The sequence below is a fragment of the Jaculus jaculus genome, chromosome 10 (genome assembly GCF_020740685.1).
Source record: "Jaculus jaculus isolate mJacJac1 chromosome 10, mJacJac1.mat.Y.cur, whole genome shotgun sequence".
Lineage (NCBI taxonomy): Eukaryota > Metazoa > Chordata > Mammalia > Rodentia > Dipodidae > Jaculus > Jaculus jaculus.
The window spans coordinates 11,881,124-11,951,927 of NC_059111.1; the positions used below are offsets into that span (position 1 = coordinate 11,881,124).

Sequence of the window (70,804 nt, forward strand, 5' to 3'; positions counted from 1 at the left end):
GACCCTGAGACTTGGAAGGTGTGATGGAGATGTTACTCAGTACTCCAGTCACTTCTTTCCAGCACTATGATACCTTCTGAGTCATCCCAAAGTCACTGCCATCTGAAAAGAGAAGATTCTCTACCCAAAGTGAGAGTAGCATTAATATAAGGGTATAAATATTAAGAGAAGTGCTTACTGGGCAGTTTGATAAGCATAGCATATACATTTTCCCAGACATCAGCAGATGTTACACCCCTAGGGCTCATGACAACCCCTATTTTAAGTTTTCAGTATCAGGGATGTGTTTCCCCCTATGGAGTGGGCCTCTAGTCCAATTGGAGGGCAGTTGGTTTCCACCATGACAGATGTGCCACTATTGCACTGTTGGCTCATTTGGCCTGGTTGGCCAATTATAAGGCTTGCGGTGTCCACTGTTGAGTATCCTCACTGGTGGCATCTCTTTCTGCCATTGAACTACATGTAGAATGGCTTCTTCCAGCTTTCTGTCAGCTGGTCTACATGGAAGAGGTTATCAGCTCAGAGTAAATTTTTAAAAATATTTTTGGTTCATTTTTATTTATTTATTTGAGAGTGACAGAGGGGAGAGAGAAAGAGGCAGATAGATAGAGAGAGAATGGGTGCGCCAGGGCCTCCAGCCACTGCAAACGAACTCCAGACGCGTGAGCCCCCTTGTGCATCTGGCTAACGTGGGTCCTGGGGAATCGAGCCTCAAACCGGGGTCCTTAGGCTTCATAGGCAAGCGCTTAACCGCTAAGCCATCTCTCCAGCCTGAGTAAAAATTTTAAATACATATAAATCTGCAAATGACAAGGACCCTGACAAAATATTTGTGTTGAATAAATGCATTTGATGAACCAGGTATAGAGAACTGAGGCAGGAGGATTGCTATGAGTTTAAGATCAGTTGGGGGCTACATAATGAGAAGTACCAGGCCAGTCAGGACTACGTAACAAGACTCTAACAAACAAACAAACAAACAAACAAACAAAAAAATTGGTGGAGGCACCAACCAGAGAGCCAGCACAGGCTGGGTCAGGAAACTGAGGCCTGAATTATCAGTGATTTTCTCCCTAAAGTGTCACTGCCTGTCTTGTCTCCAAATTCACCTGACCTCATTGTCTCTGGCCCTCAGCTACTAACAGAGCTGCTTCTGTGGAATAATGTGCATTTCCCCAGGGTCTTGGGTCTCCTGCGTTTCCAGGTGCAGGATCTCCTGAAGCTCCTGCCAAGGAGTACAGCACTACACAGCTCTGAAAATTGAGGGAATAAAACCTTGTGGCTGCTGCAAGAGGTTGTCCACTTTGTCAGGCCTCTGGGGCTTTATTTGCTTCCCCCTCTGGATAAAGGAACCAGGCCCAGGCATGAGGGAAGAGGGTGTCTGTCTCTTCCCCCTGGGCCTTGGGGTTAACCCTCGTCCATGAAGGGCTGGAAATGGCCTGGAAGTGGGGGGGGGGGGGACAGCAGAGGGCAGTGAAAGAGCAGTTAGGTCAGCTGGCTGAAACTGCTGTTAAGGCAGCCAGAGCCAAAGGAGGTCACCATTGATCACATGAGTACATAGTTCTTCATGTGGCAAGGGGCAGGGCTGACCAGCAGAGCTGCTTGGGGGGTGAGGGTGATGGTGAGGGGAGAAAGGGTACTGCAGGCTGGGATGCAAGCAGCCACTCTGGGCCTCTATTTCCCCAATGTGAAATGAGAGCACACAGCACAGTAGAATGAAAGCCCTTCTCTACACTTTACTCTCCAGCAATTCTGTCAGGAGATACACATGTCCCATTGACAGCACACAACAATCACTTATTCTCAGTACCATGATGAGTTTTTTTTAAAAGATTTACTTTATTTATTTATTAGAGACAGGGAGAGAGAGAATGGGCACACCACGGCCTCTAGCCACTGCAAATGAACTCTAGATGCATGTGCCACCATGTGCATCTGGCTTACCTGGGACCTGGAGAATCTAACGAACCTGGGTCCTTAGGCTTCGCAGGCATGCGTGTTAATGGCTAAACCATCTCTCTAGCCCAAGAGTTTTTTTTATTTTTATTTTTTTTAGCCCTGGCCACTAGGCTTTGCCTTTAAACTATTTCTCCAGCCCTTATTTTATGTAATTGAGGGAATGAATTTGGGCCTCCAGGGCCCTTTGTTACTGCAATGGAGCTGCAGATGCATATGGCCCTCTGTGGATACTGGGGAATTGAACCCTGTTCCACAAGGCCTTGCAAGAAAGCGCTTTTAACTGCTGAGCCATCTCCCTAGCCCACATCTTGGGTTTTGGATATCAAAGCTGAACTTCTTTTTCTTTCTTTTTCTCCCAGAGGTAGCCTAGGCTGGATCCAACTCAGATGTAGCTGAGGATGACCTTAAGCTCCTGATTCTCTTGCTTTCTCACCTCCTGAGGGCTGGAATTACAGGGGTGCACCATCAGCCTGGATTCAAGATGAATTTCTAGGAATAAAATGGAATATTCCATGCTTGGACTCCTTGGCTCTGGAAGTGGATTTTTTTTTTTTTAATGTCTTATTAATTTGAGAGGGAAAGAGAGGCAGATAGTGAGTGAGAATGGACGTGCCAGGGCCTCCAATGCAAACTGCCACCTTGTGTATTTAGCTTAGGGGGGTACTGGAGAATCAAACCTGGGTCCTTAGACTTCCCAGGCAAGTGCCTTAACTACGAAGCCATCTTTACAGCCCCGCACTTTGCTGAGTTTTGAGTCCCTCTGAACAAAGCCGAGAGCAGCATTAATCTATGTCCATAGACATAAATATGTAGAGGGCAACCAATATTTTAACTATCTTGTCCGTCCACACGAGTCTAGGGAAACCCTTTTGAGAGCCGAACCGTCACAAAGAACCCGGAGTCCAGACTCCCCAGGGTCTTCCTGTTTCTTGACTCTCTCTTGGACCTAAGACTTTCCTGCCCACAACCCAAGCTCACGGCTCTGCCCCACCCAGAAGTCCCAAGGAGACAAGGACCAGACCACGGGGCCCAGAGCCTCCGCCCCATCAGAGAGGAAAGAGGAGGGACCGCTCTGTGCACGCCCCGGGGCAGCAAGAACCACCCCAGCCCACTCGGTCAGGCGACCTCAAAGGCCTCGGCCACCACCGACGCACCCTCAGCTCGCTCGGGCCGTCCGCCCTCCCCAGCCCCGCCCCGCCCCGCCCTCCGCCCGCGCCTCTGGGCCGGAAGCCCCCTCCCCTCGGCATCCTCCACGGTCTGCACCCCCCTTCTAGTGCAACCTCCCCCGCCAACCGCCCACTCTCCGAGGGTCCGGGAAACCTCTCGGTGGCGTCCCACCCGCTTCCTCCATCCAGCTTCAGCTCCGCCCCGGCTCGCTCCTGTGCACGTCCTCCCAGACCACACCCCCCACTTGCTGGCCCCGCCCACGGCTCACTCAAGCCCCGCCCACTGGGCTCGCCTAGCCACGCCCACTTCTCCGCTCCCGCCCCAGGCGTGGAGCTTCTGGGTCCTGACTCCGCCCCCGGCCCCCCGGAAGCCTCTCCCCGCCCTCGGCTCCGCCCCCCGAAGTTTCTTGGGGCCCCGGGGCGGCGGGCGGGACAGATCGGGGAGAGCCGCCGCCGCCCGGCCGCCCGGTCGCCCGTCCGCCTTGCCGGCCGCGGGTAGATGGAGCGCTGGACAGGGCGGCCGGACCTCACGGACTCGCCATGGACGAGGAGGTGAGCGCTGCCCCGGGCCGAGGCTGGCGTGCGCCGCGGGGCTGGGGGGCTCCCGGGCTCAGGCCCTCGTTCTCGTCTGCCCCTGTTCCCACCCACGGGGTCTCGGGTCCCCCCCCCCTCCTTCCCTCGCTCCCTCCAAGGCAGAGCCAGAGGCGCAAGGGGAGGTGGCACTTTCCGGGGACCGCATCCTCCTTTATTTGTGTTTTGTGACTTTTTCCTCCATCCGCTGGAAAGCCTGGCTGGTATTGTTCCCATTGGATTGACCGGGAGACTGAGGCGCGGCCAGGTTCTTTTCTGAAGGTTCGGAGCGTGTGCTTGGGGAGAGAGAAGGGGAGGTGCTTTGGGTTCCGGGGCTGCGGTCACAAGGGGATCTTAGGCTGTCACCGAGCCGAGTAGTGGCAGAATTGAAAGAAATTGCTTTTATCTACCTTGTGTAAGTCTCTGAGTCCTCCCATTCTCCTTTCCCTCTCTCCTGCCCCACATCCATACGGGGATACTGAGTAATCAGGCCTGTCTTCACCCACGTCCCTAGGAGAGCTAATTCTCTCCAGAGCAAGGGCTGGACCAGCAGTGTCTGTCTGTCTGTCTGTCTCTCTCTCTCTGTCTCTCAGGATACTTTTGGTCTAGGGTGGGGTCAGGTACCCTGTGACCTCTGCCCTTTGCATGCTAACTTGATTCTTCCAGCAGCCTCAGGACCCAAGGGTGCAGCACTTAGCAAACACTTAATGCGTGTCTGGGAAACGAATAAAAAAGCGGCTGTTCCTTCTCCTTTGAAGGGGTCCCGCCTCCTGCCTTTTCCTAAGGGAAGGGGATGTAGGTCGGTAGTGAGGAAAGAGGAAGCCTTCCCTCCTACAGCCACCCTGGCTACCCGAGGAGCCCTCAGTGAGCTAGGCTGTGTTCTGTGAGTGTCCACCTTCCTGCTTTCTGAAGCCACTGGTCAGGACCGGCTAGGCTGTCTGTCCCCTCTAGGCTGGGCCCTGCATTTCTGTGGGATGGTAGATAAGTCACTTCCCTTCTCAGCCTGTTTCGTCTTCTATAAAATATCAGGCCTAGCCTCCTCCCCTAGGCCTGGCAGTGACTGTGACTGTGGGCCCTTCTTGAGTGGGTCCAGGTAGGGAGTAGAGTCAGGCCACTATGGCTTGCTGTGGTTTCTTTCTTGCTGACCCGGGTGGGGCTCGCCTGCTACAAGGGTTGGGCTCTCTGGCCAAGGCCCCTCCTCTGCTCCCAGAGGATGTGGGTCAGGATTACTCCATCTCCTGATCGGCTCTGGCCCCCAATTAAAGGAAGTTCTCCTGAGGCCTCCCAGGCTCAGCCCAGTTCTATGCCCTCTCTGGTCCTTAATCTCTCACATGGCTACTTTCTGGACTCCCCAAATAAATACCAAAAGCTCTTGAAGTATCTGGGTCATATAAAGTCTTGCCCACTTGACTTCCTCCCTCTAACCTCTAAGCCTCACCCACAGAGCTAGGGGCTCCCTTGTCCCTACCCTTCCCTTTGGCATCCCTAACCCTTTCCGTCCTGTTTCTCATAGCTTCCTCTTGTTTCTCTAGACCTCTGTGTGCATCTTGGATTCTCTTAAGACACCTCCTAGGTCTGGAAGCTGGAACAGAGCCCCTCAGCCTTGGTGGCCTCCTCTGTGCAGGGGGCTGAGGTTGAAGATAGGCATCTGCTCTCTGGTTCTCTGGTTCTCTAGTTTCCCCAACTATAAAATGAGAGGAATTGGGGCCAGAGAGATGGCTTAATGGTTAAGGGACTTGCTGACAAAGCCAAAGGACCCAGGTTTGATTCCCTGGGGCCCGCGTAAAGCCAGGTGCACAAGGTGGCGCATGCATCTGGAGTTCGTTTGCAGTGTCTTGAGGCCCTGGTGCACCCATTTTCTCCCTCCCTCTCCCCTCTATCTGCTGCTGCTTATCTCTCAATTTTATATAAATAAAATAGTTAAAAAAAACAAAAACAAGAGGAGTTGAGTTGATGATCCACAAATGGGATGAAGCCTTTCTCTTAGAGCCACCCTGGCTACCTGGGGGAGCTAGGCTGTGTCTGTGTTCTGTGCATGTCAACCTTCCTGCTTTCTGGAGCCCACTGCTCAGGACCGGCTAGGCTGTCTGTTCTTTTTATGCAAACGCTTTGAAAACTGCCAAGTGTCATTGGAGAGGTGGTCGCTGCCCATGGAGAGTCAGGTGGGAACCTTGAATCCAAGCTGCTGCCCATGGAGAGTCAGGTGGGAACCTTGAATCCAAGCTTTCCTGCCCTGGGCCCGTGGTGCCTTCACCAAGTTGTGCGGTATTTTCCATGGCCTCTTGGCTACCCACTTACCTCTACCTTCTTGAAACAGGTGGGGCCATATCCTATTGCAACATTGGTTTTGTGATATTGGGCTAATCTCTTGCCTGTTCTGAGCTGTGCTTTCCCTTTCTGGGGTGAAGAGGTTGGGAGTATAAGGTCTTGGATACTCTTTGAGCAGTTACTTCCCTACCCACCCACTGCCTTCCAGAAGGGCATCCAGATACATGCGCCACTTTGTGCATCTGGCTCTATGTGGGTACTGGGGAATTGAACCTGCAAGCAAGTACCTTTCACCATTGTGCCATCCCCCCAGCCGCCCCCCTATTTTTCCTTCTTTTCTTTAAAAAATATTTTATTTTTATTTATTTATTTGAGAGAGAGAATGGGGCAGAAGAAGACAGAGAGAGAAAGAATGGGCATGCCAGTGCCTCCAGCCACTGCAAACAAACGCCAGATGCATGCGCCACCTTGTGCATCTGGCTTACGTGGGTCCTGGGGAATCGAACCAGGGTCCTTTGGCTTTGCAGGCAAGTGTTTTAACCACTAAGCCATTTCTCCAGCCTCCTCTTTTTTTTGTTTTGTTTTGTTTTGTTTTTTCAAGGTAGGGTCTTGCTGTAGCCCAGGCTGACCTGCAATTCACTATATAGTCTCAGGGTGGCCTTGAACTCACAGAGATCCTCCTACCTCTGCCTCCCGAGTGCTGGGATTAAAGGAGTGTGCCACCACGCCGGTTTTCTTCTTCTTCTTCTCTTTTGTTAAATAAATGACTCTGAGACACCCCCACATGGGGCCTAGGGAGCCAGGCTGTTGCCCATGGGTACTTCAGGAGCTGCTCACAGTGAACAGGAGAGTGCCTGGTGAGGATGGATGCGAGAGGAAAGGCGGAACAGAAACAGCGGTCAACTGGTCAATAAGAGAGGAGGCCGAGAAACTAGGCTGAGCGGGACAAAACCTCCCCTGTGAACCCTGCCAAGGGGAGGGGTGCCTTGTTAAAACTTACTGGGGTGTAGCCAGGCTCCCTAGAGAGAGGAGGTCTAAGGGGTTGGGAGGGGGCTGGGTGGAGGCAAGTAGGACCCTGGCCTCCAGCCAGGCCTCCCATAGGTTGGCTGAGCTTCACTTTTCACCATCTGCAGCTCCTCAGCTGTCCCTTCCTCCTTCCCCAGATGCTCCTCCCACCCCGGTCCAGTACTGGTCCCACCTATCCTTGAAGGCCTTGGACTTGCTTCCCTGTTCAGTCCAGTCTCGGGCTCTGGAGTGCTATACCCCAGCCAGAGGTGACAGTGATTAAGGCACAAGGTTCTCATCGTGGCCCCCTGAGCTTCGAGTTGGCAGGACATTTTTATGCATGGGTGAGGCAGATATAAGGAGGTCACAAGTGGCTTCAGTTTAGAAAGGGGTGTGAGGTCCCTAGGGAGGGTGGGTGGGCCCCTGAAACTTGGAGATGCTCTAGAAGCTTGGAGGTGAGAGATCTGGGCAGTAGCTTCCCATTCCATAGTCTCTACCACCTTGTTTAAGAGAGACAGATGGGGGCTGGAGGGATGGCTTAGCGGTTAAGGCACTTGCCAGCAAAGCCAAAGGACCCAGGTTCAATTCCCCAGGACCCACATAAAGCTGGATGTACAATGCACAAGGTGGTACATGCATCTGGAGTTCGTTTGCAGTGGCCGAAGGCCTCGCATGCCCATTCTCTCTCAAACAAAATAAGATGAAATATTTTTTCAAAGCCAGGCGTGGTGGCGCACGCCTTTAATCCCAGCACTCTGGAGGCAGAGGTAGGAGGATTGTTATAAATTCTAGGCTACCCTGAGACTACATAGTGAATTCCAGGGCAGTCTGGGCCAGAGTGAGACCCTACCTCAAAAAAAAAAAAATTTTTTTTAAAGAAGAAGGGAGACAGATGGGGCTGGGGAGATGGCTCAGTGGTTAAAGGTACTTGCTGACAGGAGTTTGAATCCCCAGCACCCATATAAAGACAGATGCAAAGTGACCTATGCTTCTGCAATCCTAATATGCGTGCAGCAGTGGGAGGCAGAGTCAGGAAAATCCCAAAGCACGGTGGGGGGTGGTGGTGGCAGGTAGTCTGGCTTTCTTAGTAGCAAACAAGAGAGACCCTTGTCTAAAAGTGGAAAGAGGGTTAAAGGTGTCTGCTTGTAAAATCTGCCAGCCTGACTTGGCCAGGGTTCGATTCCCCAGTACCCACATAAAGCCAGATGCCCAAAGTGGCACATGTATCTGGAGTTTTGTCTGCAGTGGCAAGAGGGTGTGGTGGCGCGCACCTTTAACCCCAGCACTCGGGAGGCAGAGGTAGGAGGATCGCCGTGAGTTCGAGGCCACCCTGAGACTACCTAGTGAATTCCAGATCAGCCTGGGCTAGAGTGAGACCCTACCTCAAAAAAACTAAAAAAAAAAAAAAAAAAGAGGGTGCTAGGGTACCCATTCATCTCCTCTTCCTCTCTCCCTCTCTCTGCATCTCGACTCACTAATAAATACAAAGAATTTAAAAGTGGAAGGAGAGAAGTTGGGTGTGGTGGTGCCCACTGAGACGACAGTGAATTCCAGGTCAGCCTGGGCTAGAGGGAAACTCTTATCTTGAAAAAAGCAACAACAAAAAAAGTGGAAAGAGAGGACCAGCACTCCAAAGTTATACTCTGACCTGCATCCACACATCCACCCACACTCCCCCCCCATGCCCCTCTACATAAATACAAAGTAAATACATTTCTAATTTTTTGCTTTGTTTTGTTTTGAGGTAGGGTCTCACTTTAGCCCAGGTTGGCCTGGAAATCACAGCAATCCACCTACTTTAGCCTCCCTGAGTGCTGATTAAAAAAAAAAAATTTTTTTTTTCAAGGTAGGGTCTCTCTCACTGTAGGCCAGGTTCACTATGTCGTCTCAGGCTGGCCTCAAACTCACAGCCATCCTCCTACCTCTGCCTCCCAGATCCTGGGATTACAGGCATCTGCCACCATGACCCAGCATTTTGTTTTTCCTTGTTGTTTAAAAAAAGCTAAAGAAGGAAACAGGGGGCTTAGGAGGTGTAGTGCTCCGGAGCTACTGATAGGAGATGTGTGTGTACAGTGTGGGCACGGGACTGCCTGTTCCCTAGTTCTCCCTGCCAGTCCTGCGCGGCCCTGACCGTCCACTAGGGTTACTGAGGGTCTCACTCAGGTCCTTCGGGACTGAACTCAGGGTTTAACAGCAGGGATCAGGGAGGGGTGGTTGGATGCAGGGTTGGATGGGAGGGCCTTCCTGTGCTTGTCCAAGGACTGTGGAGGCTCTTCTTCCCCTAGGCAGGGTGGCTCTTTACTGGCCAGCCTTCCACTTCCTCATTCCTGTATCCAGGAAGACCTTTTGGGACCATCCCACTTCCCCATTTCTCTTCCTATCCACCAGCTAGAAAAGAGACTTTGTGGGGGCTCCTGGTGTTCCTGGAGTTTGGAAGTCTGGGGCCAGCTCTCGTCTAGAAAGGCCTTCTTCTGAATTGAGAACCAGGCCTGGGGAGAGGGTCCCTGAGACTGAGGGGGGTGTTGGCGACAGTTGTCGCAGAAATGAAGGGCTGGGGGGGTGTATCTCAGCTGGTAGGGTGCTGCTGGCCTGGCCTGCACAAGGCACTAAGTCTGAACCCCAGCACCCCATCCACAGGGTGTGGTGGCATGTGGCCGTGACCCCAGCACTGAGGACATGGAGGCACGGGAATATCAGAAGTTCAAGGTTATTTTCTGGCTACGTAGCAAGTTTGAGGCTAGCCTGGCCTACGTGAGAAGACTCTGCTCAAAAAATAAATAAATAAATAAATAAAAGTACAGGAATGACCGGGCTGTTTTCAGGGTGCCCTAGGAACAGCTTACAGTCTTATCTTCATTTAGCAACAGGCGTTTATCAAGCTGTGTGCCCGGCACTGTGTAGATACTGGGGAACAGCAATAAACAAACAAACAAAAAAAAATCCTTGCCTTCAGGGAGCAGTTCCTACTGTTAACACCTCCAACATCTCCCCACTTCACAAGTAAACAAACCAAGGCATGGAGAGTGGGAGAGGTGAAGCCCTTTCTCATGCATCTGCCTGACTTAGACTCCTGAAGTCCAGGCTCCCAGTTACCAAAATGTACATTTTTCAGGAGAAGGGGGTACAGGCTACAGTGAGAAGCAGGTTGGGGCTCCCCTGCCATGACCAAGGAGAGAAGCCAGGCTCTGTCTAGCTCCTGACAGCTCAGCACACTTATATCTGCCTGGGCTTGTCCTTACAAATACAGCTGTGGCCACAGGGTATCTCTGGGGAGAGGCGTGCCTCTTTTAACCAGGGCCCCCCCTTTTTTTGAGCCTTATGTAAATTATAATGTAGCCAAAATTAGTCAGTGCTGAGTTCCTCTTAGTGTGTGTCCTCTAGCTTCAGACACGCTGTTTTTTTGTTTTTTTTTTTTTTCTCGAGGTAGGGTCTCACTCTAGCCCAGGCTGACCTGGAATTCACTATGTAGTCTCAGGGTGGCCTCGAACTCACGGCGATTCTCCTACCTCTGCCTCCCCGAGTGTTGGGATTAAAGGTGTGTGATACCACGCCCAGAGACAGATACTTCTTGAGACCCCATTAGGTGTAAAAGAACAGGGCTGAGTGCTTGGGATGTAGAGGTGAACGGCAGCTTGCCTTGTTCTTCCTCTCCTTCCAGGCTGAGCTGTGTGCTTAAACATCCTGTGTTCTGGGAGGCCATTCTGGGCCACTCAAGCCTGGGCCACGTCCCCACTCTTCTTGCTGTGATGCCTGTTTGTGTTCTTTATAGCACTTTACATTGGTTAATGCACACACTTATGAACATATATGTTTTTAATATTTACTTATCATCAAGCAGAGAGAGAATGGGCATACCAGGGTCTCCAGCTGCTGCAAAGGAACTCCAGATGCATGCGCCACTATGTGCAAATGGCTTTACATGGGTCCTGGGGAACTGAACCCCAGCGTTAGTTAGGCTTTATAGGCAAGTGTCTTAACCACTGGGCCGTCTCTCCAGCCCCACCGAGTATTTATTTGGTTAGCACTTCCATCCTTCAATTAAGAACTTTTCACGGGCACGCACTGTCTTACTTTGACTCTTCTGTGACATGACAAGGGCTAAGTTGATTGGTTTATTGAACTCATGGGGGCAAAAGTGTGGAATAGGAAGAATGTGGGGCCAGAGAGACCTTTGGCTTTTGTCTCTGTCCCTCTTAGCTGTGTGACTCTGCTAAGTCTGAGCCGTCAGTGGCTGTGGCATGTGGGTAAGGATGCTCTGATCCTCTGCCACCCCAGAGGGTGGTGGTTAGAGTTAAGTGAGACTGTGTGTGGAAGGCACTGCAGAGGCTCAGGATAAGGTGGCTTCTGCTGCCATTACTGTTATTCTTATCTGAAACTGTGACTTGAAACAGAAAGTTCCAGCATATAGCAGGTAGTTGAAGAGACTCACATACCAGATGTGCTAGGGTGCACACACCCTCATCAGGAGCCCTAACTTTTTCCCCTAGAGGCACCGTCCTCACACGATACACAGAGACCCAGAAGAGATGAGGCACTTGTGTCAAAAGCCTAACAGGCCTTCTAGCCCCATCTCAACGTGCTCCTGCTGCACCCCGAGGTAGAGTCTCACTGTAGCCCAGGCTGACAAGGTACTCACTTTGTAGTCCCAGGCTGGCCTTGAACTCATAACAATCCTCCTACTTCTGCTTCCCAAGTGCTGAGATCAAAGGCGAGTGCCACCACATCCGGCCCATTACTATTATTCTTTCTTTTTATTTTTATCTATTTGGGGGTGGGGGAGGGAGGGAATGTGCCAGGGCCTCTAGCCACTGCAAACGAACTCTAGACACATGTGTCCCCTTGTGCATCTGGCCTACGTGGGTCCTGGGGAATCCAACTGGGTCCTTTGGCTTTGCAGGCAAATGGCTTAACTGCCAAGCCATCTCTCCAGCCCTGCTATTATTCCTTCTAATATTGGGGAAGGAATATCTGCCCTTGGGGGCTGGGGGCGGGGGAGGGCACTTCAAATAGGATGGTATCATTAGGTACCCAGCGTACGTACGACTCATCCTCTGTGAGAGCCACAGGCCGTCCGGCTCCACGGTCGTTTCCTTCACGGCGTGTCTGGTTCTGTCTTCCAGGGCGTGATGGAGAGGAGCGAGAAGCCTCGTGGCACACGGACAGCAGACAAGGCTGGCTGGATCAAGAAGAGCAGTGGGGGCCTCCTGGGTCTCTGGAAAGACCGCTACCTGCTCCTGTGCCAGGCCCAGCTGCTGGTCTATGAGAATGAGGTAAGGGCTTGCCTGGTCCCAACAGCAGGAGCAAAGGGAGAGCAGCCAGGCCAGCAGGAGCACGTCGAGATGGGGCTGGAAGGCCTCATCTCTTCTGGGTCTCTATATCATGTGAGGATGGAGCCCCTAGGGGAAAAGTTAGGGTTCCAGATCAGGGTTTTTTTTTTTTTTAATTAAAAAAACTTTTTTTGTTCATTTTTATTTATTTATTTGAGAGTGACACAGAGAGAAAGGGGCAGATAGAGAGAGAGAGAATGGGCGCACCAGGGCTTCCAGCCACTGCAAACAAACTCCAGACGCGTGCGCCCCCTTGTGCATCTGGCTAACGTGGGTCCTAGGGAATCGAGCCTCGAACCGGGGTCATTAGGCTTCACAGGCAAGCGCTTAACCGCTAAGCCATCTCTCCAGCCCATGTTTGTGTTTGTTTTTGTTTTTGTTTTTTCGAGGTAGTGTTTCACTCTAGCCCAGGCTGACCTGGAATTCACTATGTAGTCTCAGGGTGGCCTCGAACTCACAGCGATCCTCCTACCTCTGCCTCCCGAGTGCTGGGATTAAAGGAGTGTGCCACCACGCCTGCCTCTGATCAGGGCTTTGTGCACCCTAGTACATCTAGTGCCTGAGTCTCTTCAACTACCTGCCTGTATGCTGGAACTTTCTGTTTCAAGTCACAGTTTCATATAAGGAGTATTTTCAGCCTTTAATCCCAGCACTCATGAGACAGAGGTAGGAGGATAGCTGTGAGTTCAAGGCCACCCTGAGACCACATAGTGAATTCCAGGTCAGCCTGGAGTAGAGTGAGACCCTACGAGAAAAAACAACAACAACAAAACAAAAGATTTCAAAAAAAAACTGAAGGCTGTTAGCCTATTGTTTCATTCAACAGTAATAGTAGAAATAATAATTAACCCTCAACACACACTTATTTAGAGCTCCTCCTTTTTTTTTTTCTCAATATTTCATTTATTTATTTAAGAGAGAGAGAGAGAGACAGAAAGAGGCAGATAGAATGGGCGTGCCAGGGCCTATGGCCACTGCAAACAAACTCCAGATGCTCCCTTGTGCATCTGGCTTACGTGGGTCCTGGGGAATCAAACCGGAGTCCTTAGGCTTCGCAGGCAAACACCTTAGTCACAGGCTCCTTTGTTTAAAAAATAATTTATTTATCTATTTGTAAGTAGAGAATGGGCATGCTAGAGCCTCTAGCCTTTGCAAACGAATTTCAGGTGCATCTGGCTTTTTAAGGTACTAGGGAATCAAATTCGAGACATTAAACTCGGCAAGCAAATGCCTTGACCACGGAGCCGTCTCCTCAGCCCCTAGAAGTCCTTTTGTTGTTGTTATGCTTAGTTGTTTTGTAACGTGGTCTCGTTATATAGTCTAGGCTGGCCTTGGATTCTATACAGAATTGAACATGACTTTGGACTTCTGATCCTCCTGCCTCCACTTTGCCAAGCTGAGGTTACAGGCATGCACCACTGCTAGGATTGAACTCAGGACTTTGTGCCTCCTTGGCAAATACCATCTAAGCTGCAACCCCAGCCCCGTTTTTTTCTTTCTTTTTAACAAAATATTTATTTATATCAGAGAGATACATAGAAATAGGCAGGTAGAGAGAGAGAGAGAGAATGGGTGTGCCATGTCCTCCAGTCCCCTTTCTTTTTCTTTTTAAACAATATTTTTAGGGCTGGAGAGTTGGTTTAGCAGATAAGGCGTTTGCCTGCAAAGCCAAAGGACCCAGGTTATATTCCTGAAGATCCACGTCAGCCAGCTGCACAAGGGGGCGCACGTGTCTGGAATTTGTTTGCAGTGGTTGGAGGCCCTGGTGCACCCATTTTCTCTCTCCCTCTTTCCCTGTCAAATAAATAAAGAAGCATGCCTTTGTCTTAAAAAAAAAAAAATATATGTATATATATATATATATATATATATATATAAAATTTTCATTTATTTATTTGAGAGAGAAAGGCAGATAGATAGAGAATGGGTGTGCCAGGGCCTCCAGCCTCTGCAAACGAACTCCATATGCATGCACCACCTTGTGCATCTGGCTTACGTGGGTCCTGAGGCTTTGTAGACAAGCTCCTTAAGTGCTAAGACATTTCTCCATGCCTTTTTTTTTTTTCTTTCTTTCTTGAGCTGGTTCTTGGGATTCACTGGCTCTCTCTCTCTTTCTCTCTCTTGGCCTGGAATTCATTATGTATATAGCCCAGCCTGGTCTTGCACTTAGGGCAGTTCTCCTGCCTCAGCCTCTCTAGTGCTAGGATGATAAGCATGAGCCACCATGTCTGGGTTGAGACAGAATCTGTCCATGTAGCCCAGCTTGGCCTTGAACTCCTTCCTGCATCATCTCCCTAAGTACTGTGTTACTATAGGCATGCACCATTACACTGCCTCTCCTGTGATATTCACAGTGGTCCCAAGGCTCCGGCTGGAGGTGACAGTGCACTCAGCATCTCACAGTAACAGAAGTGTCAGGTCTACAGCTAAATCTGGGCTCTTTTTGCCAAGAGACATCAGGGAATAAATTTCAAGACTTAACGTTTTTTTTCTTCCTCCAAAGTAAGGTCTCACTCTGGCTCAGGCTGACCTGCCATGCACTCTGTAATCCCAGGCTGGTCTCAAATTCACTGTGATCCTCCTACCTCTGCATCTTGGGTGCTGGGATTAAAGGCACATGTCATGCCAGGCCAAGACTTACTTTTGGTCAAAATTCTCTAAAATATGTTAAGCAATCTTTGCTTTCTTCCACAACAGGTGCTAAATTCCCCTCTAGGCTCAGTCAGTCCTCAGACTTGTTCTGAGTGGCCAGCTGTGCTTACAGCTCATCTCTCTCCTCTAACAGTGAGAACCTGATACTTCTGCTGTCTTGTACCCCCAGTGGTCCCCACACATTCCCAGTTCTTGTATCCCTCCTTCTTTGAGAAAGCTTGGGATTTGAACCATCAAGATTTTTAAAGTTAACAACAACAACAACAACAACAAAAAGCTAGGCATGGTGGTGCACGCCTTTAATCCCAGCACTGAGGAGGAGAATTGCTGTGTGTTTGAGGCTATCCTGAGACTACATAGCGAATTCCAGGTCAGCCTGGGCTAGAGTGAGACCCTACCTCAAAAAAAAAAAAAAAAAGGTTAAAATTGCCAGGAGTGATGGCTTGTACCTATAGTCACATCACTCAGGAAGCTGAGGCAGGAGGATTACTGTGACTCTGAGGGCAGGCTGGGTTACATAGTGATTTCCAGGCCAGTCTGAGCTAAATGTCTCAAAAAACAAAAGGGGGCTGGAGCTGGAGAGAGAGATGGCTGGAGAGATGGTGCATGGGTCTGGAGTTCATGTGCAGTGTTAAGAGGCCCTGGCAAGTAGGGCTGGAGGTATGGCTTAGCCATTAAGGCACTTGCCAGTAAAGCCAAAGGACCCAGATTCAATTCCCCAGGACCCACACAAGCCAGATGCACAAGGTGGCGCATGCTTCTGGAGTTCATTTGCAATTGCTGAAGGCCCTGGTGCACCCATTTTCTTTCTCTCTCTACCTGCCTCTTCTCTTTCTCTCCCTCTCTTTCAAATAAATAAAGAAATAAAAATAAACAAATATTTTTAAAAGTTAGGCAGCTGCTCACATATTTAGGTATGTACATGTGTTTGTATGTGTGCATGTGTGGTCCTGTTAGGGTCTTCTGCCATGGCAAACACACCCCAGATGCTTATACTACTTTTGGCTTTATGTGGGTGTTGGGGAATTGAACCCTGGTGGCAGGCTTTGTAAGTACGTACCTTTCGTCACTGAGACGTCTTTCTATTTCCCTGCCTACTTTTCTGAGGTCTAACTCAAAAAGCATAACTTTCTCTCTCTCTCTCTCTCTCTTTTTTTTTTTTTTTTTTTTTTTGGTTTTTCGAGGTAGAGTCTCACTCTAGCGAGGCTGACCTGGAATTCACTATGTAGTCTCAGGGTGGCCTCGGACTCACGGCGATCCTCCTACCTCTGCCTCCCGAGTGCCGGGATTAAAGGCGTGCGCCACCACGCCCGGCTTTTTCTCTTCTCTTTATTGGATGCTGGCCAACATCCTGAGTATACTTTCACTGATGCCTTGGGGCTTTTCCACCCTTTTCTCAATAAATCTCCCTTGCCTTAAAACAACCAACCAAAAAATTAAAGTTATGAGTTAAGGAATAGTCAGTAATACTATTGGTGAAGGCTTGAAGGAAGGTAGTTTTTCCTTTTGGTACTGTTTGGGGTCTGAGGTTGAGGTGACCAGAGGACCCACCCAAGGAGAACTGGGTATCGTGGCATGCCCTTGGCAGCTGGCATCCACGAGGTTAGAAGGGGGAGCTGGCTTTCTCTTGCTTATCAGCCTGTCCAGGCCTTCTCCTGGGTAGCTTGGCAAATTCATGTCCCAGGCCAAGAAACACCCAGCAACTTCGAGCTGAGTATTCCAGGGAGATACCTTAGGAAAGCCCCTTGCCTGCGAGTCTGCCCACAGGCTCCTGGAGTCTGGATGTCCAAGGAGTTATGGAAGGGCAGGGTGTGATGGTACGCAGACAGCCCCCCAACCCCCAGATGTTCTCTACTGCTGTTCTCACCAAATTAGGATGTGCCACGGCTGGGAATGTGGCAGCAGAGGGATATTTTTATAAATAAAGGGGGTTGTTACAGCTTCTTGCAGTGCCAGCTGCTCTGGGAGTTGAATGACAGGCTGTCAGCTGTCACCCCATCAGGCATTGCCAGAGCTGCCCTGGGCTGCCCGCCTCTCTACACCTGGCCGTGGCTGGGGAACAGGGAGGGTTTCACATCTCCCAAACATTAAAAAAAAAAAAAAAAGATTACTCTTAGAAACTGAAATGTAATTTCAAGAACTTGGCACTCAAGGGTGTGTGTGGGGGGGGCGCTTGGCCCAGGAGTAGGAATTGAGAAATGCTTGTTCGCTCAATTCCTCTTTCTGATGTTAGGAACTAGGCGAGCGCAGACGGCTTTTGGCTGCTTCTTCGCTGTCAGAGAGGCTGATGTTCCAAAGATCCTGCCCCCGCCCAGTGCCTGCTGTTTTATCCGTGTTTTTTTTTTTTTTTCTTTTTTCTTTTTCCTGAGCTGCAGAAGGGCAGGGGTGATTCCGTGGTGCCGGTGCTGAGGAGACCCAGGCCAGGCAGCTGTGGGGAGCTGAGTGGTAGAGAGAAACTTTTATTTACTTATTTATTTTTAGTTTTGGTTTTCCGAGGTAGTGTTTCACTCTAACCCAGGCTGACCTGGAATTCACTATGTAGTCTCAGGGTGGCCTCGAACTCACAGCGATCCTCCTTCCTCAGCCTTCCAAGTGGTGGGATTAAAGGCATGTGCCACCATACCTGGCTATTTTTTTAAAAATGTTTTATTTTATTTATTCGAGAGAGAGAGAGAGAGAGAGAAAAGAAGAAGCAGAAGGAGGGGCAGATAGACAGAGAATGGGCATACCAGGGTCTCCAGCCTCTGAAGACAAACTCCAGATGCATGCTTCACATCTGGCTTAAATGGGTCCTGGGGAATCTAACCTACATCCTTTGGCTTTGCAGGCAAATGCCTTAACCACTAAGCCATTTCTCCAGCCCTATTTATTTATTTTGAGACAGGATCTCACTCTAGCCCAGGCTGGCCCGGATCTTACTCTGCATCTCAGGCTGGCCTCACATTTATGACAGTCCTCCTGTTCCTGCCTCAGCCTCCTGGCTGCTGGGATTATACACTCATTTTGGGACTGACTTTTTGTTTCTAAGAGGAGTACATTTGAGTCACTTGTCCAGTTGGGTGGGGGGCTGTGGACATGAGGCAGGTGAGGTGCCATGGCTGGAGGTTCCCCGTTGCTCGATGCCTGGGGAGAGAAGACTTTCGAGGTAGGGTCTCACTCTAGCCCTGGCTGACCTGGATTTCACTGGGATGGGCATCGTCCCATCAAACTGGTTTTGTGTGTGTCCCTTGTAGGGAACCACTGAACCACTGGAGGAGCATAAAGGAGACAGACATGGGCTGGAGGAATGGCCTTAGCAGTTAAGGCGTTTGCCTGCAAAGCCAAAGGACCCAGGTTCGATTCCCCAGGACCCACGTTAGCCAGATGCACAAGGGGGGTGCACAAATCTGGAGTTCGTTTGCAGTGGCTGGAGGCCCTGGCGCGCCCAATCTCTCTCTCTCAACCCCCCTTTTTCTCTGTCAAATAAATAAATAAATAAAAATAAAATATTTCTTTAAAAAGGAGAAAAACCTACAGAGGATGGGGTAAAGGAGGCCAAGCAGGGTACCAGGGACTGTGACTCCCCATCACGACCAGTGGAGGTGAGGCCCACACCTCAATACTTTGAAAACAGATGAATGTGCAGTTAAGGCGTGGGCCTCACCTCCAGATACCCTGATACCACTGATCTGGCATGTTGCCTGAGTTTAAGGGTTCTGAAGAGCTGCCAGGCCACCGAAATTGAATACTTCTGATACAAACCAGTGGTTCTCAAAGTCTCGTATACATCAAGATCACCTGGAGAGCTAGTTAAAACCGAGAGTGCCAGTCTGTGCTCCCCAAGTTAATGACTCAGTAGGGATGGGGCATCTGTGGCAGGCTCTCAGGTGGGGCTGGCCTCAGCGCCACACTGGGAGGTCTGCTGGCACACGGTGACTGTCGGGAAAGAAACTGCCCACTGACTCTGTTGGGAAGACTGTAGAGCGTTGGAGGACCAGGGGTCAGGGACACGTAGGATTGGCTGGGCCCTGTCCTTTGTGGTTTGGTCAGCCTCTAGAGAGAATCACACATCACTTCCAGCCGCCGCCTCTCATCTGTCAAGTGAGGCAGATTCCGAGGCTATAGAGTTCTTGGGAGAGTCAGGGATGCACCTATGCTCACTAGGCATCAGGTTTCTTGCTATTGGACATGAGCAAGAGGCAAGAGTTTTTTTATTTATTTTTTCTTCGAGGTAGGATCTCGCTCCAGCCCAGGCTGACCTGGAATTCACTATATAGGCGTGGCCTCAAGCTCACAGCAATCCCCCTACCTTGCCTCCCAAGTGCTGGGATTAAAGATGTGTGCCACCAAGCCCAGCTACAAGTTTTCTTATTTGTTGACCAATCTCCTGTCTGCACACATGCGCATGCACGTGCATATACATGTGCATACTTCCCAGGATGTTATATATCCAAAAGAGGAACCACGTGACCACTGTTAAGTGAGTAAAGGGGCGCTGACTCCAGACAGCCTGCCCGAGAGGCACCCCTGGCTAAAACCCTTTAGTGTCCTGGCTGGCAGGCAGGAAGGTAGGCAGGCAGCCTGGCTGGTTGGAAGAGGCACTGTCCCAGCGCCTGGTCTATCTAGTGATGAACTGGCGAGGGGCAGGCTAGGAGTGAGTATGGCCCTCTGCAACAAGCCCTTGCCCTCCCTGTTGTCTATGGCCTATAGCCTGGAGTGAGGGACCCCTGTACCCAGCCAGCAGTCAAGTGGGGGAGCCAACTCAGGATCCCTGTGCTGGAGGCAGGATGTGTGGCCCCAAGTGTGCCTTGTTTAGATTTCTTTCTGGGTTCTTCTTGGAAAGCATCAAACTCCTATCTTGTGATAGCCTGCATCCCTCTTTCAGGCTACCTCTTCTTTTTTTTTTTAATTTTATATATTTATTTATGAGAACAAGAAAGAGGCCAGTAGCGAAAGAGAGGATGGGCACGCCAGGGCCTCTAGCCACTACAAACGAACTCCAGACACATGTGCCACTTTGTGAATCTGGCTTACACATGGGTCCTGGGACATCAAACCTGGGTCCTTAGGTAAGCATCTTAACCACTAAGCCAGTCTCTTCAGCCCCCTCTTCTTATTTTTTAAAATTTATTTTTATTGGGCTGGAGAGATGGCTTAGTGGTTAAGTGCTTGTCTGTGAAGCCTAAGGACCCCGGTTCAAAGCTCGATTCCCCAGGACCCACGTTAGCACAAGGGGGCGCACGCGTCTGGAGTTTATTTGCAGTGGCTGGAAGCCCTGGCGCACCCATTCTCTCTCTGTCTGTCTCTCTCTGCCTCTTTCTCTGTCTATTGCTCTCAAATAAATAAATAAAATAAAAATAAAAAAGAATTAGGTATCACCATCTAGTGAATCTAAAAAATTTATTTTTATTTATTTATTTTTTAATTTTATTTATTTATTTGCAATCAGAGAGAAGGAGATAGAAGAGAGACAGAGAGAATGGGTGTACCAGGGCCTCTTGCCACTGCGAATGAACTCCAAATGCATGTTTCCTATGTGCATCTGGCTAACGTAGGTCCCGGGGAATCAAACCTGGGTCCTTTGGCTTTGCAGGCAAATGCCCTAACCACTAAGCAATTTGTCCAGCCCCTCTTCTTTTTTTGTTGTTTTGCTTTTCTGAGGTCGGGTCTCACTCTAGCCCAGGCTGACCTGGAATTCACTATGTAGGCTCAGGATGGCCTTGAACTCTCGGCGATCCTCCTACCTCTGCCTCCCGAGTGCTGAGATTAAAGGCATGTGCCACCATGCCCGGCTTCTCCTCTTCTTTTTTAAAAAATATTTTTATTAGCCAGGTGTGGTAGCACATGCCTTTAATCCCAGCACTTGTAAGGCAGAGGTAAGAGGATTGCTATGAGTTAGAGGCCACCTTGAGACTACATAGTAGTAAATTCCAGGTCAGCCTGGGCCACAATGAGACCCTACCTCAAAAAGCCAAAAATAATTATATATATATATATACATACATACATACATACATACATACATACATACATACACACACACACACAGTGATTAAGGTGCTTGCTTGCAAAGTCTAACAACCTGGGTTTGATTCCCCAGTACCCATGTAAAGCCAGATGCACATAGTGACACATGCATCTGGAGTTCATTTGCAGTGGCTAGAGGCCCTGATGTGCCCATTCTTTCCCACCCACCTCCATTTGCAAAAAGAAAAAATATATATTTTGTTTGTTTGTTTTTGAGGTAGGGTCTCACTCTAGCCCAGGCTGACCTGGAATTCACTATGGAGTCTCAGGGTGGCCTCAAACTCACGGCAATCCTCCTACCTCTGCCTCCTGAGTGCTGGGATTAAAGGCATGCGCCACCACACCTGGCAAAAATATTTTTATTTTATTTATTTGAGAGAGAGAAAGGCAGGCAGGAAGGGAGAGAATATGGGTGCTCCTGGGCTTCCAGACACTGCAAACAAACTCCAGACACATGCCCCACTTTGTGCATCTGGCTTTATGTGAGTACTGGGGAATCGAACCCTTGTCATCCAGTTTTCAGGCTTGGCAAACAAGAGAGCCATCTCTGTAGCCGCTCAAGCAACCTCTTCTACAAATGACTGCCTGGCCACTGGGCTGACACAGAAGTCAGGGCGCCCTTCTCAGGCCTCTCAATCTTCCTCTGGCCTTAGGTACGCTGGCCCGGGCCCTTAGGTGCATTCCCATCCCCAGGCTGTGTGCTCTGTATCCGGATGTTGAGCCTGTGGACACCTCTCAGGCCAGCGCATGCTGCCACCTGTCCTTGCCAAGGTCTGAACACTGCATCTTGGTGACGTGATGTCCATTTTGAGGAGGGTCGGGGGTCTGCCAGCCCATGTCCCTTTGGTCTCTCTCACCCTAGGACGAGCAGAAGTGTGTGGAGACTGTCGAACTGGGAAGCTATGACAAGTGCCAAGACCTTCGTGCCCTCCTCAAGAGGAAGCACCGCTTCATCCTGCTGCGGTCTCCGGGGAACAAGGTAGGGGGACGCTGGAGGCTGCCTCCTGCCTGGGAAAGTCACCTGAGACTCAAGGCAGGCTGGGCCCCGCCAGGCCGGTTCCCTGCTGAGTGGGCTGCAGCTTAAATCTAGCAGGTGCCCTGGGTTGGATCTTCTCCTTATGTTGCCCTAGAGGCTCCCCAACCCCTGGTTGATGGGCAGTGTGCTTGAGGTACCTTGGGCTCTCCTCTCCCCCTTCCCAGTGCCAAGGCCTCCATGGGCCTGCAGCCGAGAGTAGCCACTGGGCTGTGGACCCTCGGTCCTCTCCTGCATCCTGGTCCCATGAGGCCCACGGCTGAGGCAGGGCACCAGTGGAGAAGGGCTCTGCCCCCAGGCCTGTGCCCCTGACGGGCCAGGCCTAGGAGGCCCAGAGGTCCGCCATTCCGCCCATTGCTATTTCCTAGCTTGCCAGAGAGATTTTTTTTCCCTCAGCTCTTCTCGGGGCTGAAGTTTGCCATTTGCACCACTTCTCCCTGTCCGGGGTGCCTGGGTGCTGACACAGGCCGCCGGCTCGCGGGTGTCGGGAGGGCGATGAGATGTGGGGCCCGCCCATCTTTCCACAGCCCCCGCCGCGCCGCGCCCCCAGCTCCCCGCATCATGGCGGCCTGTCAGAGCGGGCGGACTCACAGAGGCCGGGGCCTCTTTCCTTCTGTTTCTCTCTCAGCTTTCGAAGCCAGGAATCCAGTCCTCTGGTCCCTGTGGTCCTGGACCCTGGGGGAATTGACAGCGGTTTACTTAACTAACCCAGCGTCGCACTCTTCTGGGGCTGGGGAGCTCTGATACCGGCGAGTTAGGAGTGTGCCCCAGGATCGGGTCTCCTGAGGACTCTTGGGGGGGCTCAGCTCAAGTGGTTTAGGGCTCCTTGAGGACAAGAGGGTCCCATTTTGGTCTTTCAGGCCCTGGAGCCCTAACCCTCCCTACCCAGGAGCTCCCGTGCTCTTGTAAGCGGATATATATGTCTGTGTTTGCAAGATGCAAAGTGCATTGTGTGTGAGAGTGAAGGTGAGTGTCTGGCCCACGCATGCACACGTGTGTGTGTGTGTGTGTGTGTGTGTGTGTGTGTGTGTGTGTGTGTCTTAGTAAGCTTATGCAGATGAGGGCTGAGGCGCTGCCCCTCCATTCTCTTGCTTGTGGCACTAGCTTTCCCAGTTCTGAGAAGCGTCTGGTAGTGGGCTAGGCGGACTGGGTCCAGCTCAGAGTGGGACGTCACCTTTAGAGAGAGGCCTGTTTGTGCAGCTGTGTTTTCAGTTGCCTCCTATCTCCCAGACACCCTCAAGAGTTGAAGTTGGGGGGGGGGCCGCTGGAGAGATGGCTTAGCGGTTAAGACATCTGCCTGCAAAGCCAAAGGAGCTCGGTTCGACTCCCCAGGACCCACGTTAGCCAGACGCACAAGAGGCCGCATGCGTCTGGAGTTTGTTTGCAATGGCTGGAGGCCCTGACAAGCCCATTCTCCCTCTCCCTCTCTCTCTCTGCCTCTTTCCCTCATTCAAATAAATAACTAAATAAAAAAAAAAGAGTTGAGGTTGGCTCTGGGCAACTCTGGGAAGAGATGGAGCTATGTGACCAGTGGTACACACGGGCTCCAGCTCAGGGTTTCCTTGACCCTCTCAGCCCAGCTCACACAGAGAGAGTCTCCCTAAAGGTCAGGTAGGGCCCGGATGGCTGCACCCTCCACATCCTCCTGCCTTTCCCATCGCCCTGGGTGTTCCCTATTCTCCCTGTGGCCTCCAGGCGGCCAGGAGGTCATGTGACCCTAGCTGTCTGGTCCTGAGGCTGCCTTTTTTTTTTTTTTTCCCTCTCTAATCAAATAAACAAAGACTCCAGTGTCTTGCATGCCCCTCTCCCCCTGCTCCTTCATCCCCACGCCTCTGTCCATGAGGTCACAGGCAGCGGCTGCCAGGAAGCAGGGTGGCCACCGCTGAGCCTTGCTGCCCCCGCTGGTCCCCGCCAGCTTGGCCCTGTCCTCTTTCCTGCCTCTTTTCTTCCCCTCCCCCTTTCCTCTCTGCCATTCTACCCTCCCCCACCAGGCCTTCTAGGCTTGTTCTGTGGCCAGACTTATTAGCATCTGGTAGAGGCTGAGTTCCTAGAACTTCTTCAAAGGGCTTGCAGCTTAGAGACCTGTGCGTCCTGTGGCCCTTTGGGACCCAGCTTCTTTGGGTTCATTCTGATGGTCCCTATTTTACTTACTCATCTTTGTGGAATGTCTGGATCTTTGAGTCAGGATTACTGGGTAGGACTGGGTCTCCTGTAACCTTGTGTTTCCTCATCATTGTGAGCCCTTGGGCCAGCACAATAGGTGGCCCTTCCCACAGAGCCAGCCACCTTCCTCAGGTGGGCTGGGCCAGTGGGCAAGGAGCTGCCGCGCGAGTTGGAGCCAGTCCTTGTCTCCCTGGGGCCCAGCGAGTGGAGAGAGCTGGACTCGGGCATCTGACTCACCCCGGCCTCACCCTTGCTGCCTCAACTTCTCAACTCCCTAAGATGCCAAGTCCTGCATCAGGGAGGGCCCCACGGGCATGGAGCCCCCCAACAGGAGCAGCAGCTGGAGTCAGAGGAGCCAGCCCTAGACCCCCTTTCCCATCACAGGATTGGTGCAGCGTGGTCCCATCTTGAGCCCCTTGCAGTCCTAAAAGCTGGACCGAGAGGCAGTTGCCAGGGTGCCCTGGAGCATCTGACTTGACTGCAGATCCACTGCCAGGATCGAATTTACCCTGGTCATGCAAATGAGTATTTGGCTGTGCCTGGCATGGAGGGGGGCACCCAGAGCCCTGTATGAGGAGGAGGTGGCACTGCCAGGAGGAAGTTATATAATGAGGATGCTGAGGGGGCCAGGCCGAGTGTGCTGCACTCCGGGTTACATAACTGGGAGAGTGGCGGGGAAGCGCCATCCAACACCAGAGTGGGGGATGGGCAGGTTAGACTCCGCCAACAAAGGACCAGGGCATCTTGAGGTCAGAGAGTGGTCAGTGGCCCAGCAGCAGGGCAAGGGAAGGAACCTAGTCCATTCATTTATTGCCTTGTTCATTCAGCACTTATTGAGCGCCTACTATGGGCTGACCTGTTGTTGCTTTGTACTAGGAGATAGTGTCCCATTGTGTGGATCAGGAAACTGAAACTGTTTTATCCAGATAGAGACAACAACATTAATTCTTACTGTGAGCATTCACTCTGGTCAGCTGCAGATTCATTTCTTTTTTTGTTTTGTTTTTGTTTTTCAAGGTAGGGTCTCGCTCTAATCCAGGCTGACCCGGAATTCATTATGTAGTCTCAGGTTAGCCTTGAATTCACAGGGATCCTCCTACCTCTGCCTCCCAAGGGCTGGGAATAAAAGCGTATGCCACCACGCCCGTCTCAGATTCAGTTCTTCATATACTTCTTTTAATTTAATTTAAAAAATATTTATTTATTTATTTATTTATTAGAGAGAAAGGCAGATAGAATGGGCATACCAGGGCCTCCAGCCATTGCAAACGAACTCCAGACGCATGCTACACCTTGTGCATCTGGCTTATGTGGGTCCTGGGGAGTTGAACCTGGATCCTTAGGCTTTGCAAGGCAAACACCTTAACCACTAAGCCATCTCTCCAGCTTTAATTTTTTTTTTTCTTTTTTTTTTTTTTTTTTGTTTCTGCTTTTCAAGGTAGGTTCTCTGTCTAGCCCAGGCTGACCTGGAATTCACTCTGTAGACTCAGGGTGGCCTCGAACTCACGGTGATCCTCCTACCTCTGCCTCCTGAGTGCTGGGATTAAAGGTGTGAACCACCATGCCTGGCTCTAATTTAATTTTTTTAAATATATTTTTTGTTTGTTTTATTTTTATTTATTTATTTGAGAGAGACAGACACACAGAAAAAGAGGCAGATAGAGAGAATGGGCGCATCAGGGCCTCTAGCCACTGCAAATGAACTCCAGATGCTTGTGCCCCATTGGGCATCTGGGTAACGTGGGTCCTGTGGAATCGAGCCTCAAACTGGGGTCCTTAGGCTTCACAGGCAAGCACTTAACTGCTAAGCCATCTCTCCAGCCCTAAAAAATATATTTTTAGCTGGGCATGGTGGCACAGCCTTTAATCCCAGCACTCAGGAGGCAGAGGTAGGAGGATCACTGTGAGTTCAAGGCCACCCTGAGATTACATAGTGAATTCCAGGTCAGCCTGACCTAGAATGAGACTCTACCTCAAAAAACAAAACAAAATAAAATAAAATAAAGTGTGTGTGAGTGTATTAGCTGGGCTTGGTGGTGCACACCTTTAATCCCAGTGCGGGATACAGAGGTAGAAGGATCCGGGATACAGAGGTAGAAGGATCGTCATGAGTTCGAGGCCACCCTGTAACTACAGAGTGAATTCCAGGTCATCCTGGCCTAGAGTGAGACCCTATTTGAAAAACCAAAAAATATATATTTGCAAGCAGAGAGATAGAAGAGACAGAATGGGTGCGCCAGAGCCTCCAGCCACTGCAAACAAATTCCAGATGCATGTGCCACTTTGCCCATCTGACTTTACGTGGGTACTAGAGAGTCAAATCCAGGTCATTGCACTTTGCAGGCAAACATGTTAACTACTGAGCCATCTCTCCAGCCCTAATTTTTTTTTTTTTTTTTCGAGGTAGGATCTTACTCTAGTCCAGTCCAGCTGACCAGGAATTCACCGTGACCTCAAACTCATGGCCATCCTCCTACCTCTGCATCCTGAGTGTTGGGATTAAAGGTGTGTGCCACCACACCCAGCTCTCCAGCCCTAATTAAAAAACTTTTTTTAATTGTTTTTTTTTTCAAGATAGGGTCTCTGTAGCCCAAGCTGACCTGAAACTCTGTAGTCCCAGACGGCCCTCAAACTCACTACGATCCTCTTACCTTGGCTTCCAGAGAGCAGGGATTAAAGTCATGCACCACCATGTCACACAATTTAAAAAAAGTTTTTTTTCTAGGTGGGGTTTCACTCTAGCTCAGGCTGACCTGGAATTCACTATTCACTATGTAGTCTCAGGGTGGCCTCAAACTCACATCAATCCTCCTACCTCTGCCTTCCAAGTGCTGGGGTTAAAGGTGTGCGCCACCATGCCTGGACCTAATTTAAAAAAAAAAAAAAATATATATATATATATATATACATACATACATATATATATATATATATATATATATATATACATATATATATATATATATATAATTTTTAATTGAGACAGAGACCGAGACAGAGAGAGGCAGAGAGAGAGAGAAAGTGAGTATGGGCATGCTCTTGTCTCCCAAGTGCTGGGATTATAGGCCTGCACGACCATGCCTGGTGTGGTGGTTCGAATGCAGTGCCCCCCATGGCCTCATGTGTTTGTGATTAAGATTAAATATAATTCCCAACTGGTGGCATCTTTGAGAGGTGGAGCCTTGATGAACGAGGTGCGTCGCTGGAAGTTTGCCTTGCCTATGCTAGCTGCCCACTGGTGCTGCTGATAAGCGGTGTTGTGAGCTAACTTCTTTTTATATGTGTGTAATTTGTTTATTTATTTATTTGAGAGAGAGAGAAAGCGAGGCAGACAGAAAGAGAGAGAATAGGTGCGAAACCAACTCCGGACACATACACCACCACCTTGTGCATCTGGCTTACGTGGGAGAATCAAACCTGGGTTCTTAGGCTTCACAGGCAAGTGCCTTAACTGCTAATCTATCTCTCCAGCCCAGGTTATTCTCTTTTATCCCCTTGCTCGAACTTCCCGTTAGCCTGCAGGCCCCCCTCAGCTGCAGTTATGGCTCAGTAGTAAAGTGTTTCCTAGCATGTGCAAAGCTCTGAATTCAATCTCCAGCCCTGGGGGATAAAAAAAGGCAACCATAAGACATGTATGGTGGCGCACGCCTTTAATTTTAGCACTCAGGAGGCAGAGGCAGGAGAATCGCCAGGAGTTCGAGGCCACCCTGAGATTACTTAGTGAATTCCACGTCAGTCTGGGCTAGAGTGAGACCCTACCCCGAAAAAAAAATTAAAATAAAAAAATAAATCCAACCATGGCAAATTGTGGTGGAATTCTCTTTTATAGGTGAGGAAACTGAGGCCCAAGATTAGGCAATGATAAGTGATGGGCTCTGCAGTTCAGAGGCCTCACTGTTGTGTCTGCTGCAGGAAGTGGCATGGTCTTACTCCTTCCTCTCACGCCCTGGCTTCTGAGTGGCCCTCTGACTCTAACGTCGGAGTTTGGAGCTCCTGGTTGGGATCAGAAGGGACCATGGGTGGTGCGGGCATCAGAAAGGATCTGCTTTGGGTAGTTTTGACCAGTAATATCTCTTTGCTGAGCCCAGTTTTTCCTTCCTTCCTTTCTTCCTTTCCTTCCTTCCTTCTTTCTTTTTTTTCCTCTTTCTTCTTTTTCTTGTTTTTGAGATAGGGTGTTATTTTGTAGACCAGGGAAACCTTGAATTCAAGGTAATCCCAAGTGGGTACACAGCACACCGGCCCCCTTCAGTTTCTTCATCTGGATGATGGAGGGTTGTGAGTGGACATGACTCCCCAGTGCCCTTCACTTGAAAGTCTGATTCAGGGCCAGAAAAGAGACCCTGGAACTTGAGGAGTGGGGCACACCTTTCAGGTTGTGGGTTCACCAGTAGGCCCCTGTCAAGTCTGTTCCCTCTGTCGTGCTGACTTTGGAGTAGGTTCACAGGACATTCATTATTCCTACATCACAGAACTGCTGAACCCCTAGAATCACTTAGCTTGCTTTGGCTTAAACCCCAGTGTCAGAACTGCTGTGGGGCCATTTCAGTTTGACACTGGGCTCTATGGTAGGTTGCTAAAGACCCCCAAATGTAAGCCCTCAAAATACCTGCCATCCACTCCACCTGTCTATCTCACAGGTCAGTGACATCAAATTCCAGGCACCAAGCGGGGAAGAGAAGGAGTCCTGGATCAAAGCCCTCAACGAGGGGATCAACCGAGGCAAGAACAAAGCTTTTGACGAGGTACGGGGGTTGTAGTCTGTGGAAGGCTCTTCCTTCTCTAGCCCACCATGTGTGGTGTGGGAGACGACCCTGCCCACCTCACCCCACACCAGCCCTCATTTATGCCACTGCTGTAAATACTGGGATGTGCTCCATTTAATCCTTCCAAAAGCCCTTCAAAGCGAGTAGTGATATCCCCATTTTACAGATGAAAACCGTAGCATGAGATTTAAAAAAAAATTTTTTTTGTTTATTTTTATTTATTTATTTGAGAGTGACAAAGAGAGAGAGGAGGAGGGAGGGAGGGAGGGAGAGAGAGAATGGGCGTGCCAGGGCTTCCAGCCACTGCAGACGAACTCCAGACGCGTGCGCCCCCTTGTGCATCTGGCTAATGTGGGTCCTGGGGAATTGAGCCTTGAACCAGGGTCCTTAGGCTTCACAGGCAAGTGCTTAACCGCTAAGCCATCTCTCCAGCCTCCCCCCCCTTTTTATTGGAGACAGGGTTTCATGTAGCCTAGGCTTCTTGTAAACTCACTATGTGGCTGAAGTTGATCTTGAACTTCTGATCTTACCTGCCTCCACCTCCCAAGTACTAGGATTACAGGCATGAACCACCACACCTATTTTATTTTATTTAGAGAGAATGAGGCAAATAGAGAAAGAATGGGCATGCCAGGGCCTTCAGCCATTGCAAACAAACTCCAGATGCATGCGCCACTATGTGCATCTGGCTTTATATGGGTTCTGGGGAATGGAAACTAGGTCCTTTGGCTTTACAGGCAAGCACCTCAACCACTAAGCCATCTCTCCAGCCTCCACACCTAGTTCAATTTTTAATTTTTATTTTTAGGGTTTTTTTGAGGTAGGGTTTCACTAGCCCACAGTGACCTGGAATTCACTATGTACTTTCAGGGTGGCCTTGAACTCACAGCAATCCTCCTACTTCTGCCTCCCCAAATGCTGGGATTAAAGGCATGCGCCACCACACCCGATCCGTATCACTGTTTCTTTTTTTTTTTTTTTTTAATTTTTTTTTTAAATTTATGTTTATTATTTAAGAGTGACAGACAGAGAGAGAGAGAGAGAGAGAGAGAGAGAGAGAGAGAGAGAGAGAGAATGGATGCACCAGGGTCTCCATCCACTGCAAAGGAACTCCAGATGCATGCGCCCCCTTGTGCATCTGGCTAACGTGGGTCCTGGGGAACCGAGCCTCGAACTGGGGTCCTTAGGCTTCACAGGCAAGCGCTTAACCACTAAGCCATCTCTCCAGCCCCGTATCACTGTTTCTTGCTCAAAGCCTTTCACTACCTGAAGAGGGGGCTTCTTTTTGTGGGGAGGTTTGATGGGTCACATTGCTGGCATTGGGGGAGGCCACAGGAGCCATGGCCTCACAGGTTAACGACAGTCTCTGCAAAACAGGTTCTTGTCTCTTCCTTCACTGAGAAACAGAGTCCTACAGCTTCTCTTTCTCACGGGGACAGACAGTGCTGAGGTTTGTTTAGAGTCCAGCATTCCCATGTGACTGTGACCCTCAGAGAAGAGATGCTGCCCTCCATGTAGTCAGGCCCAACCAGCAGAATGACCAGCCTTTTCCTGGGCTGTTCTCAGGGACCTGGGACAGTAGCAGTAGCTGGAACATTTATTTGTTGATTTAACTATTTATATATTGGGCTGGAGAGATGACTTAGCAGTTAAGGTGCTTGTCTACAAAGCCAAAGGACCCAGGTTCGATTCCCCAGAACCCGTGTAAGCCAGATGCACAAGGTGGCGCATGTGTCTGGAGTTTACGGTGGCTAGAGGTGCTGGTGTGCCCATTCTTTCTCTCTTTCCCAATAACTAGCTAAATAAAATATTTTAAATATTTATATATTTATTCACTTACTCTGAGACAGAGCTAGCCTTGAACTTGCTTCATAGCTGAGGATGACCTTGAACTTCTGACCCTGTTGCCTCCACCTCCTGAGTACTGGGATTCTAGGCTTGTGTTGTCACACCCAGTTTAAAAAAAAAAAAGAAAGAAAACATTATTTACTTATTTATTTACCTGCATGTGTGTATGGGCATGCCAGGGTCTGTTACTGCTGCCAAGGAGCTACTATCTGGCTTCGTTTGGGTAGATAGATAGGGAAATTAATCCCAGGCTGGCAGGTTTTGCAGGCACATGCCATTAAGCCCTGAGCCATCTCTCCAGTCCCCAATCCCAGTTTTTTTTTTTTTAATGCAGTGCTGGGGCTTCAGTGTAGGGCTTTATACATGCTAGACAGTCACTGCCACCTTAGCCCAACCCCCAGGTCCATCCCTTCATGGAAACAGGGTACCAGGGTATCATGTTTAGACTTCTCCTGCTATCCGGGCTGATCCCCAGAGCAGCCTCACAGCTGCTTAGGTCTTTCCCCCTCAACTGCGGGACGAGGAGGAGCAAGGCCGGGGGCCAGAGCCCTTCAGCAGACACCTGCGGCCGTGGGGACACAAGAAGAGAGACATCACAAGGTGGCAGCAGTGGGAGGGCTGACCTGGACAGGTCAGGATGTGGAGTATAGACCCACCCTCCGAAATCAAAACAATGAATATCTCTCTCTCCTAAGAGCCTGGTGGGGGCTCACCTGCCTCCTCCTTTTTCCTAGGTAAAGGTGGACAAGAGCTGTGCCCTGGAGCACGTGACGCGGAACCGGGTGCGAGGGGGCCAGCGACGACGGCCCCCAACAAGAATCCACCTGAAGGAGGTGAGGCCTCGCCTCGGCTTGGGCAGCGGGAGCTCAGTTGAGCCTAGGATCTCAGCTCCTTAGGGCGGCAACCGGACTCGGGGCCACCCCTTTCCTAGGACTCCTCCTAGAGGTGGGGGTTCACCGAGTGATCTGTAGGAAGGACAGTGGAGACACCTGTGTTGGCTGTGCTGTGCCGAGTATAGCTGTTGTCTAAGTCCATGGTTTCTTGTCACTTGCGGTCCACACTGGGGCATTAGTCAATATTGGCCCAGAGGAAACTGAAGCCTGGGAGGCCTGACCTGTTTGCAAGCCCTCTCCTCTTTCTTAGCTGCTGCTGGATGGCCCCCCCTCCAGCCCCTGAATGTCTTCTGTGGTCTTTATTTACTTATTTTGGTTTTTCAAGGTAGGTGTCTCACTGTAGTTTAGGATGAACTGGAATTCATTACCTAGTCTCAGGGTGGCCTCGAACTCATGGTGATCCTCCTACCTCTGCCTCCCGAGTGCTGGGATTAAAGGCGTGTGCCACCATGCCCAGCTTTCTTTGGTCTTTATAAGGTCTCTGCCCCTCAGAGCTCAGCTTCCAGATGGAAAATAAACCTAGCCCTAGAATGCCCAAGACTGAGGTTATGTCTAACTCTGTAGAGGTTAGAGTCGGGAGGAGGGGACTGTGGAGGAGTCACTGGCGTTTGAGCTGACCCTAGAAGGACAGACAGCCCAGGCTTCGGCTGACAGGCTAGAAGGGAGAGGCACTCCCACTAGAGGGAATGATAGAGCTGGCATACTGGGCAGAACAGCTAAGACTGTGCTGAATGGGGGGCTGGAGAGATGGCTTAAGGTACTTGTTGGCCAAGCCTATGGACTCAGGTTCAGTTCACCAGTACCCATGTAAGTCAGATGAACAAGGTGTTACATGTGTCTGGAGTTCCTTTGCATTGGCTTAGAAGCCCTGCTGTGCCTATTCTCTCTATCTGACCCCCCCAAAAATCAATAAAATATTTTTTTTTAAAAAAAAAAGAGCCAGGTATGGTGGCAAACCCCTTTAATCCCAGCACTCAGGAGGCAAAGATAGGTGAGTCACCATGAGTTCAAGGGTGCCCTAAGACTACATAGTGAATTCCAGATCAGCCTGGCTAGAGCAAGACCCTACCTCAAAATAAACAAACAAACAAACAAACAAACAAACAAACAAACAAATAAATAAATAAAATAAATGTGTGCTACTTTCCAAGGCTCAGGGTCCATTGCCAAAAGGGAGACGGAAAGAATGTAAGATCCAGAGGAAGGACAGGACTCCTTATAATGCGTTGTTCCAGACACAAAATGGCCTGGATATCCATGACCTCGCAGTGCCTGACACTATCTATACAAGACCCTCATAGTAGGAGGAAAAGCCGAGCGTGGTGGCACACGCCTTTAATCCCAGCAGTGGGGGAGGTAGAGGTAGGAGGATCACCGTGAGTTCTAGGCCACCCTGAGATTAAGTAGTGAATTCCAGGTCAGCGTGGGCAAGAGCAAAACCCTACCTCAAAAAAAAAAAAAAAAAGGAAGAAGAAAAGATGATGACATCAAAATAAGATATTTAGGAGCTGCAGAAGGGCGGTGGACGAAAGAAGAGGAGAGAGCTGGAAAAGAGGTCTCTAGGAAGGGCTGGCAATGGTGGGCAAGCTTGAGGCCACTTGGGCACAGGACCTAGCAGCCACAAATAGCAAGGGCAGAACTAAGGTTTTACATGTTGCATATTGTTTAAAGAGAAGGAGTTGCCTTAGTACTAAAGCAGGGTACAGAGCTTCAAGGACCCCCAAGGAAAAGGAAGGACCATGGCAGGAAGACGCAAGGTCATGGGAAGACAGCCTGTTCTTATCTGTCAGTTGAGGAAGGAGGATTGCTGTGAGTTCAAGGCCAGCCTAAGACAGTGAGTTCCAGGTCAGCCTGATTTAGAGCAAGCCACTACCTGAAAAAACCAACCCCTCCCTGCAAAAGAAAGAAGCTAGGGAGGGAGCATGCCTCAAGTACAGTCGTAGCTCGCGTGTATGTGTAAAAGGAAGTGAGGGTCTAAGCCAGGACCCTCACTGTCTGAGGAGTGTTGGCAGATGCTTCCTGCCCTGCTCCAGGAACTCTGTGCCTCCCTGGGAAGGTCTTCATGCTCCTCATACTGGAGGACTGCTGGGTGTCCTTTGAGTCCCTGGAGTCGAGTGAGGACCAGGGCTCGATAGGACAAAGACCTCTGAGAAAGGCAAGCAGGAGTGAAGCAACTTGGGGGAACTATATATTTGACCCAATGACCACTTCAGCCAAGATGACCCCTGGATCCTGTTTCCCATACCAGGTAGCCAGTGCGGCTTCTGATGGGCTTTTGCGCCTGGATCTCGACGTTCCTGACAGCGGGCCGCCCGTGTTTGCCCCTGACAACGACATCAGTGCAGCCCAGCCCCGGGAGTCTCCTCGGGCCCTCATGCCGCCGGTCAAACCTTCCTCAGTGCCCGAGACTGCCAACCTTGGTGACAGAGTGAAGGAGACGGCCCCAAGCCCCATCTCAGCCAGCTCTGAGGCCCATCCTGAGAGTCAGGAGGATGCAGAGACCCCAGCAGAGGACCATGTCTCCAAGCAGCTCCCTGATGTCACCATCTTGCCTGACAAACTGAAGGTGAGCTGGGAGAACCCCAGCCCTGAGGAATCCTCTGCTCCCAAGAGTGCAGAACTGCTCCAGGTGGCCGAGACTCCAGAAGCCACCCCCAGGGAGAGTAAGAAGCCCCCTGCCCCCCCACCCAAGATCCTATCGGAGAAAATGCAGGCCTGCTTGAGTGGGGTGGAGGCCTCCGAGCCCTCTGCCCTAGGTCCAGCAGTGGTCTCTGTGAATGGCGTGGGGGACAGTCCTGAGCCTGCCAAGCCACTCCAGGCCACCTCAGAAATTGCCCCAGCACTACCCCACCCGGACCTGCCCCTTCAGTTCCCTCCCCGCTGCGCTTCCCTTGGGGACCTGCTTGGGGACCGCCCCCGGCGGCGTCCCCAGCTACCTAAGGAACAAAGGCTGTACCGGGCCCAGCTGGAGGTGAAGGTGGCCTCGGAACAGACAGAGAAATTGTTGAACCAAGTGCTGGGCAGCGAGCCACCCCCTGTGAGTGCCCAGGCGTTGCTGAGCCAGGCTGTGGAGCAGCTGAGGCAGGCCACCCAAGTCCTGCAGGGTTTTGGAGAGCTGAGCCAGGAAGCCCCCGGACTAACGGAGAAGCGGAAGGAGCTGGTGGCCCTCTACAGGAGAAGCGCACCCTAAGGCCCGCTGAGCCTTGCATGCGCCCGCTCCTGGCCACCCGCATCTGTCACTGCCCACCCAACCCTTTTGAGAAATGTGCTATATACTGCTCAGGCCGTCGAAGGGCCTTTGGGCACACCATCTTGGCCAGGACTTGAAGAGATTCTTGTTATCCTTTTTCATCCTACCCCGGCTGGGTGGTAACAAGGTTATGTCACCCAGGATCACTGGTCTGGCTTCCTATCTGGCCTCTCCTCCAGGTTCTGGGGCTCGGATGGGAGCACACACTGTACCCCTGTGTGCTCTGTGGTGGTTCCAAACTGCCCCAGGACTTTGGCACAGTGCTTAAGAGTTTCTGAGGTGGCATCATCTCTAGTCCTACCCCCTGCAGTTTACATTCCTGCCTTCCCAGTAGAGCACAGCTGAGCCTGCCTGTGCCCCCTCCCCCCTCCTGGTTCCCCTCAGGGTCCCAGGCAGCCACCTCCAACCAGCTGCTCCACCTATTCCAAGTAGCGCAGAGGACGTGGATGCTGGCTGCAGGGTCATCTGTCAGCTGGGTGAAACCTAGGGCCCAGCTGGAGCGCAGAGACAGGTTGACCAGCATCTGTGTAAAGAAGCCATTTGCCTTGTGGCTCGTTTCCTCTGCTGCAGAGCTGCCAAGCCAGGGCACTTCCTGCAGCGCGGCACCCTGTGGTTCGAGGCTCAGATGAGAGGCTTCCCCGGGGACTCATCAAAGGGTCTCCTGGTCTAGTCTCTGCTTCTGCACATTCCTGAAGACATGAACCCCAGAGTGGATCTGTGTGTCAACATCTGGGAAACCTATACGTAATTATCGTCATGAATCAACCTTTAGACGCCCACCCCACCCAAGCCTTCTGTGCCTCTCAGTGGGGTTTATCTGGGGCTCTGATTCTTCTGTGGTCTGAACAGGTCCAGGGTGCCCCCCACCCCCTTTCATCATATGCTGGAGTCTTATGACCACAGCCCACCTCTGTCAAGGCAGACCCTCTAGTGGGTTGTTCCTCCTCAACTTCCCCTCGGGAGATGTGTCTTCCCCTCTCCCATTCCTGTTCCCAGTCCATCCCCTCCCCCCTCTGCCATTACCCCAGGCTGGAGCGCATCCAGTCTGTATCCTGCTGCAGCAGCTGGGCTGAGGGTGGAGCCTGGGCTGGCCTCGGGGGGAGGGCCTTCAGACAGGACCTGCCCCGGGAGATTCTGCATGTGCACTTTTTGTTTACTGGAAGAGAAGGGCGGTTCACAGCAGCACCCTGGCCTCTGTGCCCACTTACCCTGACCCTCACCACCATTTGTGCCCGCTGAGGCCTGCCACAGTGCAGGTTGATGCCTTCATTACTGTTCTGTCACTTTCTTGCTGAGGGGTTGTGGAAGGGGCCGGGGTTGGGGGGGGCAGTCCCTGCCATGGCTCGTGAGCCCCCATTAGCCACTCCAAACCACACTTTTATGCCAGTCTGCCTTTCCCTCTATCTCCTCTACAAGAGCAAGAAATGTCCTCAGGTGCCCAGTCACATGATACCCTGCCATCTTCCCTTGGAAATAACCTCCCACCAGCAGCCAGGGCTACCTGAACTTTAGGCAAGTCACCTGCTTTCAGGAATCGGAGCCCCGGTTTCTTTCCTCTGGCAAGCGGCTGGCCGGGCAAGTAGCCTTGGGGCCACTTTAAGTGGCCAGATGCCACTGATTCTCATGCTTCCCCGGGCGGGGTGGGGGAGGGGCTGCACAGAACTGCCACCCCCCATCTCCAGCAGGGAAGGAGGCGTGCGTCCAGCAGTTCTGGTTAGGAAGCATCTTTCTTGAACATTGGCAATAAATCTCTTTATAGAACTTCTCTGCCCCGAGCCTGTTTGTTGGTGTGGGAATTAACAGGACCGGCCGGCCTCTGGGGGGAGGGGCCGGGGGAGCAAAGGGTAGGTGGCACGTTCTCAGGGGCATCATCAACACCCCCAAGTCAGTTCTGGGTCTCCCCTTCCGTAGTCTGGGCTGTAGAACACTTACAAGGGTAATATAAGGACCCCAGAACACGCAGACTGACCCTCCGCCTCATCTCCTGTGATCTTCCACATGCTGTTTTCTGTATCATTGCAAAGTTAGTCGTCATCGTGGTCTCCTAAATACCTCAGTGTGTATTTTTTAAAAGTAAATATATATTCTTTCATGTAATCATAATACAGTTAATTCGTGTCAGTAAATTTAATACTAAGGTTACTGCTCTTTTTTGGTGTGTGTGTGTGTGTGTGTGTGTGTGTGTGTGTGTGTGTGTGTGTGGGGTATAAGGTGTGGGAGCCTTGCTATGTAACCCAGGTCGGCTTGGAACAACCTATATAGACAAAGCTGCCATTGAATGCAAAGCAGTTCTCCTGCCTCAGCCTCCCAAGTTGCCATTACACCCAGCTGACATTGACTTTTTTGTTGTTGTTGTTGTTGTTGCTGTTGTTGTTTTCTGGTTTTTCCAGGTAGGGTCTCACTCTAGCTCAGGGTGCCAGGGACTCAGCCACTGCAATTGAATTCAAATTCCAGATGCTTTTTTTTTTTAAATTTTATTTATTTATTTATTTATTTGAGAGCGACAGACACAGAGAGAAAGACAGATGAGGGAGAGAGAGAGAGAGAATGGGCACGCCAGGGCTTCCAGCCTCTGCAAATGAACTCCAGACGCATGCGCCCCCTTGTGCATCTGGCTAACGTGGGACCTGGGGAACCGAGCCTCGAACCGGGGGTCCTTAGGCTTCACAGGCAAGCGCTTAACCGCTAAGCCATCTCTCCAGCCCCCCCCTTTTTTTTTTGAGGCAGGGTCTCACTCTAGTCCAGGCTGACCTGGAACTCACTCTATAGCCTAGGCTGGCCTCAAACTCAAGTCAGTTCTGCTACCTCAGCCTCCTGAGTGTTGGGGTTAAAGGCATGAACCACCACACTTGGCTAAAAGAATGCATGCATTACTATGAGAGGTATATGTTATATATGTCCCCTTATTTTTGTTTTGTTTTGTTTTTCCAGGCAGGGTCTCTCTCTAGCCCAGGCTGACCTGGAATGCACTATGTAATCTCGGGGTGGTCTCGAACTCGTGGTGATCCTCCTACCTCTGCCTCCCAAGTGCTGGGATTAAAGGCCTGTGCCATCACACCTGGCTGGAAGTTTTGAGTTTTTGTCATGGTTAGATTTAAGGTCATGGTTCTCATTGAGTTCTTTTTCAGAGTATCACATCTGCAAACACATGCCATCTCATGGGCCTCAAAATAATGATATTATTTTTCTTTTTTGGTGCTGAAGCTTGACCTCACACATTCTAAGCATACATAAAAATATTTTTTATAGTCGTTGGCAAGTGGTTAAGGCAATGGACTAGAAAAAGTTTATTTATGTGTGTGTATAAGAGGGGCCCAGATAGAATGGGCGCACCAGGCCCTCCAGACGCTGCAAACTCCAGACGCATGCTCCATTTTGTGCATCTGGTTTACATGGGTCCTGGGAATGGAACCTGGGTCCTTTGGCTTTGCAGGCCATCTTTCCACCTAAGTATACTTTTCTATGGTGGAGCTGCACAGTGTGCCCAGTAATGATGTTCACTTTGTTCACCTGGTTCAGGAGTCAGATTCTGGTTGTTTCGTAATTTTTGTTTTTAAATGTATGTTTTTCCTTTTGCAGCGAATAAGCTCTCTGTGGGAGGCGTTCAACACCACACACAATGAGTTATAACTTATTACAGTTGACAACCACCACATGGTTCTCTAGATTTGCCGTTCATGGATTATTCTTGCTAAACAGGTGTTTCTTATAATGGCTCCCAACACTGCTTGGTCCTATTTAGAGGTGAGCCTGGGCCCTGTTAAGTACCTCTAGAACTCCTGACAGTTCAGTCAGTGCCTCTCCCCACAAAGAGTGCTAGGGAAAGTCCTGGGTCAGAATTCCAAGTCAGGCTATCAGGGTTAAGGTCTTATAGTCCTTTTTTTTTTTTCTTCTGAGGTACAGTCTTGCTCTAGCCCAGGCTGACCTGGGATTCACTATGTAGTCTCAGGGTGGCCTTGAACTCATTGATCCTCCTACCTCAGCCTCCCAAGTGCTGGGATTAAAGGTGTGTGCCATTAAAGGTGTGTGCCGCCCTGCCCCGCCAAACCCTCACAGTCTTAATGGGATATCCACTTTACCACACACGAGGATTTCAGTGCCCTCTCCCCTCATGTGGAAAAGCACCACTGTGCTAGCCAAAGGCTGGCTCCCTTCCTCCTGTGTGAGGCCACTGGACAGGCCCCAGGCCAGCATAACAGGAAGCACCAGACCTGGGGTGTGTATCAACTGTGGCTCTCTGACCTTCATGAATTTCCCTGCCACTGCCTGGATTGAGGCACGGAGTGGTCTGCAGAAGCCGGGGGGCCTCAGATGAACTACTTCACCTTCATCTGAGAGGAATCGCCTTAAAAAAAAAAAAAAAGTATTTGTGGGGCCGGAGAGATAGCCAATGGTTAAAGATGCTTGTTTGCAAAGTCTGAAGGTCTGGGTTTGATTCTCCAGTTCCCATGTTAAGCCAGATGCACAAAGTGGCACATGTGTCTGGACTTTGTTTGCAAGGGCAAGAAGCCCTGGCAGGCACATTCTCTCCCTCTCTTTCAAATAAATATTTTTAATCAATGTATCGGAAGCTGGGTGTGGTGACACACACCTTTAATCCCAGCACCTGGGAGGCAGAAGTAAGAGGATAGCTGTAAATTCAAGGCCACCCTGAGACTCCATAGTGAATTCCAGGTCAGCCTGAGCTAGAGTGAGACCCTACCTCGGCGAAAAAAAAAAAAGATAGAGATAGAAATACATGTCAAAAAACTGTGTGTGGGGGGGGGATTGGGGTGCCAGGGCACTAGATATGTGTGCTGCTTTTTGTGTCAGGCTTATGTGGTGGTTTCAAGCTATTTTTTTTCCCCAATATAATATTTATTTGAGAGAGAGAGAATGGGCATGCCAGAGCCTCCAGCCACTGCAAACAAACTCCAGACACATGTGCCACCTTGTGCTTCTGGCTTTATGTGGGTACGGGGGAATTGACCAGGGGTCTTTAGGCTTTGCAGGTAAGCGCCTTAACCGGCAAACCATCGCTGCAGCCCAGGAGTCTCCCTTCAACCCCGACCCAGGAACTCGCTGCTGGGATGGTGTTGGTGCCAGCCACATGGCTGAGGAAGGATGTGGTAAGAAGTCTCTTTCCCTCTGGTCTTGGGCACTGGAGCCTGGTGCAGAAAAGGGGAGTCTCCTTTTTTTTATTTTTGATTTTTCGAGGAGTGTCTCACTCTAGCCCAGGCTGACCTGGAATTCACTATGAAGTCTTAGGGTGGCCTCGGACTCACGGCGATCCTCCTACCTCTGCCTCCCTGGTGCTGGGATTAAAGGCGTGCGCCACCACGCCCCAAGGGGAGTCTCCTTTTAACCACAGGCAGTGTCGCCTCAGGTCTAAAGTCCTGTGGGTAGTTAATACTGACAAATTTTTTTTTTTTTTTTTATAAACCATGCCTTGGCTGCCTTCAGACAGGACACCAGGAGGCCCTCGTGAGGAGAGCCACTGCCCCCTTTCCCCATCTGAGCCCAGGCCCTGGAAAGCCCCCTATGTGGCTGATGGCACCGTTTAAGTGTCCTTTCCTCCTTCCTCCCTCTCCTGTCAGGTCTCAGACAGTGGGAATCAGACTCACACTAGGGAGGTTTTCTGTGAGGAAACATGGTCAGCAGAGAGGAGCTAGGAAAAAAAAAAAGAAGAAGAAAGAAAAAAGAAAAAGTACCCGGAGAAACAGCAGAATGTAAGAAAAAAAATGACTTTAGATTTGGAGGTGGGCACATCTTGATTTCGATCCCACAAGTGGGGTTGGTTGAGGTTGAAGCTCACGGATCGAGCACTCGCCTAGCAATGTGAGAGGCACTGGAGGAAAAAATAAGCAAAGGAAATCCCCGTTGATAGAAGGCTAACTGCACCTCTGTAAAGGGGACTGGGCCTGTGGACCCCTCCGTTCACTGTCTGCCTCATAGAGATGTTTAATTAGCCCTGCAGCCTGGCCTCAGCGCTCCTGCTGTGTCCTGAGCCTACAACCCCTGGTGAGAAAAGATACAAAACTCCACTCTTCCGCTTAGGAAACTGTGGTTCAAGCAATTTACTTAGGAGATCAAAAAATTAGTGTCAGGACCTGGGGTTGGACGCCCCTGAGGGGGGGGTCTTGCCTGGGCTATCCTCTGAGGGCTCCCTGCCCTTTCTCTAGAGGGTCTGTGGCTTCAGGATAGAGGGTCAGCCCAGGGACTTGGGCTTGGGGCATCCCCAAATTGCACATCTGGAGGATGCCCTGAGGCCCTGCCTGGCTCTCTACCAGCAGGCCATGAGTGGTTTGAGAGGCCTTCCCTTATAAGGACAACAATGTAGCTGTGATGAAACTTCTCGGCCTCCATCTGGGCGGGCGGGGGAAGGGAAATGACTGAGGCTCCAAAGGCTACGGCTGAGAGCCCCGAGGTCTGCAAGGCACCCACCCACAAGCCTCCCTTGTTCCCATCCTGTGTCAGCAGTTACAGTGGGGCTTTCCAGAAGCTGGCCAGACTGGAGAGGGGAGGAGGGTCCAGACAGGTCTTAGGAGGCCAAAGGGTGGCGATCAGAGAAGGGAAGAGGCAGAAACAGGTGGGGAGAAGGGACCAGACCCTTCTTGCAGTAGGAAGTGTGGGGTCTAAACCCCAAGCTGGGTCTAGCTGGCTGCAACCCGCTGGCGCTCAGAGGGAGTCAGGGCCTGGAGATGGGCCCAGGAAGCCTCTTAGGCAATCTTCTCTCCCTTTGGACCTCCTCCAGGGTTAAGTCATAAAGGAGAGGGGTGGTTGCTGGTCAGTGTGAACCACCACCCAGCCCTCCTCCCTGGCCCTAGAATGCACCAGCCCACTGAGCAGCTAGGAATCCATGGTGGAGTCACAGGACTTGTCACAGGTCTGATAGGGCATCTTTTTTTTTTTAATTTTTGTACATTATTTATTTATTTGAGAGTGACAGACACAGAGAGAAAGGCAGATATATATATAGAGAGAGAATGGGCGCGGCAGGGCCTCCAGCCACTGCAAACGAACTCCAGATGCGTGTGCCCCCTTGTGCATCTGGCTAACGTGGGACCTGGGGAATTGAGCCTCGAACCTGGGTCCTTAGGCTTCACAGGCAAGAGCTTAACCGCTAAGCCATCTCTCCAGGCCCTGATAGGGCATCTTTGAGATCATCTTGTCTCACCTGCTGGCTATAGGGCAAAAAGTACCAGCTCAGAGGATAGAACTGAACTTGCTTATCCATTTAGCTAATGTGTGAGCTATGTGTGCATGGTGTCTGGTTTCCTATTGAAAGTTCCTTTTTAAAAAAAAAAAAATTATTTATTTGCAAGAGAGAGAGGGGAGAGACAGAGAAGAGACAGGCAGAGAGAATGGGCACAACAAGGCCTGTAGCCACTGCAAAGGAACTCCAGACACATGTGCCCCTTGTGCATCTGGCTTAAGTGGGTTCTGGGGAATCGAACCTGGTCCTTTGGCTTTACGGACAAATGCCTTAACCATTAAGACATCTCTCTCCAGCCCCCTAAAGGTTCCTTTTTCAGAACTCCCAAACCAGAGTGGAATTTAGAAGTTCTTGAAAAGAAGCCTCCTACCTCTGCCTCTTGAGTGCTGGGATTAAAGATGTGCTCCACCACATGAGGATGATTAGTTTTTAAAAAAAAGGTGGGCGGGGGAGGCTGGAGAGATGGCTTAGAGGTTAAGCGCTTGCTTATGAAGCCTAAGGACCCCGGTTTGAGGCTCGATTCCCCGGGACCCACGTTATCCAGATGCATAAGGGGGCGCACGTGTCTGGAGTTCGTTTGCAGTGGCTGGAGGCCCTGGCGTACCCATTTTCTCTCTCTCTCAAATAAATAAATAATAAAATAAAAAGGAAAGAAAAGAAATCCAACTTGATAGCCGAGTAGAAACAAAAGGCCTTTCCACACCCAGGCGTAGTTGGAGGTTTGGTGCTTCCCTGGATACCACCTCTGGGGTTGGCATCGGCGGGAGGCCACATGCCAAAGGAGAGCCAGGTGTGACATAAAACTGGCCCGTGTAACCTGCACACAGGAAGGATATTGTGGATTAAATGAGATCATTTAGCTAAAGCGGTTAGCTCAGAAACTTCATATAGCAGGGGCTCAGTAAATGGGTAGTAATTGTGTTGGATCTGTGCCAACATTAATGTGTAAGTGCCATGGACACCACGTACGGTGAAATGGAGCGCTCTATGTTGCTCACTGCTGCAAGGGAGAAACAGACGCCTGCCTCGGTAAACACAGTGTGACCAGCTCTGTAGAGCTCTGCAGAGGAGAAAGATCTCCTGCTACAAAAAATTAAAATTAAAATTAAAAATAAGAGCAGGGCGTGGTGGCACACGCCTTTAATCCCAGTACTCGGGAGGTAGAGGTAGGAGGATCACCGTGAGTTCAAGGCCACCCTGAGACTCCATAGTGAATTCCAGGTCAGCCTGGACCAGAGTGAGACCCTACCTTGAAAAATCAAAATAAATAAATAAAAATACAAATAAAAAATTTTAAAAAGCTGAGGGAATCGGGCCTGGCCCCATAGAAGAAATGACCTTTGTTTGGGACTTTTGGAGGTGAGGAAGAGTTTACTGAACAGGAGTGGGGGAGGACATCGGTGTTCCAGAGCAGTGGTGAGGCCTCCTGGAGGGGGAGGTGAGAAGGGTCTGGTGGGAACTTAGGGTCACAACATTCATGTGACCAGAGGGTTCAACTTTGCCTTATATACCAGAGGGAGGGCGGAAGAGAAAGTTCTCTTTAGAAGGCAGAATGGGGGGGAGGGGGATAAAGACAGTGCCTGGCAGAGTTCCGAGGTGTGGGGGACTTTCCTTTTTGTTGTGATAGGGGCCTTGTTTGGGGGAGCAGGATGAGGGAGGGTGGGGACCATTTAGAGGGGTCGAGTGGCACCAGAACTGGGCTGCTCAGTGGGTAGCTGACACCACAGCATACTGAGGTTTCTTGTTTTTTGTTTGTTTAATGTTTTATTTGTTTATTTATTTGAGATTGAGAGAGAGAGGAAGAGGCATGTAGAGAGGAAGAGAGAATGGGCACGCCAGGGCCTCCAGCCACTGCAAACAAACTCCAGACTCATGTGCCCCTTGTGCATTTGGCTTACATGGGTCGAGGGGAATCGAACCAGGATCCTTAGGCTTCACAGGCAAATGCCTTAACCGCTAAGCCATTTCCCCAGCCCCCGAGGTTGTTTTTGTTTTGTTTTGGTTTGGATTTTTTGAGGTAGGGTCCCACTCTAGCCCAGGCTGACCTGGAATTCACTGTGTAGTCTCAGGGTGGCCTCGAACTCCTACCTCTGCCTCTTGAGTGCTGGGATTAAAGATGTGCACCACTGCACTTGGCTGACATTTAAAAAAAAATTTTATTTATTTATTTATTGGAGAGAGAAAGAGAGAGAGAATGGGTGCACCAGGGCCTCCAGCTGCTGCAAACAAACTCCAGATGCATGTGTCACTTTGTGCACCTGGCTTTGTGTGGGTACAGGGGAATCGAACCTGGATCTTTAGTCTTTGCAGGCAAGCACCTTAACTGCTGAGCCATCTCTCCAGCCCTATAAGGTCATTTTCATACAAGTATAAATTGTGCATTGAACAGAATCCCCCATGTATCCCTCCTTTCCCCTTTCTCTCCTAGACGGTTTCACTTCTATTTTTTAATTATTCATTTGCAAGGAGGGGTTGGGGATATGGGCGCACCAGGTCCTCTAGCCACTGTAAACAAACTCCACATGCATGCGCCACTTTGTACATCTGGCTTTACACAGGTACTGGGGAATTGAACCGGGGCCAGCGGGCTTGCTAGCAAGTGTCTTTAACCACTGAACCATCCATCTCCTTGGCCCTCACTTTTTTTTTCCTCAATTTTTATTAACATTTTCCATGATTATAAAAAATATCCCATGGTAATACCCTCCCTCTCCCCCCCGACTTTCCCCTTTGAAATTCCATTCTCCATCATACCCCCTTCCCATCTCAATCATTCTACTTACATATATACAATACCAACCTATTAAGTACCCTCCTCCCTTTCTTTCTCTTCCCTTTATATCTCCTTTTTAACTTATGGCCCTCACTTCTATTTTGTTTGTTTGTTTTGTTTTGAGGTAGGGTCTCTCACTAGCCCAGGCTGACCTGAAATTCACTATGTAGTCTCAGGTGGCCTCGAACTCAGGGCAATCCTCTGCCTCCCGAGTGCTGGAATTTGCACCGCCATGCCCGGCTCCTCACTCCTATTTTTATGTCATATACTTTTTCTTTTGTATGTGTGTAAGGTGCATGCACATGTGGTATGTGTGGTGTGTGTGTGCGCGCATGGTGTATGTACATGTGGTGTGTGGGGTGTGTGTATATGCAGATGTGGTATATGTATGTGATGTATGCACACGTGGTATGGGTGGTGTGTGTGTGTATGCACATGTGGAATGCATGGTGTAGGTGTATGGTGTGTGGATTTGTGTTACAGATGCACACGCCCCTGTGCATGCACATGGAGGCCAGAGGAGAACATGTGGTGACCTCTACTACCCTTCTGCCTTATTTCCCTGAGACAGAGTCTCCCACTGGGCCTGGAGCTCACTGCTTCTCATTTAGATTGGCTGATCAGGGAGCCTCAGCAATCCTCCTGTCTCCCACTCCTCTCCCCGCACTGGAGTATGGGGCGTGTGTGGCCATGGCCAGGTTTGTATGTGAGTGCTGGGGATCAAATCCATGCCCCATGCTGTTTAGCAAGTGGTCTGACCCACTGAGCTCTCTCTCCAACCCATATGTTACATAGGCATGCATGATTTCTCTTTTCCTTTTGGTTTTTCTGAGGTAGGGTCTCACTCTAGCCCAGGCTGACCTTGAACACAGTGATCCACTTACCTCTGCTTCCTGAGTGCTGGGATTAAAGGCCTGTGTTGCTACACCCAGCTGCATATGTCATTTTATACATCTATATACAACCTAGGGACCTCATGTAAAAGAACACTTTCCATATTTGGCTTTCTGAGACTGGTTTAATTTGCTTAATATGGTTATCCCCAGTGCATCTGTTTTCCTGCAAATGGCCTAACTTCATTCTTATTCTTTCGCCCCCCCCCCCCCCAGGTAGGGTCTCACTATAGTTCAGGCTGGCCTGGAATTCACTGCGTAGTCTCAAACTGGCCTTGAACTCACAGTGATCCTCCTAACTCTGCCTACCGAGTGCTGGGATTAAAGGCATGCACTACCACACCTGGATTATAATAAATAAATGTGTATATATATATATATTTTATTATATATAATATATATATACATATATATTTATATGTAATTTATTTATTTAACAAAGAAAGAGAAAATGGGCATGTCAGGGCCTCCAGCCACTACAAACAAACTCCAGATGCGTGCGCCCCTTTGTGCATCTGGCTAGCGTGGGTCCTGGGGAATCGAACCTGGGTCCTTTGGCTTTGCAGGCAAATGCCTTAACCACCATCCCTCCAGCCATATTTTTATTTATTTGCATGCATCTATGTGTGTGCACGTGTGTGCATGTGCATGCATGTGTCAGGGCCTCTTGCCATTGCAAATGTACCCCAGACACATGCACCACTCTTGCATGTGGCTTTTCATGGGTACTCAGGAAACAAACCAGACCAGCCCTTGTTTCTTTATGGCTGGAAAAATTCCACTGTGTATATATGCACCTCATTTGTCTTTCTTCCTAATGACTCTGGGCCAGCTGAAATAGCCAGTCTTACCGTTCTGATCTGATGACCACCATACCATTCAGACTGAGGGAGACCAAGAAACTTCAGGGCCATGGCTGTTTATCAGCAAGCAGCAGAAACACCCGGGGGATGGGGCAATGCCGGCCACATGAGTAGCCACAGAATCAGCCTTGACAGATGTCATGCAGATTTTTTTGAGAAAGATGACATGAGGCGTTGCCACTTCAAGAGGAACCAGGGCCTCTGCCTGTCAGCCTCCAGTGGGTAAATGCTGCCCAAAACAAGGCTGGCTGTCCCATCGCTGATGCGGTGCGATCAGGCTGCTCCAAAGTTCTGGGGAATGAGGACACCCCAAAGCTGACTTATTGTGGAGACCAAATTCTTCAGCAGAAAAGTTGAGAAGACTTATGCGTCCTGAAGGTGCCTATATCCTGGTGGCTCGAGGCCACATATGGAGGTTCATTAATGCTGACAGATTCCAAAACAATTAGCAGAAGTCTTGGACCTGGCGTGGTGGTGTGCACCTGTAATCCCAGGACTAGGGAGGTGGAGGGAGGAGGGTCAGGAACTCAAGGTCATCCTCTGCCATGTAGCACGTTTGAGTCCAAATTGGACTACATGAGGCCTTATTTAAAAAAACAATCCAGCACAAAGTCTTATGAAAGAAGAAGGGAGCCAGGCATGGTGGCACACACTTTTAATCCCAGCACTTGGGGGGCAGAGGTAGGAGGATCTCTGAGTTCGAGGCCACCCTGAGACTACATAGTGAATTCTAGGTCAGCCTGGGCTAGAGTGAGACCCTACCCCGGGGGAGAGAGGGAGGAAGAATGGATCTAGAGCAATCTTTCTTTCTTTCCTTTTTTTTTTTTTTTTTTCAAGGTAGGGTCTCACTCTAGCTCTGGCTGACCTGTAATTCACTATGTAGTCTCAGGGTGGCCTCGAACTCACAGTGATCCTCCTACCTCTGCCTGCCGAGTGCTGGGATTAAAGGCGTGCACCACCAAGCCCGGCATGTTCCTTTTTTTTAAATTTTAATATTTTATATTTAGGGCTGGAAAGTTGGCTTAGCAGTTAAGGCACTTGCCTACAAAGCCAAAGGACCTTGGTTCGATTCCCCAGAACCCATATAAGCCAGATGCACAAGGGGGCACATGCATTCAGGGTTCGTTTGCAGTGGCTGGAGGCCCTGGGGCGCTCTCTCTCTGTCCCTCTTTCTCTCAAATAAATAAATATAAAATAAATAAATATAAAATATTTATTTATTAATTTATTTGAGAGAGAGATTGGGCACTCCAGGGTCTCTACACTGCAGACAAACTCCAGACACATGCACCACCTTGTACATCTGGCTTTATGTGGGTACTGGGGAATCGAATCTGGGTCCTTTGGCTTTGCCAGCAAGTGCCTTAACTGCTAAGCCATCTCTCCAGCCCTAGAGCACTGTTTCTAATTAGGAGTCATATTGCCCTTCAGGAGATATTTGTCGCTGTCTAGAGAGTCCTGGCTTGTGACAACTGGAGGTGTTTTGACGTCTGTTGAGTGGCAGAGGCCAGAAACGCTACCAAATCTCCTGTGGCGTACGTGTCAGCCCCACAACCTCCAGCCCATGTCGGCTGGGCTGAGGTTGAGAAGCTGTGACCTAGATGGGCAATGTATTGTCCCTTTTCTGTAACTGGACAGATTGTAGAGGGAATGCCTTGTCTTGTCACTGCAACCATGCAAGAAACCTGTCCCTGGCGGGCCACAGAGTCCAGACCACTTAGTAGCCACTCAGACCTTTGCTCTGGGCTTTTGTCAGATTTGCCTAGCCTGGCGGGCTCATGACCTCACACAAGAGCAAGGAGGCTTTATTTCCCTCCTGTTTCATTCATTTCTTGGCGTTGGGCACCAGAGCGTAGAGTTCCAGGCTGGAGCCATAAAGAAGACGTTTGTTAAAGACTTCTTGCCCAAGGAGCTGGAGAGGTGGCTCAGCAGTTAAAAGCACTTGCTTGCAAAGCCTGTCAACCCAGGTACGATTCCCCAGCACCCACGTAAAGCCAGAAGGACAAAGTGGTACATGCATCAGGAGTTGGTTACAGTGGTAAAAGGCCCTGGCATGTCCATTTTCTCTGTGTGTCTTTGTCCTGTCTTTCTCTGTCTCTCTCTCTCAAATAAATGTTGTTGTTTTTGTTTTTGTTTTTTAATTTCCTACCAAGCCAGGCATGGCGGCACATGTGTTTAATCCCAGCACTCGGGAGGCAGAGGTAGGAGGATCACGGTGAGTTCGAGGCCACCCTGAGACTACATAGTGAATTCCAGGTCAGCCTGGGCTACAGGGAGACCTTACCTCGAAAAACCCAAAAAATAAAGATAAAAATGAGTGAGGTAGAGCGCGATCCAATAAAGCAGCCAGAGTTGACCTCTGCCTCCACATGCACGCACACCTGCACACATATGAGCATATACACCTAAGAGCATACACACACTCTGGGCTGGAGAGATGGCTTAACCATTAAGGCGCTCACCTGTGAAGCCTAAGGACCCAGGTTCAATTCCTAGTACCCATTTAAGCCAGATGTGTTTGCTGGCACATGCATCTGGAGTTTGTTTCCAGTGGCTAGTAACCCTGGCATACCCATTCTCTGTCTCTCAAATAAATTATATATATATATATGTTGGTTTTTCAGGGTAGGGTCTCACTCTGGCCCAGGCTGACCTGGAATTCACTATGTAGTCTCAGGGTGGCCTTGAACTCACGGTGATCCTCCCACCTGGCCTCCTGAGTGCTGGGATTAAAGGCGTGCACCACCACACCTGGCTTCAAATAAATAAAATACTTAAAAAATAAAAAATATATATATTTAAATAATATAAACACATTCATACACACAACACACACATACACATGGAGAGAGAGAAGAAAAGATAAGGACACCCCCATAGCTGCTGGTGAGAGGGAAAGTCCTGGGCCCAAGGCAGCAGGGCCAGGTTCTGTCCAGGCCCCACCCAACCTCCTGGCTGTAAACCCAGGACCCGTGGCCAAGGTAGGGTCTCTTTGGCCCTGGATCTGCTGAGAGGCCCCTCCCTCCAAGCTGCCTTCCTGCTGAATCAGCACTGTGAGACCCTCCCATCTCCATTTCCTTCCCTGCCAGTGGCCTTGGGTCTGAAAGGAAGCAGGCCTGCCCTGCTGTGTCCAGAGCCAGGCTGGGCTGAGGTGGAGGTCCCCAGGCTGCTCCATGGGGGCAGGGAATGTGTAGATGGCTCTGTCTCCAAGGAGGCTGAAGAGAGGCGTGTAAAACCATTCGGAATGGTCTGTGGTCCCTGCTGCTGGGGTGCAAAGGACCCCCTAGGCCAAATACCCCTCTGTTCTTCCTCAAGAGGGCCTCAGCTAAGAATCACCCATTGGGACCGGACCCCACAGTGGCTCTGGGAGGCTGGACTACCATGATTTCAGGAAGGGTTAATCTCCTGACTCCATCTTTTTCTGGAGCCCCAGAGGGATCCTAGAGTTCTTCAGCATTTTTCACAAATCCAAGTTGTTCCACAGACCGTCCATCTCTGTGATCTTTGACAAGTTACCTCCCCTCTCTGCTCCTGTGTCCTTCCTATTCAACAAGGAGCATAACGTTCACCTTGAGGTTTGATGATGAAATGAGATCATGAATGACCAGCACCTGGACAGGGCCCACAGCAGGCCCTCAGGGATCAGCACCTGTAACCAGGCATTATAGCACTGGCTCTCAGGGCAGCCTAGCCTGCTTTTTCAGAAAGACCTTCTTGGAGCTCCTCTTTAACTCTGAGGTAGGGCCTCAGAAACCTACCTTTTGTGTTGAAGAGATGGCTCAGTGGTTAGAGATTCTTGCTTATAAAGCCTGACAGCCAGGTGTACAAAGTGTCACAGGCATCTGGAGTTCCTTTGCAGTGGCAGGAGGTCCTGATGTGCCCATTCTCTTTCCTTGCAAATAAATAAATATATATATATATTTTTAAAAAACAATGTGGCTGGGCATGGTGGCGCACGTGCACTAGATGGCACACATGTCTGGAATCCAATTGCAACGTCTAGAGTTCAATTGCAGTGGCCGCAGACCCTGGAACATCAACTCTCTCTTCTCTCATAAAATAAAAATAAAAATAAAAATAAAAATAAAAATAAAAATGAAACAATCTGCAGCTGGGCGTGTTGGTGCACATCTTTAATCCCAGCACTCCGAAGGCGGATGTAGGAGGATCATGGTGAATCTGAGGTCAGTCCAAGACTACATATTGAATTCCAGGTCAGCCTGAGTTAGATCCTACCACAAAAAGAAAGAAAGAAAGAAAGAGAGGGGGGGGGGGGAGTGTGAGTATGCTCTTAGGATTCAACCCTCAACACTAAGGAGAGAAACAGAGAGGGAGGGAGATGCATTTTACAGGTAGAGCCACTAGGGGAGGGACTTGGGCACGGTCACATCGCACAGGGAGCTGGAGTCCACAGGAATATTTTCTTGTTCCCGCAGCACTGGGGCCCATTCCTGTCTTTTACACTCAGACACCAGCCATTTCTCTGTGTCCAGCTCAGCCCTGATTCCTGGAATCAGGAAACAGGTGACGGGAAATTCCCCTGCGAGGGGGTGGCAGTCTTACAGGCCTGGGTTTCCTGAAACACAGCTAGGCCAGCAGCTTCAGGATTTGGCACTATAGTTAGCATTCACTTTAAAAAGTTCGGGGGGGGGGGTGAGCGTGGTGGCGCGCGCCTTTAATCCCAGCACTGGAGATGAGTTGGAGGCCACCCCGAGATTACATAGTGAATTCCAGGTCAGCCTGGGCTAGAGCGAGACCCTACCTCAGAAAACCAGACAGAGAGAGAGAGAGAGAACCCTCCTGAGTTTGGATAGCTTCAACCCAGGACACAGGGCCACAGATGACCAGTGACTTTCCCACGGGCAAACGGCATGGATATGGTGGCATAAGGTGGGAATCCAGCCTTCTGGGACTGAACCCTGCTTGATTGTAGCAGGTCCCACTAGCCCCTAAGCCAGGTTTGAAAATGTTATCCTGATTAAAAAAGAAAAAAGAAAAAAAAAAGAGGGGGCTGCTGGAGAGCTGGCTTAGTGGTTAAGGCACTTGCCAGCGAAGCCTAAGGACCCAGGTTCAATTCTCCAGATCCCACACAAACTGGATGCACATTTGTGGCACATACATCTGGAGTTTGGTTGCAGTAGCCAGAGGCCCTGGTGTGCCCATTCTCTCTCTCTCCCTTTCTCTAATAAATAAAAAAAATATATATATATATATTTTTTTAAAAAAAGAAGAAGGGCCAGGCGTGGTGGCGCACGCCTTTAATCCCAGCACTCGGGAGGCAGAGGTAGGAAGATCCCCGTGAGTTCGAGGCCACCCAGAGACTTAAGAGTGAATTCCAGGTCAGCCTGGGCTAGAGGGAGACCCTACCTCGAAAAACCAAAAAATAAAAATAAAAAATAAATATAAGAATAAGCTTAAAAACATAAAAAAGGAAGAAAATACTGTCCCGGGGGCTGTTCGCTCAGCGCATCGGCCTCTCCTGACACCTGCTTCCCAGGCCCCGCCTGCCTGTGGTCCGCGGGCGCTTCGCATCGGTCCCCATGCTTCCCCGGTCAGCTTCCTGTTTTGGATTCAGTGGGGCCATACCCCCAAGGCTGTGTGTCTTGGGGTGTCACTTAGGAAGCAGTCATTTCTATCTGTGGCAGAACCTACTGTTGATGTGGATCTCCACGTGCCTGAAATCCCACCACCGAAACCATTGCTTTGAATCTTTTCCCCAGAGCGTTGCTGAGAATGGAAACACAGCAACCCACTCAACCACAAGCCCACCGCATGGCTATGAGCCTGCTTTAAAGTTTATAAAGTAATTTCATATCTAGCCTTTGTTTTTCTTTATTTATTTGCAAGCAGAGAGGGAGATAAAGAGAAGAGAGACAGGGGCTGGAGAGATGGCTTAGCAGTTAAGGCGCTTGCCTGCAAAGCCAAAGGACCCAGGTTTGAGTCCCCAGGACCCACGTAAGCCAGCTCTCTCTCTCACATAAATAATATATATTAAAATAATATAATATTATATATTAAATATAATATTTAAATGTAATATAAATTTAATAAATAAAATATTAAAAATATATATGTATTAAAAAATAGAGGCTGGTATGGTGGCACATGCCTTTAAAAAGAAAAGAGAGACAAGAGAGACAGACCAAGAGAGAGGGCACACCAGGGCCTCCAGACACTGCAAACAAACTTCAGATGCATGAGCCACTTTGTGCATCTGACTGTAGGTGGGTACTGGGGAATCAAGCTCAGGTCATTAGGCTTTGTAGGTAAGTGCCTTAAGGGCTGTGCTATCTCTCCACCCACCTCCCCCCACTAAAAAAAAAAAAAAAAAAACAAGTCTCATGTATTCCAGGTTGGCCTTGAATTTACTATGTAGCCAATGATAATCTTTTTTTTTTTTTTTTTTTTTTGAGGTAGGGTCTCACTCTAGCCCAGGCTGAACTGGAATTCACTATGTAGTCTCAGGGTGGCCTTGAACTCACAGAGATCCTCCCACCTCTGCCTCCCAAGTGCTGGGATTAAAGGCGTGCGCCACCACACCCGGCTGCCAATGATAATCTTGAATTTCATACCCTCCAGCCTCCACCTTCCAAGTGCGGAGATTACAAGTGTGTGCCATGATGCCTGGTTTTGCGTGGTGTCAGAAACCAAATTTAGGGCTTGTGCATGCTAACTAAACTCTACCAACTGAGCCACATCTGTAACCCCGAGCAGGCTTTAAATTTTTACTTAAGCTTATTTGTCTATTTTTCTGCAGTGATAGCATTCAAGCCCTTTTTATGCTAGGCAAACTCTCTGCCACTGAGCTACACCCCAGCTCTAAAACTTTTCCAATTAACACATAATAATTGATATTTTGACACATGCATATAATGTGCAGTGGTTAAGTCAGGGCAATTAGCATTTCCATCTTCTCAAACTTTAAAAAAATCTTATTTATTTAATATTTCAGAGAGAGGGAGATAGTCGGATAGAAAGAGAGAATGGGCACACCAGATCCTCTAGCCACTGCAAACAAACTCCAGACACATGTACCAACCACCTTGTGCATCTGGCTTTACATGGGTACTGGGGAATCAAACCTAGGTCCTTTGGCTTTGCAAGCAAATGCCTTAACGGCTAAGCCATCGTTCCAGCCCTTCTCAAACTTTTTAAAAATTCACTTGAAGCCAGGTGTGGTGGCACGTGCCTTTAATCCCAGCATTTAGGAGGCAGAGGTAGGAGGATCATAATGAGTTCAAGGCCAGCTTGAGACTACATAGTGAATTCCAGGTCAGCCTGGACTAGAGTGAGACCCTACCTAAAAAAAAAAAAAAAAAAAAAAGAGAGAGAGAGAGGGAGAGATTTCGGCACACTAGGCCTCCAGCCACTGCAAACAAACTCCAGACACATGCACCACCTTGTGCATCTGGCTTATGTGGGTCCTGGGGAATCAAACCTGGGTCCTTTGGCTTTGCAGGCAAGTGCCTTAACTGCTAAGCTATCTCTCCAGTCCTCAACATTTTTTTTTAAATGAGAGAGAGAGAGAGAGAGAAATGGGCATGCCAGGGCCTCTAGCCAGTACAAACGAACTCTAGAGGCATGCACCACCTTGTAGATCTGGTTTATGTGGGTCCTGGGGAATCGAACCTAGGTTCTTAGGTTTCGTAAATGAGCATTTTAGCTGCTAAGACAACCCCCCAAAATTAACATTTTTTAAGTGTCCACAGAGGAGAAAACATGTGACAACTGTCTTTCTGTGCTTAGCTTATTCACTGAACATGCTGTCCTCTCCCCACCAGGTGCAGAGTGCTGCAGTAACCGTGGGAATACAGACGTCTCCTCAGCATACGGGTTTCCTCCCCTTTGCTCTGGATATATACCCAGCAGTGGCAAATAGCTGGATCATATGATACTTTTAATTTTAGCTCTTTGAGGAACTTCTATGCTATTTTCCATCATGACTACACTCATTTCCATTCCCATCAGCAGGCTGAGAGAGTTCCCTTTTTCCACAGCACTCCCAGCAGTTGCTATTTTGTCTTTTGACGAGAGCCACTCCAACTGTTGTGAGATGCTATCTCATGGTGGTTGAAACAGTTCTTATCCTTTTACTGGCAGTGCGAAGGTAGGGCAGCAATTGTAACATGTTCATGGAACGTATGAGGTCACTGGGGGAGGCAGAGAGCCTGTGCTTGGATGTAGGTCTTTCTACTGATTCTATGCGCCTTGGCTCGCTGGGGTTGCCTTGGAGAGCAGATATCATGGCAAGCGTTGATAGAAAGGTGGAAGGGTGTTGGGGGGTGGATGACAGAGTTTGGCTAAAGGGAAATGTGAGTCCCCAGGGTCTTGTGGGTCTGGCAGGAGGCAGGATGACCTGTCCCCTGTGAGGGGCCATGAGCTTTGAGGAAGAGCCTGAGTTCTGGCTGGGCCTGTCTTGAAGCCAGAGAGGCAGGAGTAGACTTTTTCCTCTGGGCTTCGGAGAACTTTTCTTCCTCTCTGGTACCTGCTGCTGACCCCAGCCGGGCACTAGGGGAGTCTCGTGAGCCTGTTAGCCTTGACTGAGTCACGAGTCCATGAATATGTTCCTCATGTGATCATAGATGAGTCAAGAGAGAAGGGAAGTAGTGCCAAGGGCTTTCCGGGGGTTCCTGGGACACTGGCTGCTCAGGACTCTGGAGAAGGGAGGCCTTAGGATGTACTGGAGGCCAGGCCTCTGCAGGGCTGACCTGTGCAGCTGTCCCAAGTCCTGGGTTCAGGACCAGTGGAAACAAGATCCTCAATCCTGGTGTGATTCCTTCCTTGCTGAGTAGCTTCAATGTGACCACTTGAAAAAAATTATTTATTTCGGGCTGGGGAGATGCCTCCAGTGGTTAGGGCACTTGCTTACAAAGCCTGACAGCCTGGGTTTAATTCCCCAGTACCCACACAAAACCAAATGCACAAAGTGGCATATGGATCTGGAGTTTGTGATGGCAAGAGGCCTTGGCATGCCTACCCTCTCTCTTCATCTCTCTGTCACTGCCTTCTCAAATAAATCAATAAAAATTAAAAAAAAAATTGTGGGCTGGAGGGATTGCTTCATGGTTAAGGTGCTTGCTTGCAAAGCCAAAGGACCAAGGTTCAATTTCCCAGGACCCACGTTAGCCAGATGCACAAGGAGGTACACGTGTCTGGAGTTCGTTTGCAATGGCTAGAGGCCCTGGTGCACCCATTCTCTCTCTCTTTCTCTGTCAAATAAATAAATAAAAATAAAATACTAAAAAAAAAAAAAAAAAAAAAAACTACTGTGGGGTAAAATTTAAAAAATTATTTTGTAGCCAGGTTTGGTGGCACATGCCTTTAATCCCAGCACTCAGGAGGCAGAGGTAGGAGGATCACTGTGAGTTCAAGCCACCCTGAGACTGCATCGTGAACTCCAGGTCAGCCTGGGCTAGAGTGAGACTGTACCTCGAAAAACTAAAATAAATAAATAAATAAATAAATTATTTTGTGTATGAGTGTGTGTGTGCATGCACATGCACTATTACAAACAAATGCCAGACACTTGCACTACTTTTGGGGTCTGGTTTATGTGGGTGGCTTGGGAAGCAAACAAGCACGTCAGTAAGCCTTTAGCTGCTGAGCCATCTTTCTAGCCCCCAATGTGAGCATTTTTTTTTTTTTTTTTTTTTTGAGGTAGGATCTCGCTCTAGCCCAGGCTGACTTGGAATTCCTGTGTAGTTTCAGGCTGGCCTTGAACTCACAGTGATCCTCCTACCTCTGCTTTTCTTGAGTGCTAGGATTAAAGATATGCACTATCATGCCCAGCAGAGAGTGGGAATGGGCCCCGCCAGGGTCTCTAGCCCCTGCAAACAAACTCCAGATGCATGCGCCACTTTGTGCAGTTGTCTGTATGTGGGTATGTGGGTATGTGGGTACTGGGGAATTGAACCCAGGCCACCAGGCTTTGCAAGCAAGTGCCTCTTTTTTTTTTTTTTTTTTTTTTTTGGTCATTTGAGGTAGCATTTCACTCTAGTCCAGGCTGACTTGGAATTCACTGTTATTTTTTTTTTTGTAAAGTACTTTATTTTTATTTATTTAATTGACAGAAAAAGGAAGAAAGAGAGAGGGAGAGAAAATGGGTGCGCCAGGGCCTCCAGCCACTCTGCAAATGAACTCCACATGCATGCTCCACCTTGTGCATCTGGCTTATGTGGATTCTGGAGAATAGAACCTGGGTCCTTTGACTTTTCAGGCAAGCACCTTAACAGCTAAGCCATCCCTCCAACCCTGGAATTCACTATGTGGTCTCAGGTTGGCCTTGAGCTCAGGGTGATCCTCCTACCTCTGCCTCCTGAGTACTAGGATTAAAGGTGTGTAGCACCACGTCTGGCAAGGAAATGCTTTTAACCACTGAACCATCTCTCCAGCCCCTAATATGAGCACTTTTGATTTATTTGTATTTTATTTACTTATTTATTTATTTATGAGAGAAAGAGACAGAGAGAGAAAATGAATGGATATTACAGGACCTCTAGGTACTGGGGAATTGAACCTTAGTTCTTAGGTTTCCAAGGCAAGCACCTTAACTGCTGAGCCATCTCTTCAGCCCCTTTGTTTATAAATTCAACCAGATTTTGACAACTACATATGATACATCTACATATACAAAATAAACGTCAGGCCAAGGAAAGAAACACACAAGCATACAGAAGTAAATAAATTTTAAAATAAGATTAAAAATAGGGGGCTGGAGAGATAGCTTAGATGTTAAGGAACTTGCCTGAAGAGCCAAAGGACCCAGGTTCAATTCCCCAGGACGCATGTAAACCAGATGCACAAGGAAACACATGAGTTTAAAGTTTGTTAGTAGTGGCTGAAGGCCCTGGTGTGCCCATTCTCTCTATCTGCATCTCTTTCTCTCTCGCTCACTCAAATAAATACTTTTTTTAAAAGAAGATTAAAGATAGAACTAGGCCAGGAATTATTGTTTTGTTTTTGTTTTTCAAGGTAGGGTCTCACTCTGGTCCAGGCTGACCTAGAATTAATTATGTAGTCTCAGGGTGGCCTCGAACTCACAGTGATCCTTCTACCTCTGCCTCCCGAGTGCTGGGATTAAAGGTGTGTGCCACCACGCCTGGCCAAGGCCAGGAATTATTAATCTGGGGTTTATTGGACCCCCAACCACTCAAAAATACAAGGCTAGAATCAGAGCCTAGAGGTTTTGGAGCCAGGCATGCTGGCGCACGCCTTTAATCCCAGCACTCGGGAGGCTGAGGTAGGATTGCCATGAGTTCAACACCACCCTGAGACTATAAGTGAATTCCAGGTCAGCCTGGGCTAGAGGGAGACCCTACCTCAAAAAACCAAAAAATATAAAATAAAAGTTTTAGAGAGAAAAGAAATATTTATTTTCACTAAGTTCTACTTGAATCTTATCATTCTCTTTAGTGATCTTTTTATTTATTTATTTGTTTTTGAGACAGGGTTTCATTATGGCCCAGGCTGGCCTCAAACCCACTATATAGCCAAGGATGACCTTGAACTTCTGATGCTCCTGCCTCAATATCCCAAGCGCTGGGATTACAGTTGTGTGCAACTGCGCCCTGTTTATTCCATGCTGGGGATCAAATCTAGAGCCTTGTGCACCAGCTGGGTTACATCCCCAGCACTTTCTTTAATGACTATAGGCATCAAAGCTCTGGCAGCGTAAACAGGAGTTGAGATGGAACCACGGAAAGAATTATAGATATTTTCAAATCACATTATAAATTTTGCAGATATTTCAAAACATAATCAGTGTTTGTCAATTTCTCAAAATCATATTAATTATTAAACATTTTGCTAGATACTGATATTTCAAGTAGTGAAAAATACAACAGGGGTCTGGAGAGATGGCTTAGCAGTTAAGCACTTGCCTGTGAAGCCTAAGGACCCCAGTTCAAGGCTCGATTTTTTACTACCCATGTAAGCCAGATGCACAAGGTGGCACATGCATCTGGAGTTTGTCTGCAATGGCTGGAGGCCCTGATGTGTCCATTCTCTCTCTCTGTCACTCTCAAATAAGTAAATAAAAATAAACAACAAAAAAAAGTACAACAGGTCTGGAGAGATGGCTCAGTGGTTAAGGCACTTGCCTGTGAAGCCTAAGAACACATGTTTTTTTTTTTTATTTTTTTAAACTTTTTTAAAAAATTTATTTATTTGAGAGCGACAGACACAGAGAGAAATACAGAGGGAGGGAAAGAGAGAGAATGAGCGCGCCAGGGCTTCCAGCCGCTGCAAACGAACTCCAGACGCGTGCGCCCCCTTGTGCATCTGGCTAACGTGGGACCTGGGGAACCGAGCCTCGAACCGGGGTCCTTAGGCTTCACAGACAAGCGCTTAACCGCTACGCCATCTCTCCAGCCCAGAACACATGTTTGAAGCTCCAGGTCCCACATAGCCAGACACATAGAGATGCAAGCATGCAATGCTGCATGTGTGCACAAGGGGGTGCATGTGTCTGGAGTTTATTCCTAGCCATTGAAAGGCCCTGGCACACCCATTCTCTCCCCCGCTCTCCCTCTTTCTTAATAATAATAATAATAATAATAATAATAATAATAAATTAATTAGGTTTTTCCAGGTAGGGTCTCACTCTAGCCCAGGCTGACCTAGAATTCACTATGTAGTCTCAGGGTGGCCTCAAGCTCACAGCGATCTTCCTACCTCTGCTTCTCCTCCTGCAGGCATGCACATTGTTTAACCACACTTCGAAGTAAGCCCAGGCCATCACTCGTTTTCCTTCATGCCCATATGTAGTTACCACGAGACAATGTCCTCAGAGGAAGGGTTAAAGGAAATCCAGATCTTTGGGACAGAAATAAAAGCTGATGCTGGAGTTCTGTGGGGGAGGGACACAGGACAGCTGTCAAGTTTCATTTTGTTTTGTTTTCAAGGCAGGATCTCATTCTAGCACAGGCTGACCTGGATCTCACTCTGTAGCCCCAGGCTGGCCTTAAACTCACAACAGTCATCCTACCTCAGCCTCCCAAATGCTGGGACTAAGGGTACCTAGCTTTTTTTTTTTTTTTAATTATTATTATTTGCAAGTAGAGACACAGAGAGAATGAGAGAGAGAATGGGCACACCAGGGCCTCCTGCCCCTACAAACAAACTCTACATGCATGGGCCGCCTTGGGCATCTGTCTTTTCCTGGGTGCTAGGGAACTGAACCCGGGCTATCAGGATTTGCAACCAAACACCTTTAACCACTGAGCCATCCGTCCAGCCCCAGTTTCACTTCTTTTGAGTCTCAGTTATCAACTGTTAAGTGGGGAATCACAGGTCTCTAGTGCTATTATGAAGATTAAATAGAACTTTAGAGCCAGATGTTTTGGGAGAAATAACTTAAAATATTTATTGTTGAATATGATAATGAAATTTTTCATTTATTTTTTTTTTTCTGAGGCAAGGTCTCATTCCAGTCCAGGCTGACCTGGAACTCACTCCGTAGGCCCAGCCTGGCATCGAACTCACTGTGTTCCTCCAACTCACTATTCTTTCTGCCGCAGTTTCCCAAATGCTGGGGATTCAAATTGTGTGTCACCATGCCTGGCTTGCTCTTTCTTTCTCTCCTTCTTCCTTTCTTCCTTCCTTTCTTTCGTTTTCAAAGTAGGGTCTTGTTCTAGTCCAGGCTGACCCAGAATTCACTATGTAGTCTCAGAATGGCCCTGAACTCATGGCAATATTCCTACCTCTGCCTCTGGAGCGCTGGGATCCGGCTGATCATGATTCTTTTTCTTTTTCCTTTTTTTTTTTTTTTTTTATAATTAACAAGTTCCATGATTATAAACAATATCCCATAGTAATTTCCTCCCTCCCCCCCACTTTCCCCTTTGAAACTCTACTCTCCATCATAAAGAGAGAATGGGCATGCCAGAGCCTCTAGCCACAGCAAACAAACTCCAGACACATGCACCCCTTGTACAACCAGCTTACATGGGTCCTGGGAAATTGAACTGGGGTCATTAAGCTTAGTAGGCAAACGGCCTTAACCATGAAGCCATTTCCCCAGACCCTGATAAAGATTTTTAAATTAAATGTTTTTTTTTTTTTTTTGGTTTTTCGAGGTAGGGTCTCACTCTAGCCCAGGCTGACCTGGAATTCACTATGGAGTCTCAGGGTGGCCTCGAACTCACAGTGATCCTCCTACCTCTGCCTCCTGAATGCTGGGATTAAAGGCGTGTGCCACCACGCCCGGCTTAAATTTCATTATTTTTAATTAATTTATTTGAGAGAGTTAAAGAAAGAGATGGCTTAGCAGTTAAAGCACTTGCTTGCAAAGGCAAAGGAACAAGGTTTGATTCCTCATAACCCAGGTAAGCCAGATGCACAAGGTGGCATCTGTATCTAGAGTTCAATTGTAGCAGCTAAAGGCCCTGGAATAATCATTCTCTTTCTTTCTTCCTTCCTTCCTCTCTTTCTTTCTTTCTTTCTTTTTAAAATTATTTATTTATTTGAGAGAGAAAAAAAGGCAGGTGGGGGGAAGAGAGAGAATGGGCGCACCAGGGCCTCCAGTCACTGCAAACAAACTCCAGACGCATGTGACACCTTGTGCATCTGGCTTACGTGGGTCCTAGGGAATCGAACCTGGGTCCTTTGGCTTTGCAGGCAAACTCCTTAACTGCTAAGCCATCTCTCCAGCCCCCCCCTTTTTTTAAAAAAAAACATATTTTATTTATTGATTTGAGAGAAAGAGAGGGAGAGAATGGGCATGCCAAGGCCTCCAGCCACTGCAAACAAACTCCAGATGCATGCGCCACCTTGTGCATCTGGCTTGACATGGGCACTGGGAAACTGAATCCAGACTGGCAGTTTTTGCAAGCCAGCACCTTTAATGGCTGACCATACTGAGTGAGGGCTAGGAAAATTGCTTAGAAGTTAAAGGCGCTGGCTTGCAAAACCTGTCAGCCCAGGTTCAATTCCCCAATGCCTACAGGTGTCAAATGGGGCACGTTCATCTGGAGTTAATTTACAGCAGAAAGAAACCCTGGTGTGCCTATTCTCTTTCTCTCTCTCTCCCTTTCAAATAAATAAAAATATAAGTTATGCTGATTGAGTAATTAGAACAGGCTGGGCAGAGCCCTGGGCTGGTGTGACAAGCGGGGGCTTCTTACTGACAAGCAAGATGTCGTCCTGGATGCTTTTCTGGTGTCCAGACTTGAAGTGGGCGTGCCTGACCTTCCCAGTGGTCTGTCCCTCCGGGGCTGACTGCAGACTTCAGGGTCAGCGGTCGGGCCCTGGCTGGGTCATGAGTCTTCCCCTGGTCCCTGGGGCCCTGAGGCAGCCAGCTGCTAGTCTTCATGCTCAGCTGCATGAATTGACTTTCAGACCAGGCCTGTGAGAGGCCTAAGGAGGCTGGACATCTCCTTTCTTCCCCACAATGCCTCAGACAATGAACAAGGTTGAAACTGAGCCTAGAGACAAGGAACTGGGACCCCAAACAAGGAGGTCAAACTGAGAGAGGAAAGGGAACCCACACGGGGCAGGTCAAGAGGAACTTCTGTTTCTTCTCAGATCCAAGTTCAGCCCCACAAGCTCGTCCTTCCTCCTGCCCACCCCAAGTTGGCAGCTGGACCATGGCTCTCCTCCCGTCTCCTGAAGTGAGTTACCAAGGATGACCTGTCACCCATACAGGAGAGGCCACATGCATGAGGTGACGCTGACCAGCAGGGCTCCAAGCACTGTCTCTGAAGCTTTTTTGTTTGTTTGTTTTTCGAGGTAGGGTCTTACTCTAGCCCAGACTGACTTGGAATTCACTATGTAGTCTCAGGGTGGCCTTGAACTCATGGCGATCCTCCTACCTCTGCCTCCCAAATGCTGGGATTAAAGGTATGCTGTACCACGTCTAGCCTCCCTGAACTATTATCCATTGAATGCTTTCCTTTGCAAGGAGAGGAAAAGAGATAACAAGAGAGAGAGAATGAGAACGGGCACACCAGGGCCTCTAGCCACTGCAAACGAACTACAGATGCATGTGCCACTTTGTGCATCTGGCTTGACATGGGTACTGGGGAATTGAACCCTGGCTGCCAGGCAAGCGTCTTAACCACTGAACCACCTCGCCCACTCTTTTTTAAACTGCCTAAGTGAGGCATGGCGGCTTACACCCATAGTCCCAGTGTCGCAGAGATGCTTATACTGTTAAGTTCTTTGTTTTGTGACCATGAAAAAGTAGGCACAGGGTAGTCAAGGAATGGAGACGTGTTGAGAAAAAGTCCCAAATGCTTAGGGTTTTGGATAGCATCCAGAAAAGAGATGCAGAGAAAAAAAGTTTGTGTGGGGGGGGGGAGGGGGGAGAACAGTATGCTTTCTGAGTTAGAAAAGCAGTTAGGGCTGGTGTGGTGGTGCCCACCTTTAGTCCCAGCACTTGGGAGGGTCGCCATAAACTTGAGGCCACCCTGAGACTCCATAGTGAATTCAGGTCAGCCCGGGCTAGAGTGAGATCCTATCTCAAAAAACCAAAGAGAGAGAGAGAGAGAGAAAGAGAGAGAGAGAGCTGGAGAGATGGCTTAGTGGTTAAGCACTTGCCTGTGAAGCCTAAGGACCCCAGTTCGAGGCTTGATTCCCCAGGACCCACGTTAGCCAGATGCACAAGGGGATGCTTGCGTCTGGAGTTCATTTGCAGTGGCTGGAGGCCCTGGCATGCCCATTCTCAATCTCACTCTCTCTATCTGCCTCTTTCTCTCTCTTGTCACTCTCAAATAAGTAAATAAAAAAAAAATGAACAAAAATATTAAAAAAAAAAAGAGAGAGAGAAAAGCAGTTGGGCTCCACGGTGAGGGGTGGGCCAAAGGAAGTCTGTGAGCAGCCGCACTGAGTTTGGAATAATATCTTATTTCATTAAGAAGAAAACATCCCCCCGCCCCCTTAGCACCCTCTTCAGTGAGGGATGGTCTATTGACCAGGTGAACTGTAGGCTCTTTGAATGAATTCCAAGGAAGGGGAGGGCAGTTGTCACTTGGGGCCAGAGGACTTTGTCCTTCTGGTCAAGAGGAAGTGGTTCTTTATGTATATATGCATATACGCATGCATGCGCGCATGTATGTATGTATGTGTATGTATATGTTTATATATATAATTGGTTTTTGGAAGTAGGTTCTTGCTCTAGTCTAGGCTGATCTGTAATTCATTATGTAGTCTCAGGGTGGCCTCTAACTCGCAGGTAATCCCCTTACCTCAGTTTCCAAGTGCTAGGATTAAAGGCATGTGCTGGGCTGGAGAGATGGCCAAGTGGTTAAGATGTTTGCCTGCAAAGCCAAAGGACCTCAGTTCAATTCCCCAGGACCCACGTAAGCCAGATGCACAAGGTGGCGCATGTGTCTGGAGTTCATTTGCAGCGGCTGGAGGCCCTGGAGTGCTTCTCTCTCTGTGTCTGTCTGGTTTTCTCTTTCTCTCAAATAAAAAATAAATAAATAAAATAGTTTTTTAAAAAGGTGTGTGCTTGGGCTAGAGAGATGGCTTAGCAATTAAGCGCTTGCCTGTGAAGCCTAAGGACCCCGGTTCGAGGCTCAATTCCCCCGGACCCACGTTAGCCAGATGCACAAGAGGGAGCACACATCTGGAGTTTGTTTGCAGTGGCTAGAGGCCCTGGCACGCCCATTCTCTCTCTCTCTGCCTCTTTCTCTCAAATAAATAAATAAATAAAATAAACAAAAAATAAAAAGTAAAAAAGTGTGTGTCACCACACCCAACTCATATACTATTAAAAAGAAAATTTTAGCCAGGTGTGGTGGCACACATCTTTAATTTCAGCACTCGGGAGGCAGAGGTAGGAGGATCACTGTGAGTTCGAGGCCACTCTGAGACTCCATAGTGAATTCCAAGTCAGCCTGGGCTAGAGTGAGACCCTACCTCAAAAAACCAAAAATAAAATAAAATAAAATTTTAATTTAATTTAATTTATTTGAGAGAGAAAGGCATAGGGAGAGAGAGAGAATGGATGCACCAGGGCCTCCAGCCACTGCAAATGAACTCCAGACACATGCGCCACCTTGTGCATCTGGCTTACGTGGGTCCTGGGGAATTGAACTTGGGTCCTTAGGCTTTGCAGGCAGGTGCCTTAACTGCTAAGCCATCTCTCCAACCCCCTCATATAGTATTTTACATCCTATGGAGGGAAAATTGTGATGGTCCTTCACCTTTTTGGGTGTGTGTGTGTGTGTGTGTGTGTGTATGTGTGTGTGTAGAGAGAGAGAAAGAGAGTAGGTGTGATATATATAGTGTACGCACATGTGTGTGCAGATGTGTACACCTTGTGTGCATATGAGAGGAGGTCACAGGAAAACTTCTGACATAGAGCCACATGTTGGGTCTTGATATGCAGAGACATTTATCGTACCAATAACTGTGGGCTAACTCCACAATGCAAGACCCATATACCTCAACAAGGAGAGGCCAATGGGGAGGGGGCAGGTCACAGATGAGCCTAATAATGGTACCAAACTGCCTGTATTTCCTGAATAGGAAACTAAAAAAAAACAAAAAAAAACCTTCTGACGTAGTCCTCTCTTCATTCATCTGCTTGCTTCCTTGTGAGGGAGTCTCGTTCAACGTAGATCTTCTGTTTTTGTCTTGTCTTTTCTTTTTTTGCCATCAAATCCCAGCATTTCCTGGTCTCCCCCAGGACTGGAGTAATAGACACAAACTATGTGACCACACCTGGGTGCTTATGTGGGAGTGGAGCTCAAGTGGACTCAGGCTCTCGTGCTTTCGACGCCATGGCCCCCAACTCCCCCATGTTACCAGGGGAGCAGGAGGTGGGTTAGTCCTTCAACAACCTCCAAGTCTCACGTCTGCTCAACTATCAGAAGCCGGAGGCTGAGGTAGGCGGATTGTGGGGCGTTCAAAGGCAGACTTAGACTAGATGGTGAGACCCTGTCTCCAAAAAAAAAAAAAAAAAAGGAAAAGAAAGAAAGAAAGAAAAAACAACAAAAAGGGCATAGTGGTGGCACATGTCTCTAATTGAAGCATTTGGGAGGTGAAGGCAGGAAGATCAGGAGTTCCAGGCCAATCTTAGCCACACAGCAATTTCCAGGCCAGCCTGAACTACATGAGACTCTGTCTCAACAGAAACAAAAGCAGGGCTGGAGAGATGTCTCCACGGTTAAGGCGCAGGTGCTTGCCTGCACATCCCAGTGACCTGGCTCTGATTCTCCAGTACCCACAAGGAGCCAGATGCACAAGGTAGCCCGTGAATCTGGAGTTCATTTGCAGTAGCGAGAGGCCATGTTGCACCTAGTCTCTCTCTCCCCACTGGCCTCTTGCCCCCCTCTCTTTCTTTCTTTCCTTCTTTCTTTCTTTCTTTCTTTCTTTCTTTCTTTCTTTCTTTCTTTCTTTTTTTCTCTTTTTTTGAATTTCGAGGTAGGTTCTCACTCTAGCCCAGGCTGACCTGGAATTCACTCTGTAGTTTCAGGGTGACTCAAACTCATGGCGATCCTCCTACCTCTGCCTCCTGAGTGCTGGGATTAAAGGCGTGCACCACCACGCCCGGCTTTCCCCTCTCTTTCGAATAAATAAAATAAAAAAGGCAAAAGCAAAAATTTAGCCTAGCTAGATGTGGTGGAGCACGCCTTTAATCCCAGCACTCAGGAGGCAGAGGTAGGAGGATCGCCATGAGTTTGAGTCACCCTGAAACTACAGAGTGAATTCCAGGTCAGCCTGGGCTAGAGTGAGAACCTACCTGGAAAAAAAAAAAAAAGCCTAATGCCAATCATTATTATCTGTGAAATCATGGGTTTGATGAAATGATTTATTTTTCCTACTTTTCATTTGTATCAAACAAATTCACCTTGTAGACCATGATCTTCCTTCCTTCCTATTTTTGCTTTGCTGTTTTGTTTCTTAAAGCAGGGTCTCTCTCTAGCCCATGCTGACCTGTAACTTACTCTATAGCCCAGGCTAACCTCAAAGTCAAGGTGTTCCTCCTACCTCAGCTCCCAAGGGCTGGTATTCAAGTTGTGTGCCACCACCACACCTGGCTGGCCTCAAACTCACAGGAATGAGCCACCAAGCCTAAATCTTGGACCCTGTTTTGTTTTTTTTTTTTAAACAACCAGAAATGAGACATTTATTTGATGGTACATAAAAGAGTAGAATTTTGTCATTGTACAACCTTTGACACATCTGTTTTTTTTTAAATTTTTTATTGACATCTTCCATAATTCTATGCAATAAACCATGATAATTCCTTCCCCTCTACTTTCCCCTTTCCAACTCCACTCTCCATCATATTCTCTTCCCATTTCTATTAGTCTCTCTTTTATTTATTTTTTCTTTAATTTTTATTTATTTATTTATTTGAGAGCGACAGACACAGAGAGAAAGACTGATAGAGGGAGAGAGAGAGAATGGGCGCGCCAGGGCTTCCAGCCTCTGCAAATGAACTCCAGACGTGTGCGCCCCCTTGTGCATCTGGCTAACGTGGGACCTGGGGAACCGAGCCTTGAACCGGGGTCCTTAGGCTTCACAGGCAAGCGCTTAACCGCTAAGCCATCTCTCCAGCCCAGTCTCTCTTTTATTTTGATGCCATCATCTTCTCCTCTTATTATGAGGATCTTGGTAGGAGTGCCAGGCACTGCAAGGTCATGGATATCCAGGATATTTTCTGTCTGGAAGATTGCATTGTAAGGAGTCCTACCTGTCCTTTGGCTCTTACATTCTTTCTGCCACCTCTTCTGCAATAGATCCTGAGCCTTGGAAGGTGTGTGTGTTTTTTAAAATTTATTTATTTAAGAGGGAGAAAGAAGCAGAGGAAGAGAGAGAATGGGCACCCCAGGGCCTCTAGCCACTGTAAATGAACTCCAGAAGCATGCACCCCCTTGTGCATCTGGCTTACGTGGGTCCTGGAGAGTCAAGCCAGGATTCTTTGGCTTTGCAGGCAAATGCCTTAACCGCTATGCAATCTCTCCAGCCCCCTCTTTTTTAATGTGGGGTGAATACATCAAACTCTGGTACTCTGGATTAATCCGTGAGCTCTTTATCCACTGAGGCCTCTCTGCAGCCCATTAGGCCATGGTTTGAAATTCATCTTGCGGGGCACATGCCTGCGAAGAGTAGTGGAGAGAACAAAGGTTTGGGGGTTCCTCCACTTTCCAGTGTGTGATCTTGGGACTGCCACTTAACCTCTTTGGACTGCAGTTTCCTCATTTGCACAGTGGGATCCTGTCTCTCCAACTTGGGGCAGGAATGCAGTGATTCTAAGTCTGGCTGGGGGACTTTTGTTCCATGTTCCTACCACTGTCTCTGTAGGCAAGGTGGGCTAGAAGCCATTCTCACTCAGCTCTCTTCTCCTTTTTAAATATTTTTATTTATTTATTTATGGAGAGAGAGAAGGAGAGGGTGGACGCACCAGGGCCTCTAGCCGCTGCCAATGAACTCCAGATGCATGCCCAACCTTGTTCATCTGGTTTACGTGGGTACTAGGGAATCAAACCTGGGTCCTTTGGCTTTGCAGGCAAGCACTTTAACCACTATGCCATCTCCCCAGCCCTCTTCCTTTAAAAAAAATTTTTTTTTAATTATTTATTTTTTTTCGAAGTAGGGTTTCACTGTAGTCAGGCTGACCTGGAATTCACTCTGTAGTCCCAGTCTGGCCTTGAACTCACAGTGATCCTCCTACCTCAGCCTCCCTGGTGTTGGGATTAAAGGCGTGCGCCACCACGCCCGGCTTCAGCCCTCTTCCTCCGTGCAGAGAACTGCTGCGTTCGCTTCCGCGGAGGTGCTCTGTTTTACAGGAATCTCTGGGGAAAGGCGAGCTCTCCTCTGCACGTATGTCCAGGACTAGGATCAGTGATCTCAAGGGGAAGTGCCTGCCAGTGGCACTTGTCTGTCCGCTTACTGCCGTGTCAGCTCCTGTCCTTGCGTTCTGTCTTCAGGGAGCCTGGGGATGGGGTTCAAGCCCTCTGCTCAGAAGGGAGCCCAGCAGCCTGGCTAGGCTTATTGGAAGCTGGGTCCATTGTCTTGCTGGGTGGCCTTGAGCAAGTCACTGCCCCTGGCTTTGTGCATGTATAACATGAAGTAAGTGGCCAGCTTGATGAACTGGGCTCCTCCTCACTGTCACCGAGGAGGCGGAGGGGGGCCTCCTGCCTCTTCCTATTGAGCCGTAGTTTCTGTTTCTCTTCCGGCTGAGGACGGGAACCAGCGGGAGGGAAGAGGTGGTGAGGAAGCTGCTGGTGAGGCTGGGAGATTAACTACCACGAAGCTCTTCCCCACTGGAAACCCCCTCCCTAGTCCCTCCTGAGACAGTCAGAAAGAAGGGTGTAATTCTTGTTTTCTTTTCTCTTTTTCTTCCATCCCTCCCCCTCCTTCCTTTTCTCTCTCTCCCTTCTTCCTTCTTTCCCCTCTGTCTCTCTTCCTTCCTTCCTTTCTTTATTTTTTTTAAGGGTGATGTGGAGGGGGAGGGGAACAGGGAGAGAGAGGACTTTTTTGAGGTAAGGTCTTACTCTTGCCCAGGCTAACCTGGAATTCACTCTGTAGTCTCAGGGTGGCCTTGAACTCACAGCGATCCTCCTACCTCTGCCTCCCACCTCTGCCTCCCGAGTGCGGGGATTAAAGGCATGCGCCACCACGCCTGGCCTTTTTTTTTCTTTTTTTTTAAACACAAAGGTGTGGTTATTTCTAAGAATAATTGGGCTGGGTGACATGTCAAGGACTCTGGATCCAAATTCGGGTCTCCACAGAGGGAGGAGTCAGAGACTAATTATTCTAAACACCTGTACTGCTTTTACAGAAAAGGAAACTGAGGCTCAAAGAAGAACGTCTTGTTTGGAGTCCTGAGTCCTGTTCCCAGCGCTGCTCAGCAGAGACAACTTCCCTGGCTGCCTTGCTCTTCATGCCCAGGGGTGAGGGCTGCTGCAAAAGAAACATTCTTAGCAGGAAATGTGGGGTTTTCCGCTCTCATTTGACAACTACAGCAGCCACCCCCCCCCTTTCTCTCTCTCTCACACACACTCCCTCTGTGGTGGTTGGATTCAGGTGTCCTCCATAAACTTAGGTGTTCTGAATGCCAGGTTCCCAGCTGATGGAGATTTGAGAATTAAGGCCTCCTGGAGGCGGTGTATTGTTGGGGTGGGCTTATGGGTGTTATAGCCAGCTTCCTCTTGCCAGTGTTAGGCACACCCTCCTGTTCCTGTGGTCCACCTTATGTTGGCCAGGGGTGATGTCCACCCTCTGCTCGTGCCATTGTTTTCCCCTGCCATCGTGAAGCTTCCCCTTGAGTCTGTAAGCCAGAATAAATCCTTTTTCCCCAAAAGCTGCTCTTGGTTGGGTGATTTCTACCAGCAATGCGAACCTGACTGCAACACTCTCTTTCACACACACACATACCCTCTCTTACACACACACACGCTCTCACTCTCACACTCTTTCTCTTTCTCACACACACACACAAGCTCTCTCACACACCAGCGCAGCTGTGCACCCCCACAGAGCCACCTACTTGTCCTCTTCAACATGAAGATACACCAGGAATGAGGACACCTCTGGGACCTCTTTTGGGCCAGGACATGCCCAGTTGAGGCCCCCTCTTTGTGACCTCTGACCTGCCTTGCATATCATTATTGGAAGATGAGGCGAGAAGCTGGGACCCAGAGGCCAGGCAGGCCTTTCCCGAGAGCACATCCCAACAAAGGCCCCCATGCCTTAAACTGGGCTCCACAGCCAGCGCCCCACAATCCTGGCCTGCAAGAGCTGCTTATGGTCTAGCAGGGCAGATTGACAGGAAAACCACATTTGTCACTGGGGTCTGTCGAAGGTCATTCAGGGTGGCACACCTGTCACCACTCAGTGCCAGACATTGTGCTGGCCTCCTTCCTGCAAATACTTCATTGGATCCACCTGATAAGGGAGGCTGAAGAAATGGGGGCTCAGAGTTGTTTATGGATTTGTCCACAGTGGTTTTAGCATGTAAATGACACAATCTGGATTTGAACCCGGGTTTGTTTGACCTGGTATCCAGGCAGGAACTTCTTTATTTTATTTTATGTTTATTTATTTATTTGAAAGTGACAGACAGAGAAAGAGGCAGAGAGAGAGAGAGAGAGAGAGAGAGAGAGAATGGGTGCACCAGGGCCTACAGCCACTGCAAACGAACTCCAGACGCATGTCCCCTCTTGTGCATCTGGCTAACATAGGTCCTAGGGAATCGAGCCTCGAACTGGGGTCCTTAGGCTT

The 70,804-nt window shown here is 49.2% G+C and overlaps 1 protein-coding gene across 1 annotated transcript; it reads left to right on the top strand.

Moving 5' to 3' along the window:
* Window positions 1-3,584: 3,584 nt before the first annotated feature.
* On the top strand, window positions 3,585-37,042 carry Plekho2 (pleckstrin homology domain containing O2). Its single transcript, XM_004662544.2, has 6 exons — window positions 3,585-3,677; window positions 12,089-12,238; window positions 21,816-21,932; window positions 28,787-28,891; window positions 31,495-31,593; window positions 33,902-37,042. The coding sequence occupies exons 1-6, from the start codon at window positions 3,666-3,668 to the stop codon at window positions 34,841-34,843; spliced, it is 1,425 nt and encodes a 474-aa protein (XP_004662601.2). The 5' UTR covers window positions 3,585-3,665; the 3' UTR covers window positions 34,844-37,042.
* Window positions 37,043-70,804: the final 33,762 nt, after the last annotated feature.

What these genes read in the sequence shown, in the direction of transcription:
- Plekho2 (XM_004662544.2), top strand. An exon ending in TGCGGTCTCCGGGGAACAAG is followed by an intron (nt 21,933 to 28,786) that starts GTAGGGGGACGC and finishes TCTATCTCACAG; the next exon opens with GTCAGTGACATCAAATTCCA. An exon ending in CAAGAATCCACCTGAAGGAG is followed by an intron (nt 31,594 to 33,901) that starts GTGAGGCCTCGC and finishes TTCCCATACCAG; the next exon opens with GTAGCCAGTGCGGCTTCTGA.